Below are 72,089 nucleotides of genomic sequence, written 5' to 3' on the forward strand. Positions count from 1 at the left end.
AACTTGATTGCCTAAACCCAAAATTGGGCTAGTCGTATTTAGTGAACCATGACCCGACCCAAAGTTAAACTTTTTGTTATCACTCCATGACCACACCCATACAAATAAATGTCTAGATAATTTCTTTGTCGGACCTAAAGTGTACCTAGGCTTCAAACAAGGATCTCAAGTCGTGTCTCCTTTTAGAACCATTCTCTTATTCAGTTGATGTAGGTTGTGGTCTCTAGTATAGTTGGCCTCTTCTTGCGAATCGCCATGTTGCTTTATTAACCCAACCTAGGAAAGACATGTCCGACCATTTTCTTGAATTTGATGCCTTTGGTTTCTTCGAAGGCAAACCAACTTAATCCTTGACCTTGTGATCCCTATGATGGGCATAGAAATATGCTTGGGACTGAAGTTACAGTCTTTCATCATACTCCCTCACCATCCAGTCTAGGTTATGGCCATGCCTTATTCATTTCATCGGGCCATGATCTATTTGGCTCTCTACTTGTAACCATTCTTACAGGTGGAGTCTCTTTTGTACCTTGTCATCCTTGACCAGTCTATTTGTGTTGTGTGAGATTCCTTATTGGTTATGTCTGGTAGTGGCGTTATGACTAAAATTGATGATGCCGCGCCAAAACCGAGGGCCTCTTGTAGGTATACACACAAGGTTGTGCTGCTCGATGCACGCTTGTATCACAGTTAGTAGTCATAATCCATTATGAGATTATATCAATATGTTATCTCTACACAAATTGTTCTTACCACGTGAGATCTATTATCGGTGCCAGTTTTGTAATGGTGTCATGGTTAAGGACTTATGGTACCGAGGCGAAACTGAGAGCCTCCTGTAAATGTACACACAGGATTCTGTTGCTTGGCGCATGTTGGTATCAAAGCTCTGGTCATGATCCATTGTGAAACTACACTAATGTGTGACCTTCCGTGGACTCCTTCCTTGAAACAATTTCTATGTTGTTTGTCAAGTTATCAAGCCACATCTATCATCTTTGCTGGATCAAAAGGGCATACCACTCTCATGTGTGGTCTTATTTCTTTTGATCTTGGTAGTGACTCCTCATACAAGTTCCCTTTACATCCTTTGTGTAAAGGTGGAGCCTTGGAGCTTTTTAGTGTCGAGAGACAACTGATTAGCTCTCAGAATGGAGATTGGATTTCCCCTGCTGTTGAGATGCAGGAGTTTGTTCATTCGCTATCTTATTTAACCCATATATTTCCAAAACAAGCCAGTTCATCTCGCATGAGAAAAACGGATGAACAACATGACCAAATAGATTTTTAACCAAGTGTAGGATTTCTTGTTAGCAAATGTGAACTCTCAACCCTTGGCTTACCGATGGTACTGAGAGGACTTGCTCAATGTCAAAAGTGGTTCAACAAGTTGGTTTTGACTAACTTGTAACTGCCCAATGAACGAAGGCTGAGTTAGAGATTGTTTTATCGAGTTGTCTAAACTCACTTTGGATCAACCCACCCTAAAGAAAGTACTTACCAAAATTAGATTAAGTCAGCCAATAGCCACCTAATCATCGCTCTAGTCGTACCTCGACCGCCTCACGCGTGCTTTTCCTGCGTGGGTGATCATGTCGGTTTACGACTAGTGCTGGATAAAATGGACTGGTTGCAAAGTCCCTATCTACTGATCCCTCCGCTGGTGATTCTCTCGAATCTATATCACCTTTTAGGGACTTGGATTTTCTGCTTAGCCACGAGTTAACCGTGATGTTATTCGACATTCACACCCGTCCCCTGTGCTATGAACTTGCCGTAACCACTTGTTGGTAAACCTCTTTTTGTGTGTTTTACCCAAGATGGTGCATCTGATTCTGTTTAGGTAAAATTGCGTCATTGCCGCCCGCCCAACAGACTCAGATAGTACAGTGTCATCAGAAGAAGCAAATTGCACACATGGAACCTTATGTGTTCTTCTGGCTGACATTGTCTCTATTAGTGGACAAAGAGGAAAATTGAAATTGCACGCTATGTGGCTAGATGTGACACTTGTAGACGTGTCAAGGCCATATACATAAAGACTGCTGGTCCATTACAATCTTTACCTATCCCAGCATGAAAATAGGAAGATATTGTATGGACTTCATTGTGGGATTACCCAGGACTACAAAAGGGTATGACTCTATCTTGGTTATTGTTGATCAGCTTACGAAAATTTCTCATTTTCTGCCAGTCAAGACAGATCACCCAGTTACTGTCTATGCCCAATTGTACATTGCTCGTATTCTTAGTCTGCACGGTGTTCCGAAGACCATAGTGCCGGATCGTGGATCGGTCGTATCCAAATTTTGGGAAGAACTTCATAAATCCCTGGGTACTAAGTTGCTCCACAGTTCGGCCTATCATCTTCAAACCAGTGGGCAGACTGAGAGGGTAAACCAAATACTGGAAGATATGCTACGGGCATGTGTTCTGGAATTCCCACAGAAATGGGATGAATGTTTGCCATTAGCGGAGTTTTCATATAATAATAGCTATCAAGAAAGTATCAAGATGGCACCCTTTGAAGCTTTATATGGACGACGATGTCGTACTCCGCTAAATTGGTCTGAACCTGGAGAAAGGCATTTCTTTAGGCCTGATATAGTTCAGAAAATTATTCATAATCTGAAGAAAGCCCAAGCTCGGCAGAAGAGCTATGCAGACAAACGGCGAAGGCCCTTATATTTTTTTTGAAGGGGACTACGTCTACTTGAAGGTTTCACCAATGAAGGGAGTATCGCGTTTCGGGATAAAAGGAAAGCTTGCACCCAGGTACAATGGTCCATTTCCTATATTTGAAAGATATGGACCAGTGGCATACCGACTCCAGTTACCCGAAACATTGTCTGCTGTACATAGTGTGTTCCACGTGTCCCAATTGAAGAAGTGTCTTCGGGTTCCCAATCGAACCGTTGAAGTAACAGATGTTGTCCTTGAACCGGACTTGACATACTCTGAGCACCCTATTCGAGTCTTGGATCAAAAGGACAGGGTTACCCGGAGAAAAACCCTCAAGTTTTATAAGATACAGTGGAACCAGCATTCTGAAGATGAGGCTACATGGGAAACTCAAGACTTTTTAGATAAGAATTTCCCAGGCTTTTTAGCCTCTTGTAAATTTTAAAGCCTGTATAACTGTGTAATAAAGGAGTAAATTCCAAAATCACCCCTGCCTTGTACCAGAAATAAGGAAACAAAAGTATGTCGCGTTTCCTTTTCCATTACTTACCCTAGGACTTTTAATCTCGGGACGAGATTCTTTTATGGGGGGAAGGATGTAACACCCCTGGTGTTACTGTAACTAAAACTTGAGCATGGCATCATAAGCATTGGCATTGCATATGTTTGATACACCTAGAGTGCATTCACTAGGCAAAAATTTCAAACAAGTTGTACTGTTTTGGTGTTTTGCAAACAAGACCCTGGATAGGGAACTTAACCCTAAATAGGGATTGAAGGGGTAAGACCTAACCCAAATTGAGAAAACCTAAAGGCTTTAGGGAAATAGTCATAAAATGTCCCCAAAAATAAAGTTGAAACACATTTATACCCCTGGGATACCAAAAACCCTAATTGGAACCCTGGAAAACCCTAAAACTAAAACCTAGGGGCTTATGTGCAAAATTGATGCACATTTGGACTAAAGTGCAAAAACCAAGTTAATAAAGTATCTTAAGTCACTTGAGTCACTCATATGTGAATTTACAAGCCAAACCCTAAGTTTTGGACTCATTTGCAAAAAGGACCCCAATTGTGATTCCTATGCTAAGTCTGAAATCAGGGTTATAAGCTCAACTTTGGAGCTGTGTAAATTCCAAACCAGTAAGAAATCGCCCTAGGCCACCACATAAATTTTGTAAACCTATTATAGGAGAGCAACTTTGATGCAGACATCTCCTGCTGTTGTTATACAAAAATTGGAGAAAAATCTACTCAAAGTCGCTCTGTCAGAACTGTTTCAGAAAAACTGAAACTGAACTCCAAATAAAAATGGTTACACTGGAATGGAGCCAATTTAGACACGCTATATCTTTGAATCCATTCGGTGTTGATCCAAGAATCCTGTAGTAAGATTGTAGATTGATGTATAGTGAACATGTTCTGTTAAGGAAGACAGCCTTGTTATTAACAAAAATCCGGAGCTAATGTGGGAGGAAGGTGGTCGGTTCAGGTGACTGATGGAGGTGCGCCATGGTACAGTAACTAAATTGGGGATCAGATCGCCACGGCAGAAAAATCTCACCACCGGCGACCTCTTTGCGCCAAAATTCGCGTCGTCTCCGTCCGGGTTCGTGCGCAGTAGGGAATGGATAACGTCGGGGAGGGACAACCCATACGTGGCGCCACCGCCCTAGCCCAGCCGGAGTCTTCACCGGCGGCCACCGTGACCTGTGAATTTTGCCGCGGTGTCGCCCATGCTTCCATCTCCCTCACTGTATCTCTTTCCGACGTGGTAGGCATGCGCTTGCGCTGCTATCCGTGGTCGGGGGTCATCTGTTGGGCCGCCGTGCCTATAAATTGAGCAAGGAGCCACGACGAGGTGTTTTCATCTCCACCAGTGAAGCTCAGAAGAAGTCCAAATTCGTGTTGCCTCTGCCCCCTCTTCCCAAATTGATTGTGCAGGATAAAACTAGAGTCCCTTGCGGTCGTATAGGCCGAAGCTCCATCCTCAATTTCACCCGAGCACACCACGACGCCGTTTTCCCCAAATCGGTCAGCTGCGCCGCCAAGAATAGCGCGTCCGAGGCCAGCCCGCTCTGGTAAGATTTCGTTCAATCCAAGCGTTGTTTTAGTAACTCTGCGTACTGGTGAAGCTTGTACTGGCAACCGTTAGCTCAATTTGGCCATGGTTGTGTGGGAACGCAAGCTCGTGGACACGGTGTCCGCCATGCACGTGAGCAGACCATTCTTCAGGTGTTTAAGCTAAATTAACGCACGTTCCTGGGTCACCCTGGGTAGGTTATGCTTCCCCTGTCGCTCGTCTGAGCATCCGTCGCCGACTAGGGCCAGTCCGTGCGGTGTCGGTGATCAGCGCTGAGCGCACCATGGCCAGGGACGTTTGTGGAGAAGAATTAGAAGTGCGGGGTGGTTTCTGCAATCTGTCAGTGACTTAGTGCAATCGTGAATGGACCTATTTCTGTTTAGCCGTTAAGCCGAGGACCATTCTGCAAAGCTGCCAACGCGGGCGTGGGCGCGCCCCGGTTTCATGTGCTGTTGAGCCTCCTAGTTTGAATTCGGCCTAGAAGTGTTGCAAGTTTTTCTTTTTCTTTTTCTTCCAGAACCAAATAAATTCTAGAAAATGGTAAAAAATCCTAAAATTGTGAAACCAATTTTCCTAGGTTTCTTATTTTCCATAGAAATTAATAAAAATAGTTTCATGATTTTTAGGATAAATAAGGAATTTTAAGGCATTTTAAATAGTTTAAAGTCTTAGTTCTGGATTTTTAGAAAATAGATAATAATCCCAAAAATGCCCAAACTTTTTATATGAACTTAAAACAATATTTAGAAGCCTTGGGTAGAGTTTGAATTGATTTGGACCATGTTTGATAACTAGAACCCAAAACCCCCCTTGCCCTTTGAACTCCTTTACCGACTCCGGAAACCCTAAGTTCTCGGAGTTCCGTGAAGGAAAGTTGTATTCAAGACTTAGATAATAAATCTTTATTATCTTCGCACTCTCATGCGCGTTACATGGCATTCATTCTTATATATGTATATATATGGTTATGTTAGAACGCGAAGAAGAAGTGGAAGTCACCGAAGAAAGGACACCACCACCCTCGGATTCTCAGGCAGGCAACTGCTTCTACTTTGATATTTGTGGATCCGAGCCAGACTCACCTGTGAACGAAGGCAAGCCCCGGTGCATTTGCCACCTCCCTTGATGTTTTTAAAATCTTTCTCACTTGCTTGCTGCATTAGGTGATAGGAGTTGATTGATTAAACAATTCCTGCATTACCTTCCTTGATCTTGATTACCCTCCTTGAAACCCTGTTTTTACAAAAAGGTTTTACTATGCTTAGTATTGCTTTAGAAAAACAAAAGCATTTGTTTTACAAATGATGTTTGGCAAAATGGGAGGGTTGTTTTCAAAAAAATAAAACTTGATGGTGGATCCATCACGGCCGTGATGGATTCAACATCGGAAAAGATGTACCTCTGCCAGGTACCAAGTTTTTTGGGTTGAAATGATTAAGCTGAGACCGGGCGGGTGACTTGCACGAGAAAGGAGTCTCGGTGTAGTGTCTTCGTCTGAGTCGATTAAGGACCTTGTCGATGTAGGCCTGCTGACCGAGGACCCTTTAACTGGTCACATGCCTCGTCATGGGTAAGCCTTGCCTCGGGCAGACTAAGGCCAGAATAAGATAACACGAAATGGGTGTGGAGCGGTGGCGAGAGTAGCGTGTACCCTCCGTGGCAAGAGGCTGGACGGTGGTGTATCTGTGCTCTCGGTTTGCGTGAACCTGATCTGGTCTTAAGAACCCCGGTGGCGGGTTGACATATGCAAGGGTTAAGTGCTACATATGTCGTGTGATTGGAGATCCTCAGCTGAGTATAATCGATTCGGATCGCCGTACCTTCGCGGTTATGAAGACTTGGTCACTGACTTACACGTAGCATTCCACTAAAGATGATGGGTTTTTGTTAAGAAATTGGCTAGTGCAGGACCAGTGATTGAACTAGGGTAGAAAGAACCCTAGTGGCAGGTAATTTTACTTAACTTGACAAATAAAACTGGATTTTTAAGGATCCACTTTAGTCAGCATTTCTGCAAAACAGAGTCTTTGTTTTTGAAAAGCCTTACCTTGACTCCCTTAAGCCAGCATACCCTTGAGAGTCTTTTCTTTAGTCGGGTAAGACTTGCTGAGTAATTCCATACTCAGGGTTTATCCCTTCGTTGTTTTTAGGTGAGGAAGTAGCAGATTTATGTTGCTTCTGTGCCAAGGTGGTTCCTAAGGAGGAAAAATAAGACTGAAGTGCGGGAGGACTTGGTCCTCCACATAGAAAACTTTTGCTTAAAACTTATCGGGAGGAGTCTGTGCCTCCCTTGGTATGTGTAATAATACTACTCAGCACTCGCTTATATTTTCTGGTCTGTAATAACCAATTTGATCTTACTTTTTAATAAATGTAAGTTATGTAATCGCTTCCGCATTTCTTTATCTCCGATGTTCTGTAATGTCTGCAAGACGGGTGAGACGTTCCTGGAAAGGTAAGGAAAGATACCGAACTTGTCAAGTGACTTAGGAACATCTACAGGGTGTCTGATGTCTGTTAGACAAGGACAAGTGTAGGTGGGCCTAATTACTTGGGAGGTTCCGTCACAGGTGGTGCACCGGACATTGTCCGGTGGTGCACCGGACAGTCCGGTGCGCCAGACGAGGGCACACTTCGGTTATCCCTTGCTCTTTTTGTTGAACCCTTTTCTTGGTCTTTTTATTGGCTTTTTGTGAACCTTTGGCACCTGTAGAACTTATAGACTAGAGCAAACTAGTTAGTCCAATTATTTGTGTTGGGCAATTCAATCACCAAAATTAATTAGGAAAATAGGTGTAAGCCTAATTCCCTTTCACTATTCACTGTCCTGTGCACCGGACAACTACTATTCACTGTCCTGTGCACCAGCCAACAGCACACTAAGTGATTTTCCTCCGTTCTTTCTCCGTTTGACTTCAACTTTTGGGAGGATTTTCCTGAGACTTAAACAAACACATTTAGAGTATAATCCAATTGATTTAGTCTTAGAAACTTACATCTTTCTTGTTCTTCTCCTAGCTTTTCTGTTTCTCCTCCAGCAGAGCTTAGAATGGTACTTTCTCTACAGAAAGAGTTAGAGAGCAAACCAAAGCACCAAATTTGTAGTAAGAGGTGTATGCAACATGGTTAAACACTCAAACCTTACATACTTAACCTTTTTCATCGTTTTACCCAATTTGGCATGTTTGAGGTCGATGTTGGACTCTAAACCATTAAGTCAACTTGACTTGATCTAGATTGACATATCTGAGCTCTAACTCCCTTGTTCATTTCTCGAGCTTGATCTTGAGCTTTATGACTTACACCACATAACTATAGATGTTACCTCATTGGTTGTAAGTCATGTCCTTATGTAGTGATCCTTGATGCACCATAACTCTTAACTCGATCAACCTTGACTTTGCAAGTCTTCTTCTTCAACCCTTGCTTTGGGTTCCTGGTCTCCTTGACCTTCTCTCGTGCACTCGGTACCTCGAAGCTCTTCTTGCCTCCATCCTTGGCTTGATCAGTTGTCTCTGAGTTACGCACACCGAATCTCACTTAAGCAGTGTTCATTATCTATAGATAAATTAGTCTTTGGACCATCACACTTGTTCACTTGTGTTGAACCCTGTTAGCTTTGCATTAAGCACCTGTTCAACACTTAGCACACTTGTTAGTCCTTTAATTGGGTTGTCATCCAAACACCAAAACCCACAAGAGAGCTTTCAACAGCGCCAATCACTAGGGGTGTAACACAGGAGTGACGCCTTCCCTGCGTCGCACCGGACGGTCCGTGCTCTGGGTCGGACGGTTCGCGATGACGCAGGGTCGTCTTCGTCCTCGCTGGAATCTAGATCTCGTCCCTGGGGGAGAGATCTTAGGGCGCTGCGGGTCGATAGGTCATCCGGGGCGTCCCCAAACGACGTAGAGTCGCCTGAAAATTAAGAGATCAATTTGAGTAAGATATCTTGAGTGGACAACTAGATCTTGCCCCCCGGGAGGGGTAAGATTCTAGGGTCGTCTTGAGGTCGTCAGACCACCCAAGACGGATCTAGAATGCGTAGAGTTGAATAGGGGTGGAGGTGGATATGCGAAAAAACTACAACTAAAGCTAGGCTACATCTACTCCTAGGGCAGGGATGATAAGGAAAGTAATTGGTTCGATTGGAATGTGTTCAGGGGTTCTCAATCGGTCGTACCCCTTCATATATATAGGGAGAGGTTCGGACCCATTCCTAGGCGATAGCTAACAAACCCCACGTGATTAGATGGATAACCACGCACGAGATAAAGATAATCGTCCGAGTTAATCTGACCGCGGGGGCGTGGACCATTCGATCCCTAGATCCGGACCGTTCGCCACTTTTGGTGTTCAACAATTTGGTTTATTTGTTTTTGTGCAATAATGATTAAGCTACAATAGTAATTATTTTAAATAGGTAACCTGGCTATGATTCGTGAAGTGTTTTGTTGCTACTCAATGTGAGAAGACTTAAAATCCATAGATATAACTAAATTATTGTTGTATTAAATTGCTTATATAGAATTATTGTTTGGAAGTGTATAACAAGTAAAAAACCCGCGGGTGACCTCGAAACCCGACATTGTTGGGTCCGGGTTTGGAATTTCACCTGCTGTGCGATCTTGGGCGGGTTTAGGTGACCTTACGGGTGTGATGAGACATGTTTTGCTACACCTGACTTGAACCCGACCATTGCCATCCCTATAATCTACCATGTGTGCGAACATAAAAAACAAAAGAAAAACATCACATCCATAATTCACATATTTCAACATTCTTGTGTACATTACAAAATCTGTTGTTATGGAATAAGTACAAAACTAATCCTATAAAAAATAAAGTTGTTCGCTTGTGCTTATCGGGCGTTGTGGTTGTTGTTGTAGAATCAGTTCTTTACATGAATTGGTTATGAAGGTCTAACTATTAGTACCGATTTATATTGTGAACCGGTATTAAATGCTCATTTGTAGTTACGGTTCATACAACCGAGACTAAAGGTTGAGCCTTTAGTCCTGGTCCCAGATGCTAAGTATCAGTTGGGAATCTGGTACTGTGGCTTGTTCCCAACCAATACAATAGCATGTTCTGCAAGTACTAATAGTAGATACTAGTTTACGGGCTCCAGGCGAAGCCATAACTGTAGCTCAAACGAGCAGCTTCAGGATACCCAAATACCCAAGGAAGGTTGAAATATTCTTATCTAAATTTTCTTGTGCAAGTTAAAATCTATAAGTAAACCTAACTTCACTTCTTATGCACGGTATTAGTTTTATCTATCGACTGAAAGTTTTGCACTCTAAGTTCCAATCACATACAATCATCAATATACTACGTAGCCATTTGTATATGAACTTTAATATAGATCATTTATATAGAGATGATAAGATGTAGAGAATGTCTTTAGAGATAACAAATAAACTCCTTCGCCCTCTCTATATAAAGTATTTCTCTCACTTCTCTATCTACTTTTACACTTGTAATGGATTAGACAATGCTAAAATATGTATAATATATTTTATATGTACAAAAACTAAAGTGAGGAAACTTTAATATAGATAATCCATATATAGATGACAAGATATAGATTACACTGTCAAAGATAATTAAAATATAGAGGAGAAAATATGTAGAAGACACATATAAAGGGATACAACCCAAACATCCCTACTATTCAACATGACTTGTCCGCCACCTAAGACAATCTCTAACCATAACTTATATATCTCATCTTTTATACGCTCACGTAAAAGATTATCCTCCTTACATTTCATCACTCTTTAACAACGTCCTCTATATTTCATCCTCGATATATTAAATACTCTTATCATAGACACACTTTACTCTACATTTTTTGTATGTACGTATTTATCATATCTTTAAATGTCTTATATATATATTTTGGTTTTGTTTGATCTATCATCTAAAGTATAAAATGGATAGAGGAAATGAGAGAGTTTCCATATATAAAGGATAGAGGAGTGCATTCTATATTTAGAGAATATACTAGAGGATATAGATAAGTGGATCTTTTCTAAGGTCATGTTTAGTTTCTTTAGTCTAGGGACTAAAGTTTAGTTAGGGGACTAAAGTTTAGTTCCTAACATGTTTGGTTCTAGGGGCTAAAAATAGTAAGAATATACTAAATGACCCATAATAAGACTAAAATAGCCTTTAACATTCTCCTGCTATTAGTACAATTGAACTTAGGTACCGTTTGGTTCAAATATTTGTAACGTAATGGGTAAATGATAACGTTAAATCATGTTTGTTTTAGTCCAACCGTAATCAGATACCATACTAAAAATCGATACCGGACTATGCAAACTTGTTACCGTCCGTAATCGAGTGTAAACCATTACCATTACCATTTAAGTTACATTTCGTGAACCAAACAGCACCTAAATGAGGGGTAAATGTGGAATTAATATGGTTTAGTCCCTTTTAACACATATGTGAAGGACTAAAGACTAAATCATTTTAGTCCATATTTTAGTCATAGTGTTGGGTAAAAAAGGGACTAAACGGGACTAAAAACTAGAGACTAATCTTTAGTCCCTCTAACTAAATACCCTCTAAATATAAGGTAGGTGATGTTTTAAAGTATGTCACCGGCGCTATCCAATGGTATGTTTGGAACATAGAGAGAGAATTGTTAGCAACTTAGATTATTATAGGGGTTCGAAATAGCATAGCTAAAGCCTCGACTAGTTGTTAGGTGAACTCTAACTAAGTATATTTGCTGAGTTGAGATATCTAAACCAGCTAAGACTTGGTAAGTGATGGTATTGTCCATCATCCTTAACATAATTCTCGATCTTTGCTCGAGACTCTCCTGACGTCATCGCTCGTCGTCCACATCTGAAGTCCCGAACCACCGCCGCTTTGCAGAAACATCACCGCCTAGTCTTGTTCGGTGCGAGCTCCTATTGAGCAGCCAAAGTTGTCCGTCGTCGTCCTATCCACCATTTCCAATTGATTCGCCGTTTATTCTTTGTAGCAGCTCAACCATTAACCATATTCATCTTATTTGCACATGTTTGAAATATAAAATCAATTGTTTTAATTCTTTTACAAAGATTACGACAAGAAAAATGACTCACCAACCTACCCATTAGCTATAAGTTTACCTTCTTTTAAGGGTATGTATATTTAGAATCATAATCTATTCATATTATATAATCTCAAGAGATTAAAGCATCTATAAAAGCTCCCTTTAAAAAGTCTCCCCAAAGAGTTGTTTTTGAAACAACCAAAAAGTATAGAGAGGTTTTTTCCCTTCTTTTCTCCAACAGCGCGCGCAAACGATGATGAAAAAAATCTAATCTCATTCAACCAGTGGCAGAGCCACCACCCGGCATGCCCGGACACGTGTCTGGGCTTCGACGCCAACCGGATCTAGAGAGGAACTATCACTGCTACCACAAGTGAAAAACGAGGAGGAGCAAGAGTAGTGGTTTCAGTTGCAAAGCTAGGCTACGTACGTGTCTATTCCAATAGTGTCCTGCGATGATCAAGAAGAAAGCCACCTTTTTCTTCTCCCCTCCGCTCCGATCCTAGCTTGTCAACCACCCTACCATACCCTACCCCATTTTACCCAATGGGACATATGGGGTTTGTTGTCCTTGGGATGGATGCTTGGACTACGTGCTCGGTCCCTCCCTCTCCCTCTCGCACACAAACACCAGAGCACGCCAAGACATCAACACCCCATGTATGCAGGTCAGCAGCATTCAGCTTCAGCAAGCACCACCAAGTTAGAGTTCCTCTTCCTCCTCTTGTTGCATTTATATGTAAGTACTCTGCTAGTAAGTATATATGCCAAAGATATCCAGTAGAGTATTTTTTTGCAGCTGATGATCATTTGGCTGATGATGATTAGCAAGCAAGTAAATGGCCCAAGACATGACAACCTATTAGTATACATATTAGGCTACCATTGGGCCATATCCATGGACGCAACCAACAACAAAGCCAAGACAACTGGCGATGGACCACCGATAGTGCCCAGGCTCTAATTGTCGCCTGGCTCCGCCACTGCATTCAACAATCCACGTTCGAAGCACTCGACGGGAAAAAAGGCCGACAGGATGCGTGGATGAGCTGTCATGAATTTTGTGGGAACCAAAACATAGTTACAGATTAGAGAAGTTTAGGGGCTATGAAAAGTTAGGAAAAATTTAGGGATGTGTTGGAGGCTTGATTCTTTCTTCTCCCCTTTAATTTTAAGTTAGAGAAAAGTTTAAGAAAGCTCTTATAATTAAAAAGCAACCCATGAAATCATCTAGGGCTAGTACGGGAACACCATTTTTAAAGGATTTTTATTGTTTCAAGGAAAATTAGTTTATTTTTTCTTGAGAAAATAGGAATATATTGGGGAAAAAGTGTTTCCAAACTAGTCCTTATAGTCAATATCTATCGTTTCAAACTATACACTCCAAGATATTGGGCCTATTTGGTTCAGCTTTTTCTGACAACTTTTTCTAAGAATCTGGCCGTGGAAAGAATCTGACTGTGCAAAGAATCTAAGTATCGTGGGAATTATGTGCGGCGGAAGATGAAGTGGTTCAAAGGGTCCAGGATCGAGAAAGCGATGAATTTCTGATATCGTGACGACTCGACCGATTATGTGTTCATGTTTATTTTGGAAGGTTTTTACCAAAACGATTCTTATAGAAGCAGGCTGAAAAGTTGGGGCGCTTAGTGAAAGGGAAATGTGCCTTTGGGCCATTTCTAAGTATTTTGGTGATTGAGTGCAAACACAAGTGCTTAAATGTGAAAATGTGCCCATGGTTGAACAAAGTGCAAATCACAAGTAAAGGTATGTTTCTAAGCCTTAGTACATTGGTTTTGTGTACTAATATCTTGTCTAAGTGTTAGAAACAGGAAGAAGCAGAAAAGAAAAGAAGTGGAAGAGTGGCTATGTACAGCCAAAGGCTGTTTCGGGCTGGGGCACCGGACTGTCCGGTGTGCACCGGACAGTGTCCGGTGCGCCAGACCAGCGCGGGGCAAACCAGCCGCTCTCGGGTTTTTCTCCGGCGACTTCGGCTAAAATTCACCGGACTGTCCGGTGTGCACCGGACTGTCCGGTGAGCCAACGGTCGGCCGGGCCAACGGTCGACCGCGCGATCGGCGCGCGACACGTGGCCGAGCCAACGGTCGGAAAGGTACACCGGACTGTCCGGTGTGCACCGGACATGTCCGGTGCGCCAACTGTGCGCAGATCTGCATCAGAAAGCAACGGTCGGATGAGCTTTTTATGGAAACAAATCGGGCACCGGACAGTGTCCGGTGTGCACCGGACTGTCCGGTGCGCCACGAGACAGAAGGCAAAGATGGCCTTCCAGATTTGTTCCCAACGGCTCCTAGCTGCCTTGGGGCTATAAAAGGGACCCCTTGGCGCATGGAGGAGACAACCAAGCAACTCTTGAGCATTGTTGATCATCCACACTAAGTTCTTGCGCATTCGTTTGTGATTCTAAGTGATTCGAGCTCCGTTCTTGTGAGAAACTGTGAGATAGTCTTTGAGCTCGAATCTTGGCCGTGTGTGTGCGCGTTTCGCTGTGGATTTGTGTGTGTTGCTTCCCTCCCTTACTCCGTGCTTCTTTGTGAATCTTAATTGTAAGGGCGAGAGACTCCAATCTGTGGAGATTCCTCGCAAGTGGGATAAAAACAAGCAAGGCAAAACACCGTGGTATTCAAGTGGGTCTTTGGACCGCTTGAGAGGGGTTGATTGCAACCCTCGTCCGTTGGGACGCCACAACGTGGAAGTAGGCAAGTGTTGTACTTGGCCGAACCACGGGATAAATCTCTGTGTCTTCTCTGTGATTGTCATTTTGTGCAAGATCTCCTCCTTAGCCACTTGGCAACTATTGTGCTAACCTCTAACAAGTTTTTGTGGCTATAAGTTAAGATTTTACAGGATCACCTATTCACCCCCCCTCTAGGTGCTCTCACTTAGGACGTGTTTGGTATGGCTCTGCTCCACCTTAGAGTAGCTCTACTCCAAAACTCTGCGTGGAGCAGCTCTGCTCCAGAGTTTAAATTGTTTCTCATAACCCGGTGACAGTGGTGGGTAAATAACTCAAAACTCTATGACTAGTTTTTTCTGGAGTTTTTGGAGCAGCAAAAGAGATACTCCAAAAAATTGTAGTGCAGCTCTAAAAACTCCATAGAATTTATAACTCTGAAGTTAAGTTTTTGACGTACTCTGGCCAACTCCTTTTTTGAGTTTTGCTACCAAACAGGCCGTGCGCAACAACTTTTAATGGCCATAGGTTGAAAAAAGCTCAATAGAAATAGGGTCATTATTTTGGTCAACGACTGCTATGCAAACAGTCCTTCTGTGCAAGCGTGCAAGCAAACCATCTAATTCATTATATCATGATCCAACTATAAGTCATATTTAACACTTAAATCCTTCCACCAGCAGCTTAATAATCTCTATAAAAAATTCATAACAAACTATGATTGTATCTGTGGTTGGATCCTAATCTAATAGATCAGGGGCGTGTTTGGTTCGGCTTTTTTCTGACCAGCTTTTCTGAAAGCTGGCTGTGGGGAAAAGCTGGCTGTTGGGAAAAGCTGGTGGTTAGAATTTAGGTGTTTGGTTCGCCAGCTGTGCAGAAAAGCTGTTCGTTAGAATCTACGTGTTTGTACAAACAGATTCTCATATTGCAGATTCTGTTCGAACAAACGATAAACTTAAACAGTAAACCAACAAAAGGTCATTACACAATAATTAGTGGAGTTGATTACATCATAAGTACCGTTACATTGACAAAGTTAACTACGACACTAATGCATTAGCAATTGCATCTCGAAAAGCACTCATGTCTAACTCATCAGATGTGCTAGTACTACTCTCACCTACAGGTACATCATGACTCAGGCTATTAGGTCCTACTTCATCAAAATCTCTATCGTGTAGAGCACTATCTCTAATGAAGTTATGCAATGTCATACATGCAATAATTATCTTCGATTGTTTCTCAAGCGAAAAAGAAGGGAGACTTAATAGAATTCTCCACTTCATTTTGAGCACCCCAAACGATCGCTCAATAACATTGTGTAGCGATGAGTGTGCATAGTTGAATACTTCTTTGCTCCCAATAGGTTGCCTCGCATTTTGCCATTCCGAAATGTGGTACTTCTGACCCTTATAAGGTGCAAGGTACCCCTTTCTATTTGGATAACCTGAATTGACAAGATAGTATTTACCTGCACAAACATGCAATACAAATGTTAAATACTTAAGCCATAAAATAATATCGTATTATACAAAAGTACTACATATTTATGTACCTTCCGGTGGATGGGGGAACCTGTCCGCATAAGTTATCAAAGTATCTTGTAATACTCTTGGGTCATGTACGGATCCTGACCATCCTGTGACAACAAATGTGAACCTCATATCGAAGTCACAAACGACCATTACATTCTGCGATGCGTAACCGTGCCGGCCAATATATTTCGCTTGCTCCGAGGCCGGGACTGCCGCTGGAAAGTGACTACCATCAATTGCGCCTATGCAATCCTTGAAGTGTGGCCAAAACCTCGCCTCTCGCAAACGAGGATGAGTCTCAATGAAATTTGGGTCTTTTGGCTTGATTATGTCAGATGACATCTTATACAGTGCATTAAGGACTTCACTATACTTGCGACTAATTGTTTCCAAGGAGTGACCAAACTTATTCCGTATCTGCCTAAAAGATTGTGGACCCCCACATGCCCACAAGAATATGCCAAGAGCTTCCATAGTACTGACACCCCGACTAGGAAGCAGACCATAATTTTCTACCAACGTGTCATGCAATCGTCTAAAAATAGTTCGGCGCATGCGAAACATGTCGAAGCAGTCGTTACTAATCTCCAACGTTCTCTGAACCCATTGAATACCAGATTCCACCAATGTTCTTCTAGGAACCTGACTGAAATGCCTGCCCCAAATGTCTACAGCATATAGAGCAACAATCAATTCACCATCTGTGTCATCCATTTCATCATCATCAGATGTGTGTGCATAAGGGTCACACATCTGCATGCACAGAAACAACATGCACAATTTCATATGCAAGCACAGTTGTATAAGCAGCATATTAATGTAGAAGCACATTTTACAAGCCACATAAGCATGTATCATAGGTGACATAAAGTTCACAGATTCACATTGTTCACAGACTTACAACTCTGATTATTGAAATACATGGTCAACTCGAATATTTGGAAAATTGTTTGAAAGGGAAAACGATGCGTACGGAAAGTTTATGTTCTAAGACGACAATCCTCATAAAACTGAAACGACAAGACTCATAAACCAGACACAACTAACATAATACTCAACATAAGCCTCTGTTGTCGGACTAGCAGCATCTAATTGGACTTTTTAACATCTATCTCGAATGCATGGCGCAGCCAAGCGTTCCTTCCTTCTGCGGTCTTGAGTGAAGCAAATATATCTCTATATTTTTTCTCAATGAACAGATGAGTGGCAAACAAATGCAGGTCGCTGCCTTCTGGTGAACCATCATCGATCACTTATTGCAACTGCGCACTAACCTCAACACGCACAGGGTCGGTCTCAGTAGAGGTGATGGACTTGTTAGTGGTCCTTGAACGCGACTCAAAAGCCTCCACAAGGCGTTTCATGTACTCTTCCCTCGAATCTTTTTTCCTCTTTGGTTTAGGAGAATCATGACGCACCTTACGCTTCCCAGTCGCATTTGAGCATGGGTCAGGTGTGCTGTTTTCACCCCCACCTAAAGTGGCTTCGAAATGATCATCAGATGATGAATTAGCATCCTCGACGCCAGGAACAAGGGTTCTTTCATTTATGCAGACGATGGGTCCAAACATAACCTTTAGCTCGTCCTCATTCTCTAGGGGGACTGTTTTGAACATAATACAACCTGGCATTGCCTGCACCAACATGGTAGTTCCTAGTTTTAGATGGCCAATACTAATGTTAGTCTAGGGAAAAAAAGATCTACTTACTTTATTTTGCTTGGCCCACCACTCATCTGGTGCACTGATTGAACCAGTATGAGGGTCTCGACCAAGACCAGTAGCCCTTTCATTAAGAGTTTTCCACTGGGTGAACATTCTCTTCAACGTATCCCACCTATTCTTCATTTGATCCCTTGTGTATGTGCGACCAGTGCGTTCCTTAAACTTTCTTATCAGGTTAGCATACCCTTCGACGTTTAGGAATTGTTGTGGCCTGTTCCGTGCATTGACCTCTTCTACACATATTTCTGTGTAAATTTTTGTTGCTCTACTATCCCACTTAACAATCACTTTGCCAGACTTGTCCATCTAGTGCAAAATAGTGTACACAATTGAAAATACGTATTGAAGTTTCAGTTAATACGACAACAAATATAACAGGAAACTGACCATAATAAAATAAAGCAGTACCATAAGCAGTCACATTCGTTTGTCATAATTACATATAGGGTCTGACGAAATTAAAGTGCTGCTGAACACAAAAGCACAAGGAACAGTTTAGAAAGTCGCATGAACCAAAAGCCTGATCTATCCTAGTCACACTACTAACACCTGACTCTAACATGATCCAAATTAAACTTCATTGTCACTAAACGATGGCATCTGGTCGGAATCATATTCAAGACCCCAGAAGTTTGCAAAGTGGTCAGCAAAGTCCCAATCCGGACTAAGGAACTCGTCAGCTGGGGGTGGTGAGGACAAAGCTGACGGTTCATAGCTGTTGTCAGCAGGGTTGTTTACGTTGTTCACGTTGTCCAAATTCTCTTGCAACACTAGAGAGTCTTGCTCAAGCATGCAAGCAATGTCCTCCAATGCTACACGTAATTTGGTAGCCTCAAATGAGGACAACCCGCGTCCTGGACGGATTGTTTGACGAGCTACGGAAAAAATCTTGTCCGCAATCTCTTGCATCCTTCCAATTGCCTTGTCGGCTATGGAGTCTGCTGAATCCATCTGATGTGGATTAAGGTTGTTAGTGAACTAGACAGTAGGACAATGTACTTACATCCATTGAGATACTCTACAAAATTAGGGTTGAAGCTACAATCATAAAGATACTCAGGTTGCCAATCTATGGAATAAACCCTGAACCATATCAATGGATTGCAGTTAACCGCGAACAACAATTGGTAATATCTTCTGTATTCAAAAAAAATCATTCCCCCCACAATAAAATTGTTGAAGCAGTTGATCCCTACCATTTAGATTAGTTCTCTTATCCTAACCGTGGAATCATTGTTCAGGTCTAGTGACGGTTATGAACTAAAACAAGGCCATGGATCCACGTTCTTGGAACACATAAACTGCATATATGCTGACAAATAAGTCAAACACAAATTGATATTCACGTTACCTTAGCTTCAGTGGAGGTTGGAACCGAAGTCCTAGAATCCCAGTTGATCTTGGAACCGAAGACCTTGACCTCGACTTGATACGAAAATCTGTAGGCGGCAATGAAGACAATAATCTGTTACTAGGTCGTTCATTACCTTTGAAGATTAAGTGGAGCTACTGGACATGAGGGGGAGGGGTGTGGCGGGATCGAACCCTAGCAACACGACAGGAGACAGCGGGGTGGGTACGGATGGACGCGAGGTGCACCGTACCTACGAAGATGCAGACGCGATGGTGGGGGAGCTGCGGAACCTTCGCGACGGAGCCAGGGCGGCGGTGTCACTGCTGCAAAGAGGAAACGGTGAAGGAAACACGACAATGGGAGGAGAAGACGGTGGGGACGACAATGGGAGGAGGGATTCCGTACCTGAGTACACCGGCGGCGATGCGTTCGGTGCGGACCGGCGACGCTCCGTTCGCTTCGCGGCGGCGGAGGAGCGTTGCAGGGAACCCTAGCCTAACTGCGCGTGGGCTTCTTACGGAAGCCAAATGAGCGCCGCTTCGCGAGGACCGTGGGCGGGCGGCTTCTTACCCAAACGCTTTGCCCAAAAGTCGCGCGAGAAGTTGGGCGTTTGGTTTCAGCTTTAGCTTCTGGCGGCCAGAAGCCGCCCAGAAGCTGAACCAAACAGCTACCAGATAGTTTACTGACACGCTTGCACGAAGGACTTCCGTTGCCATTATTTTGTCCACCCATTAGGAGTTTAGGACGATGTGCTGGACTGCTGCCCATAGCCTGTTAAGAGCTACTTTGGGAACACCGAAGGGAAAATTAGAATCCCTTGGGAAAACGGTGTTCCCAAAGTAGCCCTAAAAGACCAAAGAAAAACCGGGAAAACACCCGTCGCCCGCCCCTCATCCCTCCGTCGCCGCGCCGCCGTCCCATCGACGCCACCTGCCGCTGCCGCCGTCCAGCACACCTCCTCCGCCTCACGCGTTCCTGCAGAAAGCCTCTCCTAGACCACGGCCCAAGGCCCTTCATATCCACGCGGCACCCGAGCAGCAGAACCCTAGATAAACCCTCTCGGGGGCTAAGCACCGGCGGCGGCGATGGTGATGGTCCCTCCCGGCGAGTGGGTCCCCCACGTCGAGGCCTACGTCGACGTCTCCCGCCCCGCCGTGCAGCATGTAACATCCTCTTTCCTCTCCTCTCTCATTCCCCTCGTTCCAGTTGCAACGTTAGTTCAGTTAACTAGTTAGCTTGTGTCTTGAGTAATTCGATTTGTAGTAGTAATCACAAATTCACAATATGAGGTTGGTATATTTGGGATGCCGGAACAAACCATTGGTTTATGTGCGAGATTTGATAGAACACCTCCAGTTTCAGATTCTGTATAAAACTAGTGCGAAGAACTACTGCTAGTTTAGTTTGTTGTGAAAAAATGTTCCTTTCGCTTAGACTGATATCTGGTTTCATGTGTATCCTAATGCTGTAATGATGTGGTGTGCAACAGTCTGCTAGCGTGGATGCACTTGCTGCCCTGGTGAACAAAGACAAGTTGACCCTTTTTGATTTGGTATGCTCCAGCAGCCAAGATGTCATTTTGTAGCGTGATGCACCATACTGGGGAAAGCAGGTTAACTTCATTATGTTTCTACTTGGTGATTTTGTATAGGTGTCCAAGATGGATCTTTATTTGACGACAACAGACCACATTGTCAGATCAAGAGGTTCGTTTATCTATTTTCTCTGTTGTGGTTACAGTCCACGCTATGTTATCATGATTTATTAAGTGTCGATCAAACGTTGTAATTCAAAGTCTGAACCTTCTTTCTAAGTCCGTTAGGAGGTATGGCCTATGGCTAGTTCTCCTACCGGTATTTCCTTTGAAGATGAATACTTCGAATGTTATCCTTTTGACCTTTTTGTGAAGACTGATGCAGTTTTTACTAATGAAACAAACACCAACTATATATGACAATACAAGCATACAGGGGTGTGCATGTCTACATGCAGATTGACAGTACAAACTGAAAATGGCAAGGAAGAATGTGCCACTCTATTGGATCAGTGATTGCGTTTCAATAAATTTGAACTTTGTTCTGAACTTACCATTTCAATCTAACCTTCTGAACTTATCTCCCTTTGCATCTGTTCCTGATAGATTTGACTAAATATCATTAACCTGCTACATGCATGTTTTTTTGTTGCTGGTAATTTACTTCTAAGCTTTTATTTTACAGGAATACTGCTTCTTGGGGAAACATTGTCTCGAATTTCATTTAAATATTTAGATGTTATTACCATTACAACATTGTCAGACTTCTTTATATCAAGATTGGTAAGTTTGTGTTTGACACTTTGACTAGGTGAATCATTATCATTTCGTGTCAAATATTTTCCTAGAAGTTTAAAGTATAAAAAGGATGGAAGAGAAAGAACTGAGTAATGGTTCTATTGAAGTATTTTCTTTATGATTGCATTTTTATTGAATAATAGACTGACATGTTTATATTTATATCTGGTATTAAGTTAGTAAATGTTAGAAGGGCAGGTCTGGTACAATGGTGAGAGTTGTCTCACTGAGTCACCAGGTCACGGGTTTGAAGCAGCCTCTCTGCATTTGCGGAGAAAAGGCTTGCCTTGGTTTATCCCTTTCATAGACCCCACTCATGCGGGAGCCTCCAGCACTGCGTCTACCCCTTTTTATTTAGTAAACTTTAACTTTTGTTCCTGCAATTTTCTTGTTGCAATCATGGAGCAAGATGAAATCTACAAGGAAACAAACTAGGGAAGGTGATGCATTTATATTTGTATAAGTTCTTATTAGACCAAGGCCTTGTTTTATAATTTAATAACAACAGCAGCAGCAGCAACAAAACGTCTTTGTCCCCATTAAGTTGGGTAGGCTGGAGATGAAACCTAACAAGGGCCACATACAAGGAGAATACGAAGAGTAATTGGTGTTTGTTGTATAAATAACAGCCAAAACCCTTGCATTCAACAACATAGCCTTTTTCTCCCTTCCGGGAAAGTGTAACCATCGTTTTAGTGTTATCAACCCTTAACTGCAATCGTCACATAAACATCTGGCACTTTATTTGTATGAGTTCCATTTCCGCACAGCAAAACTGTCAAAATTGTGGTTACGGAAATTTGTGTTTAGAGCATTACATGCCAAAGTGAGCCCCCTCCTACTGTGTCCTGTTTAATGTAGATAAACTTACATTAAATTAGTTTTCTACATAAGCAGGGGTTTTGCATCTCAGTGAGATGCAACAATCCTAACTACATTATTTACTTAGCTTGCTTTTCAATATACTGATGTGACTTCTTTGATTTCATGTCTCTGAACTAACCTATCAATTAGATTGTCTTCTTTTTTAAAAGTTAGATGGCATATAAGCAATTTATACAAGTCCTTCACCTGATTAAAAAAATTGCATATATGAGTTTGAGCTCTGGATCAGGTGTGGTATTTTGGTAATTTACCTTTTGGACCTAGACCAATAGCCAAAGTTACTTGTGAAGTTGGGTGAGTGATGCGGTTACTGGTCAGGTGCAAAAGGGCCTTAAGTCTCTTGTCATTCTTGGTGCCTGAACTCTATGGAATCATTGGAATTGTTGCACATTGCATGGCTGGAGCTTTGATGCTTGCCGAAGAGGAAGCACATCTTTAGGGATTGGCTGGGTCTTGAGGGCTTTCCTCTTGAATGCCCTAGCTCCTAGTGATTAGTTTTTTTGTCATTTATATTTCAGTTACGGGTGTGTATGTTAAGTGAAGCAAATCGGTGTGCTGAAGACCAGTAAATGTGACAAGTGTCTATTATTTACTGTTTGGCACCTGTCCTTATTTTAGCAATACTCATGCCTTCTTGTTTTATTTTTTCTATATCAGTCAGATTGGCAAGCAATACGAGGAGCCCTTGTTGGTTGCCTGGCTTTATTGCACAGGAAACATGGTGTTGGTTGTATTGTGATTGCTGATGTCAAAAGACTAGTTGAGTCTTTCTTACAGAATGTTCCAGTGCAGTCACTTGCAGCTGCTGACCGCAAGGTTGATTTGATTATTCAGTGCAAAGATGGTTAGATAGGTACATCTTAAAATCATTATCTGATGTACTGATACCTTTTTCCATCTCTGTTTGAATCCAGCTGTGCTTTGAAATTCTGAGCTGCATATTGGATCGGTACCCGGAAGCTGTAAAACAAATGGTGTGGTGATTACTCTATATCTGAACAACACTGGATCACTACTATATTGGCAAAACATAATTGCTATCCGTACTGGAAAAAAGAATGCATTCATGAGTTCTGTCTAATCATAAACTTTCTAGCTGTTAGAGTAGTATATTGCTCTCTGCAATTTATGTTCTCTTCTGTTAAATGTTTAGGGGGTGTTTTTTATTTTAATCTTTTGGGTCGATATTGTCGGGTACCCAGGAACTAGGTGCCCAAAGTAGGCTCAAGACTCTCAACGGCCCACTTCCCGACCAAGTCCCTGCCAACTCAGCGAGGCAGAAGGTCCCGATGAAATCCCTGCCGAGCAACTCAGCAAGGCGGAGGTCCCGACCAAGTCCCTGCCGAGCAACTCAGCGAGGCGGAGGTCCTGACCAAGTCCCTGCCGAGCAACTCAGCGAGGCAGAGTTCCCGACCAAGTCCCTGTCGAGCAACTCAGCGAGGCGGAGGTCTCGACCAAGTCCCTGCCTAGCAACTCGGTGAGGCGGAGGTTCCGACCAAGTCCTAGCCGAGCAACTCAGCGAGGCAGAGGCCCCAATCTGGTTCTATTGACCCATGTCGGCCACGACAGGACGTGTCGTCACCAAACTACATCAGGACCAGTGGCGCGACATATCGAAGGGATGCCGAGCAGTCTCTATCAACGTGACGGTATGCCACCGCATACAGTCTCTGCCTTGTGGGACCGATCAACCCCAGTCGTGGAGAACCTAAGTATCGAAGTCGCCACAGTAACCCACATGTCGGGCAGGACGGAGCAATACACCATATCGAGTGTACGCATGCTAGGAGGGTGACGCAGGGTTTCTGACAGAAGGCAGGGCCACGCCAAGCACGACCTCGAGACATGCCCTGACTCTGCCCTGTGGGGCCAGTCGGGCGTCACTATGGGGACCTTAGCGTCGGACTCGCTATAGGGACCCGTATACCGAACGTATAAGACGGTACACCATGCCTGGCGAACAACTACGCACAATCTCGGAGACGACGTCAGGAAGGCTACATCGGCGGGACTACTAAACACAACACTACAACATATCATACCCTTACCATTAGGAAACAAGTTCTCACTGTAAGGTCCTACCCTTGAGCTTAAGGTCCTACCCTTGAGCTATAAAAGGGTAGGACTCCCTCCTTCACCACACATAGGTACCAGTTGTAACATAGTCCCCAAAGTAATACTACTATCAGCCATGGTTTTAAAGGCGGCTAGGCGGAACTAGGCGCCCAGCCACCGCCTGAACGCCTAGGCGACGCCTTACTAGCCAAATACCAAGCAACCAAATAGTTGTTACAACTCATAAACTAGAAATCATCACAAATTCACAATAGCACAATACTGGATCTGAAATAGCCACAAAGTAGTTTCTAAAGGAACAATAGCAAGTCACAAAAATTAAAACAACACAATACCAAATCTGAAATAGCCACATAAATAGTTTGTAATGGCATAATTAATAGTAACTAGTTGCAGTTAGTAATGCAGCAAATATGCTAATGCAATCTAGCAATAGCTACTCTCCCGTCGCTCAAAAATCATCATCAAACTCTCCTGGGATATTGGGCGCCTCCCCTTCTTCACCATCATTGCCAGCATTAGATTCATCTTCACAATCTGTGATTTCTGCATCATCATGTGGAACATCTTCTTCATCTTCATCTTCCTCTTCAGTCTCTGACATATTTTGTGCAGCAACAGAATTTCTTCTTGAATACACATTATGGGCTCTTCTTGGTAAGTTTCGGCCACGAAGTGTTTGTGATGCTCCAATGGCGTTATCCACAAGGTCCCATGTAAGGTCACACTCACACCCACGCCCACCTTCAGGGACTATATGCAAAGAATCAGCCCACTCATTGTCCCAGTTGAAGTCCTCATGAACCAATGGATCAAAGTTTTTCCCCTTCTCCTGGCGTAGTTTTTGGAACCTAGCTTTCATCTTTCGGTTGTAGGAAATGAAGACAATAGAATTCAACCTCTTATGCAACAATCAGTTTCTTTTCTTTGTATGGATCTACAAAATAAGAAAAGAGAAAACACCTGGTCATTTAATCCTGAAATATTAGTTACAGAAGTAGCCAAGTAGGTGGATGAGGACTTGAGGAGGCACACATAATAACTTACAAATTCAAAGGTACTCCAATTGTGTTCACAACCTGATGAACAAAGACTCACCAAACGTCTAGCAAATCTCTGTAACTCAATAGCACGGCCACCATACAAACGCCACCACTCAACTGCAATAACAACACAACAATTTAGCAAGCTACTAGCAACAACTAGTAAGTAGTAAACTAGTAATAGCCACAAACACTTACGTGGGGTCATAGTTTGTAGGTTATCTTTGGCCATATTATTTGAAAAAGCTGGTCCTCTAAGAAACTCGTAATCCATTGATTGATAATTGATCTTGTCTCTAGTTTCCTCATCATCTACCGTTCTTGCAAGCACATCAAGAAAGCAACCTCTTAGCTGACCGACAATAGCATCATCATCATTTCTTATGAGAGGATGCAACTTTCCTGGGTTCAAATACATTGCAGCCCCATACAATGGGTGATCCATTTGTTTCTCCCAACGCCGTTCAATTATAGTTATGATTTTCTTGAGTAAACTCTTCTTGCTTTGGACAACAAAGCTTTGATTGATCTTTTCCTTTGCACATTTCATCAATGCTTGGACCTCTAGCATAGCTGGCCAAAGCTAGCGCACAGGGGGATCGAGCGCCAAAATCCAGCGCCAATTTGGACCGGGGAACTAAGCCCAACAAACCCTAGGTTAGGCGTCGCCCAGACGCCTACTGCGCCTAGGCGGACGCCATGCTCAAGTTTACCTGGGCGGCGCGGACGCCTAGCAAAACCTGTCGCCTGGACACCTAGGCGACACCTTTTAAACAATGCTATCAGTACTACTAGGGCGAAAGCCTGAACCAATATAAACTCTATGTCCGAATCCTCAGATTCACCATTCGGAGTGAGTCCGCGCTAGCCTCCCCTCCCGAACACAAATTGTATTGTCCCTTGGTTTCTGGAACCACGACCAATATGTTATAGAACTTTGTGATCATATCTTCTTGCAACCCCCTATGCACCAGGACCTGATCTCTTTGTTTTTTATTTACTAATTAGTGGTTAAGAAGAAACAAATTTAATAATATCTCACACCCGTAGACCTTGACCACCACCACCACCACTTCCACCCACCCACCCTTGACCCTAGGCAATATGCTCAAGTGTGTAGTTGCATTTTCCTTAAGAAATAGTAAGCACAATACCCATTACCTTCACAATGTGTTTTTTGAATCACGTATATCAATATGATCCTGTTTCTTTGATGTAATTTAATTCTGATTTAGCTTAAATTGGACAAATACCTACCACGAGCAAGGGCCAAGGGGTACTTTGCAAAGCATACCATGGGTATGGGAATTCAAAGCTATTATAAACCTTTTTTTAGATAATGCTAGTTATTTGAGAGAATTCTGGTCATCATCACATCTGAGCTCATGGAAATTTAGTTTGTCTCACTGCCGGTTCATTTGTAAATTTGTAGTTACTGTTCTTTAGATTTATGCAGAGGCTAAATGTAAACACAAACTTAATTGATATTTATAGGATGGTGAACAGCTGTATGGGATCTGTGAAGCAATTGATGAAGAAAAGGATCCAGAGTGCTTGATGCTTTCTTTTCATGTAGTGGAAGTTGTCATGAAGCTGTTTCCAGATCCATCTGGTTTGGCAGCACAGTTTGCAGGGGACGTTTTTGAGATTCTGAGCAAGTATTTTCCTGTCTACTTCACACACGTATGCTAATTGACCAGTTTGATTGTCAATCCGTTTTCTTTGCTCTATTGTTCTGTTACTCAGTAGGTCTTGATCTTTCTTTCTCCAAAATGGGATCGTGATTATGTCTGTCATTTATGTATGCAGGGAGTGGGTAATGGTTTGGACACTACACGGGAAGACCTCTCTAGAGCATTGATGGTATGAATGTGCTATTTCACTTGATTTATTTATGCTTTCAAGTTTCGATTTCCTTTTTTATGATTCCAACTAAAGATATGCTTAACATTACTGAACTCTCTGTAATGGAGGAGTTGTAATTTTCTGTTACTAGATACTTGCCATGTTTGTTGGTGAGGAAGGCTTGCTGTTAGTGCATCTTCTTGGCTAACAGTATGTTTGAATACTTGCAGCACGCTTTTTGTTCAACCCAATATTTTGAGCCTTTTGTCATCCCTTTGCTTCTTGACAAACTTTCTTCCTCTCTTCCATTGGCAAAGGTAAGCAGCTCCACTTTCTGCATTGCTCTACTATAGTGAATGCCCTCAGTAATCTCGTAGTGCTGATCTTTTATTGTCAGATTGATTCCTTAAAATATTTGGACAAATGCATTCGCTTCTATGGAGCTGATAGAATGGTTAGACATGCATCAGCTGTTTGGTACAAGTTGAAAGAAGTGATTTTTAACCTTTCTTCAGATCAATTATTAATATCAGAGGCTCTGAATTGTTTGAAGACTGCTATTATGTATACTGATTCTTCTGATAAAGATCTTTTCATTAATTTGATCTTGTTGGATGAGGATATTGTGAACAAGATCCACTCTGTATCAAGCGTGGAAAAGACCATATTGAGTTCATTAGAGGACCTGGCCCAACTGCATGCACTTGGAAGTGTTATTTCTATCCTTGCTGAATCGTCTACATATTTCTGTACTAGAGTTCTTCAAGAGCACTTTGCACACTTGGTAGATATTGTGGGAACCAAAGCTGACTATGAATCCTGGCAGTTGAATAATTGTAATGGATCATCTTCTGCTCCTGTCAACTATGGAGCACTCTATTTATCTGTTCAATTGCTTTCATCCTGTAGAGAAGTGGCTTTGGTATCTTATGAAGATTTTTCTTCTGTTAAATTAGCAAAGGGTTCCTGGTGGCTTATCTTGCAGAAAAAGCTGGAGCAGTTAATCCATCTCCTTCGATCCATTTTTGCTATAGCTTCTCAATCTATGCAGCCAAATTTCAGACAAGAATATGTCTCTTGTGCTGGTAAGTTAACATCTTATGGACCTGATTGGTGTCGTCACATTTGTCTACACTACATTTATGCGCATGTGTGATCCCTTCATATAACTCCATGTTGCCAAAGTTACAAATTCACAAATACTAAATGCACATGGTGTCAACTCTTTTCCACTTTACCTATTTTGTGTTAGTGTCTGTATTTATTGCATTCTGAATTAAGTTATACATTCTAATTTATGGTTATAAATGGTTTGCAGTGAAGGGCTTGCTAACACTAGCAACATTCCCGGAACAATGCTCGCCTCTGCCAGCAAATGCTTATGAGGATATTCTGCTTATGTTCACGTCAATAATTATAAATAAGTTTGAAAATTTAGATCTGTGGAGATTGTCATTGAAAGCATTGGCTAGCATTGGTTCATCTATTGCCAAGTTCCATGCTTCTGAAAGGGAAGTAGTTTACTACAGAACGGTTGTTGACAAGATTGTTTCTTTGGCTGAATCTTATGATACTTCAATGCCTCTCGGTCTAAGACTTGAAGCAAGTTATGAAGTTGGAACTGCTGGGTTGAACTATATGTTAAGAGTTGCGAAATCACTTGAAGTCGCTGTTGTCACCAATATTTCTGAATCTGAGGTCTGCTCGCCATGTTGGCTTCTTGTTTTGTGCAACTTTTCATTCTTTATAAGCAACTGAACATACTTTTTATTGATGATGCAGGCTAATGGAAGAATGGAATGTGCTGACCATGTGGCCCATTTATTTGAGTGTTACTCTAACCGGGTCCTTCCATGGTATGACAACTTTGGTTTTTAGTATGTAATTCCGTGTCAAGAGAAGTTTACAGTCTAAAAACCTCTGCCTAGGATTGTGCAAACTTAATTGTTAAAATATGTTCTGGAAACTTGACCATTGAATAGCTATGGCTATCATGTTCTGTGGTAGACTTCTCAAACATGGACTAGTCGAACTAATTGCTATTCTTTTTGCCGTAATATATTTTGGTAAAGGCTAGTTTGACAACTCCATTTTTCCAAGGGATTCCCATTTTTCCTAGGGAAATGAACTAATTTCCCTTAGGGCCCGTTTGTTTCCCTTGATTTTAAGGAATTGGAATCTAACTAATGGAGTAGTCTATTTTTTAGAATGTGACATTCTATAACTTTCCAACATTTATATATAAGCCTATCTCAAATTCATGGAGTGAGATATGGAAATTGATTCTATAGATTTACATGCTACTTTTCTAATGTACAACTTATAGCAAACTCTTCTACTTGTTTTTTTATAGTATAAATGTAGTTTATAACTATCTCTCTCATATGATTTAGGATAATATACAAATAAATTACATATACAAATATAATAACTTAATTAGTTTGTGTCTAAATTATTATTATTGGAATGGAATTCAATTCCAACCAAACAAACGGGGCCTTAGGAAAATGGAAATCCCTTAGGAAAATGGGGTTGCCAAACTAGCCCTAAGTAATCCATTCTCCCTGAGTAATATCCCCTTTATTGCAGGTTATTAGCTTCTGGTGGTGTCAATGAACTTGCATTGAGCTTTGCACTGCATCTATTGGATGAGACTGAGGATTTGACTGTGTTAGATAGAATCAGCTCACAGGTGAAGCTCTATTAAATCGAACATTTCTGTTAACCCAGTTATTAAGAGTACCTTGTGCTTATGGTGATACATCTTGCATGTAATGATGGCACACTAAATATTTCTTTTTCAGGGCCTCCTTGACTCACTAATGACTGGGATGAAGCTTTTAGTTGGAGTATGTACAGAGGAGCAACAATCACTTATTGTTCAGAAAGCACATAGCACAATATCTTCAATGCTCTCACTCCCAATGGAATTGATGACAGACCGTCTTTTGCCTGTAGATGAGTTAGTTCCTTTACATTCTGTTTCAGAAACAGCTCTCATCAGCATGTTTTCGTCGATTATAATAGGCCTTCGGCCTCAAACACCTGTACCAGATATGATGGTGATGATTAAACTCTTTACTGTCTTCCTACTAAATGGGAAAATGCCAGCTGCTTATGCATTAGCTTCTATTTTCAATAAATATCTACATAATCCAGAGTTTTCTCATGAGAATCAGATGGATAAAATACTTGATGATATTCTTGAGAGGTGTTTCTCAACTGTATTAGCCAACAGCTGCTCAAAGACATCTCAATCTTGTGCTGGCACTTCAGATGTTAATTTCTCAGATGTTTCGTCTAGAAACAAGCTTTCTAAGATTAATATCTTGTCTAGCTTGGCTTGGATTGGCAAAGGATTACTTATGAGAGGAGACGAGAAAGTGAAGGACATTTCAATGTTTCTTCTTAAGATCCTATTCTCAGATGAGATTTTGTCTACAGTTCCATCCCACCAGGAAGAACCTTATGGCGGTGATTCATCAGATACTTCTCTTGCAATATCTGCAGCTAGTGCATTCCATGTGATGATGAGTGATTCAGAAATGTGTCTAAATAAAAAATTTCATGCAAGAATAAAACCATTATACAAGCAGCGTTTCTTCTCAATAATGATGCCGATCTTCCTCTCCAAAATTAAAGAAACAACTGTGGTCACGACAAAGTAAGTATCAGTGTTCCTGTTATTTTATTCATTTATATATTTTACTGATTACTGCTTGCTTTTGCAGTCACACAATTCTCACAAGTTATTCTGCTCCAGTGCATCATTGCTGTTCCCCGTTATATTATGCTTTTCTCCTTAGTGGTATTCTTTTTTTAAGTTTGAGGACATATTGAAATCTCTTCTGTTCTGGAATGCTGATGAGGGGCTTACATGCATTTATTAGCGATTTGATCTGTTTATAAAATGCCAAGTGACATCTGTATCTCTTGCATTAGACGTGTTACGGCCGTAGATCTGGATGGCCCTAATCCAACCAGCCTGGCATCAGCCAGCCGATAGGCAGCAGTGGGAGCACAACTGATAGAAGGGGCTGTCCCTACACTAATAGATCAAAATATTCTTCTTGCCTGATTAGATTGGTATATCTCTTCTCCTTAAACCGAGAGGCTTACTTTGTTTGACCAAGAAAACTGTAGGGGAAGCCCCTGAGAGGCTTACTTGACCCCTAACCCTAAGCAAGAGACCCTTATCGCTAATTAACCGTAACCCTAATGGGCCACATTTTACTGAAGCTGGCCCAGTAGGCCCACCGACTGCCCATTTCACATGTTAGTGAAAGAAGTGGCACTGACATCATCTCTGATACTCATACGCTAATTTAACAAAAAAAAGTGCCGACAACCTAAAACGAACTGAATTGCCATGGATTTAGAAGTGGCGCAATTCATTGTGCCATTCATATTTTGGGAAAGCATTCAATCGAGAAAACCACATAACACCATCTTCCTTGCACAATGTAAAAAGGAAGTGATTTTCCTTGCACGTAGCATCATTATTAGATGATATGGTAGAACAATTGGTTGCTATTGCATCTTGATGGCTATTTTATACGTTTTATTTACTAATTTAAGAACTGCTTGTGTATTGTTAGCTTGCCCAATTATAATCTCTTAAAATGATAGAATCCTTATCAATTGCAGATTGGCACTATACCGAGCTTTTGGGCATATCATTTCCAATGCTCCAGTACCAGCAGTTATAACTGAAGCACACCAGGTTACAGCTCTTTTGATTATGATATACATATGTCCATGTAATATTAGCATTCACAGTCAAATTAACTTATTATTCCCCATCTTGCAGATTTTACTCGTGATGGTTGATAGCTTAGCTAAATTAAGTATGGATGTTGGGGATAAGGATCTGGTGTACAGTTTGTTACTTGTCTTCTCTGGAATGTTGATGGATGAAAAAGGTTGGACCATTTTTATTGTTTTGTTCTTACATTCTCACCAACTTTTAGTTTGTAGGTAATAGGTTGTGGCCTCCAGATGGATAAATTACTTTTGTGCTCTTTGATATTGTCCTTCAAGACATTGATCTAATGCAATGCATTTGATCTTGTCATTAACTTCTTTTTTTTTTTGCTAACCAGGCAAAGAGTGCATTCTGGACAACATCCAAATCACAATCAGCGTTCTTACTGAACTTGTTTCCTATCCTCACATGATGGTGACCCTACTGCTATTTTTATTAATCCATCCATACTAACTGTACCTCTGTTACATGTGCGAGTTAGTATGTCAGTTTAACAACCTTTTCCCCTTAGGTTGTGCGGGAGACAGCATTACAATGTTTAGTAGCCTTTTCGACGTTTCCTCACTCAAAGATTTATCCTGTGCGGCGAAAGGTTAGTTTTCTATGCGCTACTAGGGATTCAGGGTATCCTTCCTAGCGTGGCTGACCGCTGTTACATTTTCGCATCAGTAACCAATCTGCCCTTACTAAAAAGAACTCACCAGACTGACCGTTCATCCAGGTTGTGCAGGCAGCAGTCAGGGCTCTCGACGATAAGAAACGGGCTGTTCGTCGAGTGGCTGTCCGATGCCGGCACACATGGTGCGTACATTTTATAATTTTCGAATCAGCTGCACGTTTGTAGTTTTTGAAGTAAACAGCTTTCCCCTTGCCTTAATGAGCATCCCTCCAACATATGCAGGCAGTCCTTCACTTAAGGGGAGTCTCTTTCGGTGGTGTCAGGTAGTCGGGGGAGGCAAGCACAAAAAACTGGTCTTACTGGGCGATCCTGTTGGGAGTCGATGAGTGTACATGGTCGGTTTGCATGCTCCACTGTTGTGGTTGTTTCAACTTGAGGTTTGAGCATTTCATAGGCTATTCACCTTTCTGTGCGGACAGGATCTAGAGCTGTCATTGTAAGGTGAGAGATACTGGGAGCGGGGTCTGCTGACGAGTTTATGTTCGAGACCTGGTCTTTGGATCAGCTGCTGCCAAGTTCCAGATGTTCGAAGTTCTCCGAAGAGCCATGGGGCCATGGGGAGGAATGTCCCTGGAAATTGGCCCTCAGTCTGGGTTGCCAGCTCTTGTGCCCTTTTCTTTTCCTTGATCCTGGACATTGCCTTGTGTGTCTGATACAGATCAGAAAACTGATGCAGGATCGCTTGGGAGTTGGGAATGTAACCTAAAGTCCCAGTATTCTTGGCCTCCCGATGTTGGAGAATTCAAGCATGCTGGCATGCGTGCGTTTGTGCCAACAGTTTTTAGTTTGCTTTCATGTTTCAACCAGGCTCTGCCGCTCAGAACGTGTCGAGTATACTTTCCAGTTGGCCAGATCGTGTCAGGTTGTGCAGTACGTAGAAATTTGTCATCCCATACAGATTTGTGGCCTTCCTGGACTGCGCAGTACTGCTACGCTGGAAAACGCTGCGATAGCCGTGCCCCGCGGAATCCACATCTCTCGGTCGATTGTGTAATGCGAAGTATGCAACAGAGTTAGGTGGCATTTCTTCATGACAATTATTCTCGCCTCTTGTGTCGAAGAGTGGGTTTGAAAAAGAAAAGAATAGAGATAGATGGTGTTTGGTCGCGCTGACCTCGACAAGCCCATAGCGCGTGAGCAGGGATGGAAACGAGCCGGGCTCGGTGCCTGAGGGCTCGACATTGGCTCGTGAGAGTCATATTCTGATACTTATTGTTGTATTATTTAGTAAATTAATATTATATAAATTTGAAATATAGAATCATCTTTTAACATTATGAGTAATTTAAATTATAAATTGTAATATATTCGTTATCAAAGACTAAAAAATAAGCTAGTATCTATAAAGTTATCTAATATTTATTATTATTTTATAAATTGATCAATTTTGTAAGGCTCGCTACAGAAAATTTTGTAAGGCTCGCTACAGAAACGAGCTGGCTCGGCTCGCGAGTCGCTCCAAGTTTGAGCTGGCTTGCGAGGCTTGAGCTTATATTCCAGCCCTACCCGTGAGCACGAGGCAGCCTGAAGCCCAGAACGTGTAAAGCATCAGGGTTGGACCAGACTGAGACAGACAATGACAGCTTCTGTGCAGTTTGCAGAGGGAAATTCGGAAAACGAACTGGATGTAATCATTTATTATTGTGCCATTATACGGTCCTTCACTTGATCACTTATGTACTGATTTTTTTTTTCAGAGAACTTCAGAATGCATAAATTTCGTAGAATTTTTTTCAGAGAACTTCAGTCTGACGGTGGTAGTCGGAGAAACGGAGTATTTTGGGTTCCGCAGTTCGGACGGTGTATAGGGCAGGCGGTAGGTGGCCCGTTTTATACGGTTCTCCAGTGGTTCACAATTCTATTCTTGGCAGACAACAGCCCACATGTTGTTTTCAGCTTTCAGCTGATACAACGTGGTGGGCAGGCAAATGAGGATCATAAAGCAGACGGCTCTCCATACTCCCATGCAAGGTTCATTTGTTCGCGATCCAACTACGTATCAAGACTCTGACCGAACCGAGTCAAGCCGAATAAGACCATACTAGTAGAAAGGCAACGCGGGTAGCTATATACAACTCTATTCTTGGAACTGGAATTCTGGGTACCGGAGCTTAACCACGGGAGCATTCAGGCACCGACTCGTAGATAGACAGGATGAGAGCAGAGCGCCTAGTCGGCTGCCCTGAAGAGGGTCATCAGGGACAGGAAGAGGTTGATAACGTCCAGGTACAGTGAGACTGCGGCCCAGACGTACTGGTCGTACGTGTAGCGCTTGATGATGTTGTTTGTGTCGTAGACGATGTACCCGCTGAAGATGAGCGACGCCAGCCCGCCGTAGATCATCTGGGAGAGCTTGCCCAGTGGGAACAGGATCTGCATTTGGCAGCAACAAGGGTCACCCCCCCATCAGCATCGATTGAAAAAAATTATATATATGTAAATACTATCACATCACATATAGAACACAGTGATGCTTCAGAGATAGATCTCTCGCCTGGATGAGTGCGAACACAAGCAGCACTATGATGGCGGCGAACAGGAAAGGACCCAGGAAGCTGAAGTCTTTGCCCCTATTCACGGCCCAGAAAGTGTATGCGGTAAGGCTGAGCACGACCACTGTTGTCAGAATTGCAGACTCCAGAATGACCTTGCCTGTTCACACACCAGAATATATTAGCAATCGCTAGACCTTATATTATTATAGTATTCAACTAGAACTAAAAGCAGCGTAAAGACAGAGTTAAAAAGAGTGATTATGAATGCCAGCTACAAGGCTTAGATTTTATCCCGACACATGTTTTTGTATATATCTAATAAATGGACAAAAGGCAACCAGGAAATAGCTGAACTGCGATATATTGCAAGTATTTCCTAAATTGTTAAGTACTCCAGAAGAGATAAAATTTTATTTCAATTTTCAGGCATCATTGTGAAGTTGTACAATACAAAGTATCTTCATGTAGTCTGGACATCCAATAAAAAATATGTGTGTTAAATCTAGAAATTAAAAAGAGAGTGTGCATAATTCAGTGTCCTAATTATTGGTAAAAAAGATACAGATGCAAAAGAGGAAGAAAAAAAAATCAACTACCACATCATGCACCAGCTGTTGTCAGCGCACATGCCAGTGACAGACAGATCATAAAGGTCCCAAAAACAAAGATGGGTTCACAAAGACAGTTTATAATGACTTGGCATCAACTAAATCAAATACCAAATGATCTCAACCCAGCTGGGGATGACCAAAAAGTAAGAGTAGCTTTTATATGAAGCATCTCTCTTAGTGCACAGCCTATAACAATATAATATTCTGTAAAAAAATCCAAGTATTCTTTTTCTCGAAAGCGCAAAATCCAAGTATTCTGTTACTGATTTCCAACTGAGCCCCTAACCAAAACAGTAATCTCAAAAATTGTGGCTAAGAAGCAGTTATTATCATGGACAAATACCTGCCAGATTCATATCTCCGTTAATATCAGAGCCATGCAACACTTGTTCCAACCAATACTTTAAGGTAGTTCAAAAGAACACAACCCAACAAAAGATCAACATCACAATGAAGGAAGTCGAATGTAATTTTGCATTGCCAAATATGTTTGCATTGGATATGTGACATGCATAAAAGCAAGGGGCTCAGATAAGCATAACATAAAGCCACCAAACCTACAACTTGGCTCTACACAAAGAGTAGGCAAATGCATCCCTTGGCATCCAACCAAGACAAGTTCCTGCAAATTCCTCAGCAATCACACAAAAACTCCTCGAAAAACTAGCATGGTCCTTCAGAAACAGTATATATGCTGATAAGTGATGTTGCTAATTCAAATACTTGTGAAGGAAAAGATATTGCTATTTTTACAGAGAAAGGCACACAAAGGAGTTATTATTAGCATGGAGAAATATATTGAACCTACCACTACATGTAACTACGTACCTTGCAAAAAGGAAGAAAATAGAGCCAGAAAAGATAGTGAATAACTTATCAAGTGGCATGTTTCGACCAATATTTTATTAAACCCAATGAATAACGATTCGCTGTTTGCAAGTTCTTAAGCCACAATCCAGTCAAAGGTCAACATCGCAATAAGGAAAAGGACAGGCAAGAGGTGTTTGTATTATAAATGACCAATTCCACAAGATGGTGATATTCCAATTGCTTCTGACTCAGACAAGCATATCATAAAGCCACTAACAACTACAACTTGGTCGTACAGATAGACTAGCCAAATGCGCACATGGGTTGCCATCACATGCTACTTGAGTTTTCTCTATAATCTTTACCACCCCCCCCCCCCCCCCCCCAAAAAAAAAAAACTCTCCCCAAAAGCATCCTGCTATGGCATACTACACGCCAGTTGCATTGCACAACCCAAAAGTGAATTCCACATTGCCAGAACAATCTGCGCCTGACGTGATATTGCTAATTTAGGCAAGCCAGTGAATAAAGCAATTGAGACAAGCATAACACATAACCATCAAACACCTACAAATTTGGCTGTGCACATCACATAGGCTGCCAGGGCAAGTTCCCAGAAATTTCTGTGTAACCATGGCATGGCATTTTAAACTGATGCTGCCGATTTAGACAAGCAGGCACACAAAGCAGCCATGGGAGATGGTAGCCAAAACAACTGAACAATGAAGCCACAAAGACAAAGATGGTTACCACTGGTGAAGGCACATGTCATGCCCACAGCAAAGCTGATGGCAACGGTGAAGAGGCCGAGCAGGATCAGGTTGACTGGGTGCTTCTCGTGGTAGAAGTACAGCGGGCACAGCACTGCACACCGAAGAAAATTGAACGGCCATGTTCAGCCTTGAATCATCAATCCAAGTAATTAGACACCCAGTTCAATCCAAATAACACGCAATTAGGACAGGTGGGGGTGGGGGGAAGGGCCCTTCTGCTAAACACAAAAAAAAAACACGGTTGACAACCCACCCACCGAAAAACACTCTTGCCACAACGCCACGGTACCTAAACGTGCACGGATGAGATCACGCAAGGCTCCTCCAGTTTCACATTGACAGAGGCCCTCCAAACTTTACCTAATCGGCCAACAACACCTCGCAGAATTTCGCTGCCAGGACTAGCAGGCTTCGCAGTATTAGGACACGGGCATCAGAATCTGATTCTAACTGCAACCTTGAAGCAATGCACAGAATATATTCGACAGAATTACAGAAATACCGTCTCGATTCTCCAACCCCAACTGCCTCCCCGTGCACCCGATCGGAAAAAGAGAACCCCCAAAAAAATAATTCAGGAGTTACCAGTTGATCGAACTCTAACCACACCGAATGCTGCGATTCAAATATCGCAACCGCAATCCACATCCAAATTGTTAACAGCGATCGACAAGCACCCGGCAGTCGGCATTTTGCGGAAGAGAAGCGAAGTGTTCGCATGAACACCCTTCGTTCGAACCCCTACTCTAGTGCTTCCCCCCACCGATCCGAACGAGAGAGAGAGAATCCTCGGAGTAACAACTAAAGCCAGAGAGGGAGATGGATGGTTGAGGGCGGCTGCGGACTCACCGATAAAGGGGAGGATGATGAGGAAGATGTAGAGGCCGAGGCCGGCGCTGGTGGTGGTGAAGAAGTGCGGGATGGCGCGGACCTTGACGACGACTGCGGCGACGACGGCGGTGAGGAGCAGCTGGAGGGAGAGAATGACGTAGATCTTGCGGATGAGCGCCCAGCGCAGCTCGGGGCTCTCCTGCATCCCCGGGTAGAGCTGGCGCGCGCCGCCCGTGGCGGCGGCGCCCGATGTCCCCGCCTCGACGTCGAGGCCCTTCTGGTACCCGAACATTCTGGCGCCTCGGCCGACGGTAACGGCGGCGGCGAAGGCCTCCTCCTCTCTCTCTCCGGGAGGTTGGGCGGGTGGTGCTGGCGCTAGGGCTAGGTAGGGTCTCACGAGTGGGGGCGGAGGCGTGGAGAAGGGAAGGGAGAGACTAGAGAGAGTGAACGGCGTAGAAGAAGAGGAGCGCGGCGCCTCCTTTTTGGACAGAGGAGAGCAAGATGAATAGATATGATGCTGGGGCTGGGATGGAATTGGTGGCCTCTGCGGAGATGAAGACGTCGTGTTGTAGTTACTAAAGACGTTTGCACCACCGGACTGACTGATGGGTCCGGATCCGTGGTACCCACATGTTATTTGGAAGCGTTCAGGTCAATGCGCGTGAGAATGGTTGATGGTTCGAATGGACGCATGTGCAAGAGTCGCGGTCGCGTGGACTTGTAAGGCCGGGTCATCTGGCATGCGGGGCCTCCACTCAGGTTATCCTGGGCCTACGTCACCAGGCTGGAACCTTTGGGCTTGGCGTGTGCCCGCCTGCCCGGTCGACTGGTCCAGGTCAGGCACGGACGCCTATTCGCTTATTCCTACTCCATCCGTTCCATCTAACCAAGGTGCCGTTTGGTTCACATATTTGTAACGTAATGGATAACTGATAACGTTAAATCATGTTTGTTTTAGTCCAACCGTAATCAGATACCACACTAAAAATTGATACTAGCCTATTCAAACTTGTTACCACCTGTAATCGAGCGTAAACCATTATCATTACCATTTGCGTTACATTTTTTGAACCAAACAACACCTAACTCTGAGTTGGTTCAAATACCAATAAGGCAATATATATATATATATATATATATATATTTATTCTTCTATATACCACTAACCTATACGTATATATAGAGAGCGTATATATAGAGAGCACCTGACTTATATTGAGGGATTAGAATAAAAATTAGTTATACCTTATATTCTGGGACACCTTATATTCTAGGACGGATAGAGTACCAAGATAGCAAGCTGCGTGGGAGTAGAATTGGTTGAAGACTAGACACTGGATAGCGGGCTGCTAGACGTGTATTATATAATGCTTCCGTACGAATTTGTTACTCCCTCCATTGTTTTTTATTTGTCGTGTTTTAGTTCAAAACTAAACTAGCAGGTGACAAATAGTCTAGAATGAAGGCAGTGTATTGACTTTTTTATTACAAGTTTTGTTTATTATCAAAAATATTTTACATATGATTTAATTTTTTTATTTTTTATGATTTTTTTGAATAAGACGAATGGTCAAAATTAGGGTTCAAAAGGTCAAATAAATTATATTTTGAAACAGAGGGAGTATATGGTTGTTAGAAATATGTACAGCTCTGCTTAGTTGGGTCTGATGTCGTGGCTAAGGTAGAGTGATCAGTTCAATTGGTCGATATCGATCCCCTGTGTTAGAGAATGGATTGATATGGATTGTCTGTTATCACATTACAACTTGTAATTAGTTTATGATAGCAAAGTCTAGTAAATAAAAAAAATTGGTCAAACAATTCAATATTCTTCCTCGTGAAAAAAATGTGTGTATGCATGGGTACGACCATGGATACCTAGGGCAGGCCTCGACATGGCCCGGGCCAATGCCCCACCTAGACCGGGCATGGGTGCTATGGGTTAGGGGACGGAGAGTGAGACGAGATAGACGTGATACGGTAGTGTTTAGTTTAAAATAGGAGATAAAATAGAAAAGTTATTGGAGATAGCCTTATCCGGGTGCTCGAAAAAAAGCCCTTCGAAGTGAGGGATAGGAAAACGCTGAAGGATAACCACATGTAGCGATGGTAGTTTTTTAAACTCCGTCAAACTTAATTTGGTGAGCTTTTGAGGACCGTTTGTTTATAATTATAATATACTCAGACTATATAATCTTAAATTATATGATAGTTTAAAATAAGTTACATTTTATAATTTAAATAGATTATAATTGGAAACAAACATGCATGACGGTTTTCTTCCCCTGTGCCGGAGTCACAGATATGGCCGGCCGGCCGTTGGTCGTCGCTCGGATTTGGGCCCTGTTGGGCTCAATTATCCCAGCTTCAGAATTGCATGGCCACCTGCAGATTGGAGGTCATATCCTTCCGCCGTTCCGCTGCACGAAAGTATCGCTGCAACTGCAACCACCTCGCGCGCGTGCGGTGCGAAACTGCGAGTCCTGCGATGCAATCGAGCGGCGCGGACCGCGGGACATCCTTTTTCACTGCCTCGGTCCGTTGGTCGCTGGTCGGGCTCTGGTCCGGCAAGCATGACTTCGAGCCCCAAAATGGGGAACTTTTTTTTTCACCCCAACACAGGCACAGTAAAGTACAAGCAGTCATCACGAGTCCCGACCTCAAAACATTTGCAAAGTTACTTTTACCCATGTACAACACTGAGACTATCGATCAGTTTTATAAATATATGAAACACTTAAGGTCTAGTTTGAATATTCTAATATTAACCTTAATTCACATATATTGAGATGAATCAGAGTGTAAGTTAAACTAATTTAGATCTCAATACATCTCAACACAGATTGAGTCAAATATTAGAGTACCCAAACAAACTAAGAGACGATATGAAGCTCATAATCATAAATGCAGTTAAGAGATAATAGGTATAGAGAATAAAATAGAGACAAAATTTTATCGAATAGTATGTCTTTTTATATTTTTTGCAATTCACTCTCTACAAACCTATCAAGACCTCATATTAAATGAGATGTACATGCGTAATATTAGCTGCTAATTTTAAGTTTACATGCTCGCCCATTATCATACGTCAAAGAAATACTAATATACAATGGTATTGTAGCCTATGTGAGAACACGACTGATCTTAGAACTATGCTTTAGTGTGAGATAGTCAAAGAGATTTTTAATCACAACCTAAAATTCACTCATGAACTAAGGGGTGCTATACATAACATCTAACTAACTCAGTTAGAGATCCTTTCACCTGTCAAACGAATACTATGGTCTCTTCACACCGCGGTGGATTATAGAATCGTGGCAAGTGATCTCATTTCTTAGAGCGATTACTTTTTTCTAAATTTCTATTTTGTTGCGTAAATGTGTGGGTCGTAAATATATCTAATATATATGGCATAAATTGTAGGAACCCAATGCACACTGGATTAAGTAAACGAGATAATGCATAAAATCAATAAATCGTTTGCGTAAAATATGAATAGCAATATCATAAACAGACAAATAGATGGAAGCGGAGCCATGAACTGAAATATAGGTCGTAAAACCCTGTTGACATTGGCATAAATATGTATACAAAATAGCATAAAAATAGGATCGTCGCCTTGCGAAACCGGCGCTTCGCATCTGGGATGCGCACCACTTCGTGCCTAGGTGAGGATGTCGTCGTCGCTTGCGCCTAGAGATATCCGCCATTGCTGCTTCCACCTTGGATGGCATCGCAGTCGTACGCACAGAGGGGTCGATCCTCGCGCGCATGAATCCCGAGATCTGTTGCACCAACCAAAATATGTACCCATTTACGTCGTCGTTGCTCACACGCCTTAGGCCCTATTCGTCGTTACGAATTAAATTGATGATGTACGCTAAAATCAGTACCCATTTACGCTGTTTTGGTTCACGTTTTACGCTGAAATTTGACCGAGCCAGAATCCGTGCACGATCGAACGTGCGCAATTTTCACGCCGTAATTTTCGGGCCCCATTCGCTGTTACGAAACAAGTCTATAATTTACGTAAATTTCGTATTCATTTACGCTATTTCGGTTCACGTTTTATGATTAAATCCACCCGAGCCAGAACCCTAGCACGGTCGGCTGCACGCGATTTTCACGCCGTAATTTTGGGCCCCGTTTGCTGTTACAAAACAGATATAGGATTTACGCTAAATTTCGTATTTATTTACGCTGTTTTAGCTCACGTTTTACGCTGGAATCCGCCCGAGCCAGAACCCGCGCACGATCGTCTGCACGCGATTTTCACGCCATAATTTTGGGCTCCGTTTGCTGTTACAAAACAGATATAGGATTTACGCTAAATTTCATACTCATTTACGTTGTTTTATCTCACGATTTACGCTGGAATCGGCCCGAGCCAGGACCCGCGCACGATCGGCTGCACGCGATTTTCACACCGTAATTTTAGGCCTCATTTGTTGTTACAAAACAGATATAGGATTTACGCTAAATTTCGTACTCATTTACGCTGTTTTAGCTCACGGTTTACGCTGGAATCCGACCGAGCCAGAACCAGAACCACATACTGCATGATTTATGCTGTCAAGTACATGTCATTATAGAGTCGTAAACGCTGTCCACAGTATCATATTCGTTCCACGTGATTCGGCCGCCAAAAGATTCTTTTATGCATGGTTTACGCATCTTTATCCATATATATATATATATATATATATATATATATATATATATATATATATATATATATATATATATATATATATATATATATATATATATATATATATATATATATATATATATATATATATATATATATATATATATGCATTCGTATATTGCCTTACGCTTATCGTTCTGGATTCTTGGCTGTCGACTGCATGGCTAACGCAAGCACGCGGGTGCTGGGTCGACCGCGTCCTGGCTGGGACTTCCATTAGTAGGGAAAGCCCAGGACTTCCATTACCTCTTCCACTATCAATTATATTGTTTATAAAGCGTGTAAAATATATAAGATACTAAGATTTGTGGAAAATTGTGTAAAATAGAGGATTTCCACTATCAATTATATTGTTTATAAAGCAAAGTTTAAAATAGTAGACGAGATAGAGATGTGTGTTTGGTTTGAGGTCAAAGTTGGATGAGTCGGGGGCGACACCATTCCTTCGATTTTTTTGGGATCACGCCGCCCCCAAAAATCACTTCGGGGTTTACCTCGCCCCCGCTTGACTCTCAACCAAACACTATAGAAAACGTGGCCGCCTCATTCCATCCCTCCTTGTACATTCAACCAAACGCAACATTAAAACAAGTCTAGTGTCGAAATCGAGTATGAGTCGTGGTTGCATTGCGGTCTAGCTAGGTTGTTAAGGTTGACCGATTATTATTAGTACATAATAGATATTTTTTTGATGATTGATACTACTCCGTTTTTAAATATTTATTACTCGCTAATTTATTTTTAAAAACACGGTAAATAAAAAAACGGATAGAGCATTTTTTATGGGTGGTTCATATCGTGTAGGCGTCATCGGCAGAAATAAAACTATGAGCCCATAGATGTAAACCACACGTAAAAATTTATTTTTATCGGCTATTTTTGCTAAATCTATTGCCTAGAAAAATACATGATTTTTGCTGTCGATGGCCTTAAAAAACATTGAGAATAAAAAATGTTTTTATTGCCCATTTTCTTAAATAGTGTTGAGGTTCTTAGACAAATGGACAACAAAAATACATTTTTACTACTGATTTTCTTAATCTAGTACCACTAATAACTTGGAAACTATTTTCTTGCTTTTTTAATGAGCTAGGATGGGAAATTGAAAGAGAAATAGGGTTAACATTTTCCCACAATTAATTTTGGTGGTTGAATGCCCAACACAAATAAATGGACTAACTAGTTTGCTCTAGAATACATGTTCTACAGGTGCATAAAGGTTAAACACAAACCAATAAATATTCAAATTAGGGATCAAATTCAAAGGAGCAAAGAAACTTGAGTGTGTTGTGGACTGGCGCACCGGGTTGTCCAGTGTGCCACCGGACAGTGTCTGGTGCCCCATGTCCGTACGAAGATGAACCAGACACTCTTGGTTTTCTCCAGGCGCCCTCCGCTTTAATTCACTGGACTGTCCGGTGTGCCACCGGACTGTCCGGTGCACCAGCAGAGCAACGACTATCCAGCGCAACGGTCGACTGCAACGGCGCCCTGACAACGCTACAGTGGAGAACAGTGCGCGCAGAGTCAGAGACGCACCGAACAGTGAACAGGACCTGCCCGGTGTGGCACCGGACTGTCCGGTGCTGCATGAGGACAAAGCCTCCAACGGTCGACTGCTCCCGAACCCTAACAGTTGGGTGACGTGGCGGCGCACCGGACTGTCCGGTGCGCCCATCGACAGCAGCCTTCCCCGACGGCTTGTTGGTGGTTGAGGGCTATAAATACCCCCCCACAACCACCACAACTCCAAGCATCCAAGTCTTCTGAAGTTTTCATTCAATACAAGAGCTAGTGCATTCACTCCTAGACACAAATCAAAAGATCAAAGCCTCTCCAAGTCCCAAATTCACTCCAACCACCTAGTGACTTGAGAGAGAGTGTTTATTCGTGTTTTTTGCACTCTTATTGCTTGGATCGCTTTCTTCCTTCCTCATTCTTGTTCCCAAGTGACTTTTAATCAAAGCAAGAGACACCTAAGTTGTGGTGGTCCTTGCGGGGTCTAAGTGACCCATTTGATTAAGGAGAAAGCTCACTCGGTCTAAGTGACCGTTTGAGATAGGGAAAAGGTTGAAAGAGACCCGGTCTTTGTGACTACCTCAACGGGGACTAGGTTCTTTAGAACCAATCCTCGGTAAAACAAATCATCGTGTTCATCCGCTTGATTCGCTCTTGATTTGTTTTCTCCCTCTCTCCCGGACTCGATTTAAGTTCTAACGCTAACCCCAACTTGTAGTTTGTCTTTTAAGTTGTAAATTTTAGATTACGCCTATTCACCCCCTCTATAGGCGACTTTCAATTGGTATCGGAGTCGGTGCTTCATTAGAGTCTAACAACTCGAAGTGATGTCGGGAGAACACGCCAAGAGGGAGATCGTGACCGGCGACAAGCCCACAAGCTCGGGGAGAACTCTTTTGAGAGAGTCCAACCACAAGCATAAGGAGGAATCCTCTTCCTCCAACAAGACGCACCAGAAGGGTGACTAGAAAAAGAAGATGAAGAAGGTGGTCTACTACGAGACCGACTCTTCGTCGCCCTCCACGTCTTCAAGCTCCGACTCGTCCGTCGCTTCTAAGCGCCATGACCGCAAGAAGTATAGTAATATGTCCCTTCGCTATCCCGTGTTTCTAAACGCGCTCCATTACTTTCCGTTCCCTTAGGCAAGGCACCATATTTTGATGGTGAAGATTATTGTATGTGGAGTGATAAAATGAGACATCACCTAACCTCTCTCCACGCAAGCATTTGGGATATTGTTGAGTTTTGAGCGCAGGTACCTAAGGTGGGGGACGAGGGCTACGATTCGGACGAGGTAGCCCAAATTAGGCATTTTAACTCCCAAGCCACAACTATACTCCTTGCCTCCTTGTGTCGAGAGGAGTATAATAAGGTGTAAGGGTTAAAAAGTGCCAAAGAAATTTGGGACGTCCTCAAGACGGCGCACGAAGGGGACGAGGTGACCAAGATCACCTAGTGTAAGTGCAATCAACCCTAATTGAGGGTTTTGGTGATTAAATGACAAAACAAACAGAGATTTTAACAAGTTTGCTCCTAGCATGTATACAATTATTTTACAGACAGGAGAAGCACAGATCATATGAGCATGCAAATGTAAAAGCACAGCGGATTAAAATCCTACATCATATAGCGTGCTCCAAGTGCTTGGGAACAACGACAGTTTGCATTTTATAATTCTTGAGTCATAGAAATCGCCGTTCAATTAAGAGGGATCCGCAATAGTTAAGTAAGTAATGCGATGAGCTCAGTCCAAACCCTTTCAAATCCTCTAAGAAAATATTTTACTAGATCATGAATGCTCTTGGAAAAACCACCTTCACTCCCCACTAAAGTTTCACCTCGGTTCACCTCAGTTTTCTCAAAATTTGTCCATCAGTTTCAAAAATCAGTTCAACCGGACCTGAAACTGGTTCAACCGGTTTCTGCACTGCTCCTTCTGTCATTTTCTGACATGCCAGTTTGCCAGTCAATCCTGTCAGAAAAAGTCATGTGCAGAGTTTTTTTAAAACCGGTTCAACCGGATTTGAGTCCGGCTCAACCGAATTTGGGGCCGGTCAAGTCTCCGGCTGAGTCCCTCAGTGAACCGAGAACTCCCTGGTGGAAACCGGTTCAACCGGTTCAAGAACCGGTTCAACTGGTTTTGAGTCTACTTTTCCCAACGGCTACCAGCTTTTGGGGGATCCTTTATATACCCCCACATACTCTCTCTTCATTCACTTCTGCTCTCTCCACGAATTCTTGGCTGACTAACCTTCAAACAAGAGCATTCAATTCACCTCTCACACCCGAAATCGCATCTCCTTCAATCGTTTGAAGGACCCTTGGTGTGAGGTGAAGTTGATCTAACTCACTGTTGATTTCATCTTGATTCTCCCATTCTCTTCATCTTTTGAGCTCATCAAAACTTAATCTTGTGCAGATTTGTTACTCTTGGAATCTTGCGTTCCTTGACGGATAGAGGTTGCTTGGGAGTCTCCAAATTTGTGGATGACCCCAAGAAGTTTGTATCACCCGCTCGTTGAGCAAATTTGAGAAGAGATTGCCTTGACCTTGGTGGTCATCTTGTGGAGGATTAGGGTTGGAAAAGACCCGGCCCTTTGTGGGCTCCTCAACGAGGAGTAGGACACCTTTGTGGTGGTTGCCGAACCTCGGGTTAAATCGTGTGTTTTTGTGTGTTCTTGATAAGTGCTTTAATTTGTTGGTTAGTTCATATTTGATTATATTGTGTGCAAATCGTGTGAAAACAATTCATACCGATTTGTCACCTATTCGAGTGAATTTTTCTAGGGCAAGTCTTAAGCAAAATCTCTCATTACTTTGTCACACTTGTTTAACTGTTTATCTAATCTAAGTTGAGCAGGTTCAAGCCTGTTCAGCTGTAAACAAAATCAGTTGAACCGGTTTGCACCAGTGCAACTTGAATTTGACACTATCTCGAAATTTTTAGTAAAAAAAATTTAGGTGTAGCCTATTCACCCCCCTCTAGGCTACTTTCAATTGGTATCGGAGCTTCGTACCTCGTTTTACGCTTAACCGCGTGAGGAAACGATCATGTCTACTCAAAGGGACCATGTGGATCCTCTCCTCGAGGAAATCCCTGTCACATCTTCCGGTGAGGAAATAGACCCCAAGGTCCTCGATCTCGCCATGAAGATTGCCAAGAAGATGTTCCTCAAAATGAAAGAGGAAGATGCTAAGAAAAGGGAAGAAGAAGAAGAATCAAGAAGAAAGGCCAAAGAAGACAAAGGAAAGGGAAAAAATTGAATACAATGATGACCTAGTGGAACTTTTGGTGTCAAGGGTGATGAGCAAGGTAAGTCTCAACACCGAAGGATCATCAACCAAAAGTAAAGGTAACGAGTTCAACAAAGTTCAATTTGATTATTCTAGAAATTTTATTCCCAACTTCTCTTCCGCCCCACTTGGAAAGTTACCAACTCTTAGTGAGTCGAACTATGACGAGTGGGCCGATAAGATGAAGTCGCATTTAATCGGTGTACATCCTAGTCTTTGGGAGATTGTCAATATAGGTATGTATAAGCCCGCCCAAGGAGAAGAGATGACTCTAGAAATGATGCAAGAAGTACACCGCAATGCTCAAGCGGTGAGCATAATAAAAGGAAGCCTTTGTCCGGAAGAGTACCAGAAAGTCCAAGGAAGAGAGGATGCTCGTGACATTTGGAACATTCTTAAAATGTCACATGAAGGAGACCCCAAAGCTAAGAGACATAGAATTGAAGCTTTGGAGAGTGAGCTTGCTCGATATGATTGGACTAAGGGTGAGTCACTTCAATCACTCTTTGATCGGCTAATGGTGTTGGTCAACAAAATAAGAGTGCTTGGAAGTGAAGATTAAGGTGACTCCAAGGTCACTAGACTATTTATGAGAGCATACAAAGAAAAGGACAAAAGTCTAGCAAGGATGATAAGGGACCATGATGACTATGAGGAAATGACACCTCACTAACTGTTTGCAAAAATTCAACAACATGAGTCTGAAGAAGCCTCAATCAAGACAAGAGACACTCATGCCTTGATCTCAAATGAACAAGATTCCCCCAAGAAGAACAAAGACCACAAGGCAAAGAAAGTGGTCAAAACATCAAGTGATGAAGATAGTTCAAGTGATGAAGACACATCTATGTTCATCAAAACCTTCAAGAAGTTTGTGAGGAAAAATAATAAGTATCAAAGAAAAGGAAAGAAGAGGGCATGTTATGAATGTGGCCAAACCGGTCATTTCATAGCAGATTGTCCAAACAAAAAGGAACAAGAAGCCAAGAAGGAATACAAAAAGGATAAGTTCAAGAAGGGGGGGGCAAGAACAAGGGATATTTCAAGAAGAAGAAATATGGTCAAGCCCACATTGGTGAAGAATGGAATTCCAATGAAGAAAGTTCTAGCTCCGAAGAAGAGGAAGTGGTGGCAAACGTCGCCATCCAATCTACTTCAAGCTCGCAACTCTTCACCAACCTTCACGACAACTTCTACACTCCAACTTGCCTCATGGCAAAAGGAGACAAGGTACATTTGTTTAATGATGACTTTATTAATGATGATGAAGAACAACTTGCTATAAAAAATAAGATGATTAAAGAATTTGGCTTAAATGGATATAATGTAATTACTAAACTAATGGAGAAGCTAGATAAAATAAAAGCTACTCTTCATGCTCAAGAAGACTTGCTCATCCTTGAAAAGGAGAGAAACCTAGAGCTTCAAGAATTTCTATCCGACAAAGGTGAGATGCTTGAGGTGTTGACTAAGGAAATATCTTTAGCCAAAGTAACTATAGAGGATAAAGAAAAAGAAATGACTAATGTAAAAACCTCTATACTTAGTCTTGCAAAGGAAAAGGATGCACTTGAATCAAGCCTGTCATGCTTAACAGTTCAAAATCAAGAACTTCAAGTGCAACTTGAAAACTGCAAGAACTTCAATAACTCATCTTTAGTGGAAAAATCTAAAGCTAGCTCCTCAAATAATAATGTTTGTAAACATTGTACAAAATACCATGCTTCTTGTTGTTTAACTAACCATGCAGTGAAGAAAAGCCCACAGGTTAAGGTCAAAGAAATATTGAAGAAATGCTCTAGCAATGATGGGTTAAAGAAAGTTGAACCCAAGTACAAGTCCTTGAAACCCAACAATGGGAGAAAGGGGCTTGGGTACAACTCATATAAGGAAAACCCTAGCATAGTGCATAAGGGGTGGAAATCCCCCAAGTTCATAGAGGGAACCACCCTATATGATGCCTTGGGGAGAATTCACTCCTCAAATGACAAGTCAACTCAAGTAAAGGTAAACTTGAGTTCCACAAAGAATAAGATGAAGGAAGCGGTTTCCACAAATGGAGAAAAATTTAAAGCTCCCATTTCTCATTCCTATCTTTGTGATTACATGTTGACTTGGGATTCAGGAAAATTGGTTGTTAAATATGTGGGTGCCTACACTAAGAGAAAGGTCATGAAAAGAAGTGTGTGGGTACCCAAGGCTATAACTAACACTGTAGGACCCAATTCAATTTAGGTACCTAAAAGCATAACCTAAATTTGTTTTGCAGGTCTACTCCTCTGGTGGGTCAAGCTGGGTGCTTGACAGTGGATGTACAAATCACATGACCAGGGAGAAAGACATGTTTCACTGCTTGCAACTAACTCAAGAAGCATAAGAAATTGTGTTTGGAGATAGTGGCAAGAGTAAAGTGATTGGTATTGGTAAAATTCCTATCTCTGACCAACAATCACTTTCAAATGTTTTGCTAGTAGATTCTCTAAGTTACAATTTGATGTCTGTTTCACAACTTTGTGGAATGGGATATAATTGTCTATTTTTTGATGTGGATGCGAAGATCCTTAGAAGGGAGGATTTCTCAGTTGCCTTTACGGGTCGCTTGAAGGGCAAACTTTATCTTGTTGATTTCACAACAAGTAAGGTGACGCCTGAGACTTGTTTAGTGGCAAAATCCGACAAGGGTTGGCTATGGCATCGCCGACTAGCTCATGTTGGCATGAGGAATTTGGCCAAACTTCAAAAGGATAGTCACATCATTGGACTAACAAATGTTGTGTTTGAGAAAGATAGGGTCTGTGGCGCATGCCAAGTAGGAAAGCAATATGGAGTTCCACATCTATCAAAGAATGTGGTCACAACAAAGAGGCCTTTGGAGCTTCTTCATATGGATCTTTTCGGACCTGTGGCCTACATTAGTATTGGTGGAAGTAAGTATGGTTTAGTTATTGTAGATGATTTTTCTCGCTTCACCTGGGCTTTATTTTTGAGTGACGAAGGTGAAACCCAAGAAACCTTGAAGAAATTCATGAGAAGAGCTCAAAATGAGTTTGAGCTTAAAATCAACAAAGTGAGAAGTGACAATGGGACAGAGTTCAAGAATACAGGTGTTGAAGAATTCTTGGGTGAAGAAGGAATCAAACATGAGTTCTCGGTCCCCTACACTCCACAATAAAATGGTGTAGTGGAAAGGAAAAATAGAACATTAATTGAAGCCGCAAGAACCATGGTAGATGAATACAAGACACCTGACAACTTCTAGGCTGAAGCGGTCAACACCGCCTGTCATGCAATCAACCGGTTATATCTTCATAAGGTCTATAAGAAGACTGCTTATGAGCTTCTCACTGGTAACAAACCTAAAGTTGATTACTTTAGAGCACTTGGTTGTAAATGCTTTATTCTTAACAAGAAAATCAAGAGCTCAAAGTTTGCTCCTAGAGTGGACGAGGGATTCTTGCTTGGTTATGCATCAAAGGCGCATGGATATCGTGTTTTCAACAATGCCACCGGTCTTGTTGAAATAGCAATAGACGTGACATTTGATGAGTCTAATGGCTCGCAAGGGCATGTTTCTAATGACATTGCAGGAAATGAAGAACCACCTTGTGAGGCCATAAAGAAGCTTGCAATAGGTGAAGTGAGACCTCAAGAAAAGGATGATGAGGAAGGAACCTTGTGGATGACTAATGAGGTTTTTGATGTGGGCGCAAAGGTGGTGGGTGATAAATCCTCCACCCAAGTAAACCCATCAACCTCAAGTCATCCAAGTCTTGAAGAAGGTCATCAACCCCAAAAGATGCCAACCCTGGTGGAAGATGAACCTGAAAGTGTTGATGATGAAGTGCCTCTTGATCAAGTGGATGATGAGGAGGAGCAAATTCAAAGACAACCATCAGTGCCCCATCCTCGAGTCCACCATACCATCCAAAGAGATCATCTAGTGGACAACATTCTTGGGAGTATCAAAAGAGGGGTAACAACTAGATCTCGTTTGGCATTTTTTTGTGAATTTTACTCGTTTATTTCCTCTCTTGGGCCACTTAAGGTTGAAGAAGCGATGGGTGATCCGGATTGGATAATCGCAATGAAAGAGGAGTTGAACAACTTCACCCGGAATGAAGTCTGGTCCTTAGTTCAAAGACTTAAGCAAAATATGATTGGAACAAAATGGGTCTTTAGGAACAAACAAGATGAACATGGCATCGTTACAAGAAACAAAGCACGGTTGGTTGCCCAAGGCTTCACTCAAGTAGAGGGACTTGACTTTGGTGAAACATATGCGCCGGTAGCAAGGTTAGAGTCAATTAGAACAGTAATTGCCTATGCTACTAACCATGATTTCAAGCTGTACCAAATGGATGTCAAGAGCGCGTTTCTAAATGGACCACTACAAGAGCGGGTCTATGTGGAGCAACCACCGGGCTTCGAAGATCCAAGAAAGCCAAACCATGTTTATCTACTCCACAAAGCGCTCTACGGGCTTAAACAAGCCCTAGAGCTTGGTATGATTGTCTTAAAGTTTTTCTAATTAAAAATGGATTTAAAATAGGAAAAGTTGACTCTACTTTATTCACTCGCAAAGTTGATAATGAGTTATCTGTGTGCTAAATATATGTCGATGACATTATATTTGGTAGTACCAATGAGAAATTTTGTGAAGAATTTAGTAAGGTGATGACGAACAGGTTTGAGATGTCTATGATGGGCGAGCTCAAATACTTCCTGAGATTTCAAGTAAAACAACTCAAGGAAGGTACCTTTTTGTGCCAAACCAAGTATACACAAGATACACTCAAGAAGTTTGGCATGGAAAAGGCAAAACACGCCAAGACACCAAATGTCATCAAATGGACATCTCGACCTTAATGAAGAAGGTAAACCGGCAGACCAAAAATTATATAGATCAATGATAGGGTCACTGCTTTACTTATGTGCATCTAGACCTGATATCATGTTAAGTGTTTATATGTGTGCACATTTTCAAGCTAATCCAAAAGATTGTCATCTTGTTGCCGTTAAGAGAATCTTAAGATACTTAGTCCACACCCAAAACCTAGTATTATGGTATCCTAAAGGCTCCCTTTTCGATTTACTTGGCTATTCTGACTCAGACTATGCCGGTTGCAAAGTAGATCAAAAAAGCACTACTGGGACTTGCCAATTCCTTGGGCGGTCCTTAGTGTCATGGAGTTCCAAGAAACAAAATTGTGTTGCACTTTCCACTGCAGAAGCTGAGTACATAGCAGCTGGTGCATGTTGTGCACATTTGCTATGCATGAAGCAAACCCTTAGAGACTTTGGTTGTGAGTTTAATAAAATTCCACTGTTGTGTGACAATGAGAGTGCCATTAAACTTGCAAACAATCCTGTGTAATACTCTAGAACCAAACATATTGATATTAGACATCATTTCTTGAGAGACCATGAAGCCAAAGGAGATATCGAATTATTTCATGTGAGCACTGAAAATCAACTAGCCGATATCTTCACCAAACCCCTTGATGAGACTAGGTTTTGTTTTCTAAGGAGTGAACTAAATATCTTGGATTCTCGAAACGTGTCTTAAGAACTAAAATTTGAATCATGATTGATTGGAATAAAGTTGTTTTGTGAACAATATGACATGTGAAATCCTGTTTTTATTGCCAAAATTATTCATGTCATAAATATTGATTGTATTCTAGGCCTTACCGGGCTATCTCTAAAAACTAGTTAAGTAAACCGGCTGAGTAAGCCACTCAAACGGATTTTCTCTGGTGAGAACCGGTTTTCGTCGTGTCGGTTTCTGCGCAGTATGTCAGCTCCGCGGTCTGCGTCGTCAGTCTCGCAGACTGTGCTGTCAGTGTGCCAGATTTTCTGTGCAGTCAAACGTCGTTTTCTGCGTGTTTATTGTGCACGCTGCAGCAAAACCGGTTGAACCGGTTTCTGAACCCGTTGAACCGGTTTTGGTCAGTTTGACCAGCCGCCGCCTCCCCTTTTCTCTCCTCTCTTCCCCTCTTTCTCTCTTTACTCTTTCACTTGTTGCAGCCGCCGACGCCTTCACCCTTCTCTCTCCCTCTCTCACAACCCACACTCCAAATCCCTCCCAAACTATCAAATCTTTGTGGAGTTTGTTGGAGACTTGATCCCCTCGGACTCCTCCATCATCTCTACACTCTTCGTTGGGATTTTTCGTGGTCATTTTTTAGATCGAGGTATTGTCTCATTTTCCCTATTTTTGACTCGATCCAATACCGTTCTTGATTATCTTAAGTATCTTTTCAAGGATATTGTGTAGTTTAGGTGCTTGGCACACTTAAACTGTTTTCATTGTCTCGAACATTGTTTGAGTTAATTAGGTTGGTATTGTTCATTGTAGTTAAACCGCTCACATGAACGGTTGAAGTGCATGCTCAATATCATACGTGTCTTTCCTCAAACATGTTCGTTAAAATCCTTGAACGTCGATTACCTCTCTCACCATATGTTATTCTTTGTTTAATCTTAAGGATGGTGCGTCGAAGAAATCCGTCTGTAGTTGAGTCCGACTCAGATGATGACGCTCCAGAGATTCGTGAAGAAACTTCTCCTCGATCCAGATCCAAGCGCGAGCGTGGATCTGGCAATGTGCTGCCAGGTGGTGAGGCCTCAGGGTCTCATGGGGCTCGCGGTCGAACGGCCCAGAATCCCTCCGGTCGGTCTTGACCTGCGGCAAATCCACAAGCCTGGGAGGCTACCAGCGATGATGAGGGAGGAAAAGATGATGACGTTGATCTCCCTTCTGCCAATGCACCCATTATCCAGGGGTTAGTACTTCACAGAGCGCAGGCCCGTCGCTCTGCCAACGAGCAAGTCATTGATTTCACTGCCAGTGGAGGGTCTGCTCTCCTTCAGGATATACGCTTCCAAAATCCTACATTACGTGTTCGTGATGTCAGGATCGATGGTAATCATTTCTGGACCCTCCAACATGTTGATTTCTATAATTTTGTGAATCTTCCCAAGAAGCACCAGTCAATCCTCCATCAGCGTTGTATTAACTGGGATGGATGCGAAGCCATTGGTGATCCCGAGATGACACATGCATTGAGGGCCTGTGAGAGAAAAAGGATGAAGACCATAATGACATTCCAATACGATTGAAATTATGAAGTCATTGCACAATTTTATTCTACTCACTGGATTAAGCTTGCTGATGAGGAAAGTCCTTACAACTTTCCTTATCTCAATTTCTTTATTGAAGGGAGCTGGTATAAGGTGAGTTAAATGAGGTTTGCTCACATCCTGAGATTTACTGATGGAGATATTTCAGGAGACAAAATCAAGATTCATGACTTTCGTCCTCCCACCAAGGATGAAGCCAAGGATCTTCATATCTCTGAGTCTGATAAATATTGGGAGTCTACCAATCTGCACAAGTACTACAGATACATAAATTCTCTCTGCAGAATGACTCTCATCCCCAAAGGGGTAATCATATGAATATCCTGAGAGAGAGCAAAGTCTTGCTCTCATTCATGAAGCCAAACAGTTCTAAAAAGCCTAAATGTATTTGATATGATTTGGCAAGAAATCATACATGCTGCCTTCTTCCCTCTCAAGGGATGTCTTCATGCCCCCTTCATCATGAAGATGATTGAAGTGGTGACTCAGTTTCGATTTGAAAAAAAACAAGACATCTCTCCTACACCCCTTCTGGATTGATCCAAACAATCCAGCAGGGCGATTGAGGAAAGCCCCTTCCAGCTCTCGTGGACAAGCTGCTGCTAGTACCTCGCGTCCCTCTCCTGGTCACGGATCTCCCACACCACGTGGTCGTGGTCGAGGTCGTGGTCGCGGGATGGGAGCTCGACTGGCTCATGGTATTGCAGCTTTCTTTTCTATGTGCAGAAACATATCTTCCGATGTTCATGAGCTGGCGAGGCGACAGCGGGAGACTGACGACCACCTCCGTCGTCAGGCCTCTTCCATGGGTATGCCTTTTGCTCCTCGCTCGCCTGATGTGCCCCTTCACCCTCCTTCGCCAGAGATCAATGAATGGTACCAGCAGGCTTATGGGGTGCCCTTCATGACAACAGAAGATGAAGAAGAAGAAGAGGAAGAATTTTTTGATGATCGTGAGCAGTATGTCCCGCCTCCCCACCAAGGGGATCCAGGTCAATCTTCTTCATATCCTCCTCCCCAGGATCCATCGGGTAGCTATCCCCCCAGCTCAGCCCGGGGAAGAAAACTTTGTAGCTAATTTGGCATCTCAGTTCTTTGATCCATCTCCTCCGTGGTAATTTGTGGTTGATGTTTCTCTCCATTTTTGGTGCTAGTTGCCAAAAAAGGGGAGAAGGATTGACAGCTTGGCTTGGTAGCCCTCAGGGGCTTTTATTTTTGTAATGAACACTGGGTCTGTAATAACTTTATTCGCCTATGCTTGTTGTGATGCATGTGATGATGGCCTAGAGCCATAAACATTTAATGATGTGATGCCCTTTATTGTAATAGCCAGTACTATCTCATATCTTATGCTATACAATGATGGATTTGTTAGAGTAATGCTATTTTTATATCATCACATCTTATTTAATTTTGTTGCATCCCTCAGTGTTTGTGTATTGTGTTGGCTATTCACTCTCTCCAAATATGTTGCGAAATTGACATATCAATTCAATATGAAGATCACAAAACCCATACACATATTTAGGGGGAGCCACACATACACAAGTATTTATATATCGCCAGTACTTTTATTCTTACCTCTACTCTAGTTTGTTTCGGCATCAATCACCAAAAAGGGGGAGATTGTAAGTGCAATCAACCCTAATTGAGGGTTTTGGTGATTAAATGACAAAACAAACAGAGATTCTAACAAGTTTGCTCCTAGCATGTATACAATTATCTTACAGACAGGAGAAGCATAGATCTTATGAGTATGCAAATGTAAAAGCACAACGGATTAAAATTCTACATCATATAGCATGCTCCAAGTGCTTGGGAACAATGGTAGTTTGCATTTTATAATTCTTGAGTTATAGAAATCGTCGTTCAATTAAGAGGGAGGCGCAATAAGTTAAGTAAGTAATGCGATGAGCTCAGTTCAAACCCTTTCAAATCCTCTAAGAGAATATTTTTCTAGATCATGAATGCTCTTGGTAAAGTCACCTTCACTCTCCACTAAAGTTTCACCTTGGTTCACCTCTATTTTCTCAAAACTTGTTCTTCAGTTTCAAAAATCGGTTCAACCAGACCTAAAATCGGTTCAACCGGTTTCTGCATTGTTCCTTCTGTCACCTCTGAGCTGCCAGTCTGCCAGTCAAAACCTGTCAGAAAAAGTCGTGTGCAGAGTTTTTCAAAAACCGGTTCAACCAGATTTGAGTCCGGCTCAACCGAATTTGAGGCCGATCGAGTCTCCGGCTAAGTACCTCAGTGAACCAAGAACTCCCTGGTGGAAACCGATTCAACCGGTTTTTGGTCCACTTCTCCCAACGGCTGCCAGCTTTTGGGGGATCCTTTAAATACCCCCACACTCTCTCTCTTCATTCACTTCTACCCCTTCCACGATTTCTTGGCTGACCAACCTCCAAACAAGGGCATTCAATTCACCTCTCACACCCGAAATCGCATCTCCTTCAATCGTTTGAAGGATCCTTGGTGTGAGGTGAAGTCGATCTAACACACTGTTGATTTCATCTTGATTCTCCCATTCTCTTCATTTTGAGCTCATTGCAAACTTAACCTTGTGCGTATTTGTTACTCTTGGAACCTTGCGTTCCTTGACGGTTAGAGGTTGCTTGGGAGTCTCTAAATTTGTGGACGATGAGAGCACCTAGAGGGGGGGTGAATAGGTGATCCTGTAAAATTCAACACTAATAACCACAAAACTTGATTATGAAGGTTAGAACGACTAAGTGCTTGAAGCGAGTTCTTGAACACAGATAATCAAAGGTAAAGCACACAAGAAACACACAATTTTTATCCCGTGGTTCGGCCAAGTAATACTTGCCTACTTCCACGTTGTGGCTTCCCAATGGACGAGGGTTACACTCAACCCCTTTCAAGTGATCCAATGATCAACTTCAATACCACGGTTTTTCCTTTCTTTGACTTTCTCCCGTTTGCGAGGAATCTCCACAACTTGGAGCCTCTCGCCCTTACAATGATGATCACAAAAGAAGCACGGAAGTAAGGGAGGGGAGAGCAACACACACAAGACTCAAATCACAGCACAATCACGCACACAAGTCACAACTTGAGCTCAAAACACAACCTACAGAGTTCACAACTCAAATGGAGCTCAAGTTACTATCTCAAAGAATCAAATGCGCGAAGTTGGGGGTCTTGGAGGCTTAGAATGTTTCTTGAATGCTTGGGTGACTCCTCCATGCGCCTAGGGGTCGCTTTTATAGCCCCAAGGCAGCTAGGAGCCGTTGGAGGCCAACAAGGAAGGCTATCCTTGCCTTCTGTCGGGTGGCGCACCGGACAGTCCGGTGTGCCACTGGACAGTCACTGTAGACGGTCCGGTGCGGATCCCCTTCCTATTCTGGCGCAGATGACCATTGCAGATTCGTGGCAGTTGGCGCACCGGACACTGTCGGGTGCACACCGGACAGGCCGATGCCCCCTGCCGACCGTTGGCGTGGGCCACGCGTCACCCGCGGATTGTGCGGCCGATCGTTGCGCTGGCGGCCGTTGGCTCACCGGACAGTCTGGTGCACCACCAGACAGTCCGCTGAATTATTGTCGTACGTCGCCAAACTTTCTCGAGAGCGGCCTGTTCACCGGAGGCCAGCCTGGCGCACCAGACACTGTCTGGTGCACCACCGGACAGCCCGGTGTGCCAAGCCGAGCTGGACTTTGGCTGTACCAAGCCAAGACTTTTGCATTTCATCTTTCTTTCTCTGTTTCTAGCACTTAGACAATATATGTTAGTACTCAAAACAATGTACTAAGTCTAGAAACATACCTTGTTACATGGTTTGCACTTCTTGCTTGTTTGGCACATAATATCTCACTCACTATGTGTTGGACACTTAATCACCAAAACATTATATAAATGGCCCAAGGGCACATTTCCCTTTCAATCTCCCCCTTTTTGGTGATTTATGCCAACACATCAAAAAGCAATGCAAAACATGCAACATCGATTCAAATTGAAGACCAAATTGTTTTTGACTCTAATTTGGCATATTTGGATCATTCTTTGCCACCACTTGGTTTGTTTTTGCAAATCAAATTCATTTTTCTATATCTAAGTCAAACACACTTGTTTAGGAACAAAGAGAGATATTCCAATCAAAAAATTGATCAAGTACCAAAAACTCCCCCTTTTGTCATAATCGAAAATCCTCCCCCACAAGAGGCCAAATTTTGCAATAAGAGTATTTTGGTCAAATCGAGAATCCTAACTCTACTATTTTCAAAATTCTCAAGTGGTAGCTGATCCATTTGCTTTGGCCTTAATTTCTCCCCCTTTGGCATCAAGCACCAAAACGGGATTATTTTCGGCCCTTTAACCCCATTGCCTCACTAAAATGTCAATTAAGAGCAAAAATGCAATAAGATCATAATAATGAACTTGGAGGTGAGTACACTAATACCGGAGTGCAGTGGAAGTCTTTGCATGGTCCAAGTTCACCTTTCCCTTTCAATTCACCTTTGAGACTACATCAAGTATACTCAAACACAAGGGTTAGTCTCAAAGGGTCAAGTTGTAGCACTTCTCCCCCTAAATATGTGCATCATTCACACATGGACTTGTGAGGTCCGGGGATCCCTTGCACAACTTGAGCACCATAAATAAGCAACAAATTGCATAAATGTATAAGTAACATGATCAAAGGCATAAACACATATATGCTATAAATCAATCCAAGTTACGCGAATCTAAGACATTTAGCTCACTACGCAACCTGCAAAAGGTCTTCTCATCTAATGGCTTGGTAAAGATATCGGCTAGCTGGTTCTCGGTGCTAATATGGAAAACCTTGATATCTCCCTTTTGCTGGTGGTCTCTTAGAAAGTGATGCCGGATGTTAATGTGCTTAGCGCGGCTATGTTCAACAGGATTATCCACCATGCGGATTGCACTCTCATTGCCACATAGGAGTGGGACTTTGCTTAGATTGTAGCCAAAGTCCCGGAGGGTTTGCCTCATCCAAAGTAGTTGCACGCAACACTGTCCTGTGGCAACATACTCGGCCTCAGCGGTGGATAGGGCAACAGAGATTTGTTTCTTTGAACTCCAAGACACCAGGGACTTTCCTAGGAATTGGCACGTCCCTGATGTACTCTTCCTATCAACCTTGCATCCAGCATAATCGGAGTCTGAGTATACAATTAAGTCAAAGGTTGACCCCTTTGGATACCAGATCCTGAAGCAAGGCGTAGAAACTAAATATCTAAGAATCCGCTTAACGGCCACAAGGTGACATTCCCTTGGGTCGGATTGATATCTATCACACATGCATACGCTAAGCATAATATTTGGTCTACTAGCACATAAATAAAGTAATGACCCTATCATAGACCGGTATGCCTTTTGATCAACGGACTTACCGCCTTTTGTTGACGTCGACATGTCCGTCGGTTCCCATAGGTGTCTTCGCGGGCTTGGCATCCTTCATCCTAAACCACTTGAGAAGATCTTAAGTGTACTTCGTTTGGGAGATGAAGGTGTCGTCCTTGAGTTGCTTCACTTGGAACCCAATGAAGTAGTTCAACTCGCCCATCATCGACATCTCAAACTTTTGAGTCATCACCCTGCTAAACTCCTCACAAGACTTTTGGTTAGTAGAACCAAATATTATGTCATCAACATAAATTTGGCACACAAAAAAGATCACCGTTACAAGTCTTAATGAAAAGAGTGGGATCGGCTTTCCCAACCTTGAAAGAATTAGCAATTAAGAAATCTCTAAGGCATTCATACCATGCTCTTGGGGCTTGCTTAAGTCCATAGAGCGCCTTAGAGAGCTTACACACATGGTCGGGGTACCTGTCATCCTCAAAGCTAGGGGGTTGTTCCACATACACCTCCTCCTTGATTGGCCCATTGAGGAAGGCGCTCTTCACATCCATTTGAAACAACCTTAAAGAGTGGTGAGCGGCATAGGCTAATAATATTCTAGTAGACTCTAGCCTAACCACAGGAGAAAAAGTCTCCTCGAAATCCAAATCTGATCGACGGGGTGATTTCTTTGAATCGTCGCTCGGACTTGAGTTGGAGGGGCCGGTGGTGCTTCTTCCTCGATAGCTTGTTCTTCTTGTGCTCCCCTTGATCACACGCCTCTTCTTGAAGAACCTGTTGAAAGCTCTCTTGTGAGTTTTGGTGTTTGGATGACAACTCAATTAAAGGACTAACAAGTGTACTAAGTGTTGAACAGGTACTTAAGGTAAAGTCTACAGGATTCAACACGAGTGAACAAGTGTGATGGTCAAAGAACTGGATTATGGATACATAATGGACATCACAAGCAAGATGGACATTGCATAAAGTGAGACTCGGGTGCGTAGCTCAGAGACAACTGATCAAGCCAAGGACGGAGGCAAGAAGAGCTTCGAGGTACCAAGTGCACGGGAGAAGGTCAAGGAGGCTGAGGAACCCAAAGCCAAGGGTGAAGAAGAAGGCTTGCAAAGTCAAGGGTGATCGAGTTGAGAACAGCTATGGCACATCAAGGATCACTACATAAGGACGTGACTTACAGCCAATGAGGTAACAGCCGCAGTTATGTGGTGTAAGTCATAAGGCTCAAGATCAAGCTCTAAGGAGGAGATCAAGGTCACTAGAAGGTGAACAAGTGTCAAAACCAGAACTGGAAGCAGCCCAAAAGAGCTAAGTTCACCTTGATCTTTAGTTTGGGTTGTTCCTATGTTTGGAGATGTTCTATGTGACCTTTACAGGATGTTGGAGCCAAGTAATGTCAATCTAGATCAAGACAAGCCGACTTGATGATTTATGAGTCCAACATCAAAGCTCAAGCATGTGGAATGCTATAGATTTAATGTTTAAGAGAAGGTATGTTTCTATACTTAGTACATTGGTTTTGTGGACTAATATACTTGTCTAAGTGTTAGAAACAGAAAGAAGAAGAAAAGAAGAGAGGTACAAAGGGCTTGGCTATGTACAGTCAAGGCAGCTCAGTCTGGCACACCGGACTGTCCGGTGGTGCACCGGACAGTGTCCGGTGGTGCACCGGACAGTGTCCGGTGCGCCAGGCTGAACTTTAGCGAACTGGCCGCTCTCGGGAATTCACCGGCGACGTACGGCTAAAATTCACCGGACTGTCCGGTGTGCACCGGACTGTCCGGTGAGCCAACGGTCGGCCGGGCCAACGGTCGGCCGCGCAATCTGCGCGGGACACGTGGCCGAGCCAACGGCTAGAAGATGGCACCGGACTGTCCGGTGTGCACCGGACATGTCCGGTGCGCCAACGGCTACAAGACTCCCAACGGTCGGCTTCGCCACAGAAGGAAAGAAATCGGGCACCGGACTGTCCGGTGTGCACCGGACTGTCCGGTGCGCCACCCGACTGAAGGCAAGATTTGCCTTCCTGGATTGCTTCCAACGGCTCCTAGGCCCCTTATGCCTATAAAAGGGACCCCTAGGCGCCTCCAGCAATACACAAGCGCAGCCAACAAGTATAGACTTCACTGGAATCAGTTCTCGCTCTCCCTCTTGTGTGTAAATCTATAGTTTGTGTAGAAGGCACAGCTATAAGCCTTTAGAGAGAGGAGTACTGCTGCTAAGAGCTAGAGCAAGGTCTTGAGCGTATCGTTACTCTGCCGGGGTGCTGCCAAGAAGTTTGTAAGCAGCCGCGGTTCTGTTGTAACCCCACTCAATAGTGAAAGGCTCTATCTGTCATACTGACAGATCTGAGCAAACGGAGGAAGGAGTTGAAATAGACTCCAAGCCCAGGTGTGGCTAACTCCAACGAGGACTAGGCAAGCATTTCAGGCTTGGCCGAACCTCGGGATAAATCCTTGCGTCTGTGTGCTATATTCTGTATTGTATCCTGACTCTCTGTCTTACTCGCCTTTATATCTGCACTTCAATACTTATCTGTGGTATAAGCTTGATTTGAAGTGCAGGACATTTTGAGACAGGATCTTCCATTCCGCTGCGATCTACTCGAAGAGTCTTCTCATTCCACTGCGTACTAAGTCTTCGAGTAGAGTAAGAATTTAAGTTTTAAAGTAATAAGTTTTATTCGCCTATTCACCCCCCCCTCTAGGCGACATCCAGATCCTGTTCCCGGGTCAAAGGGAACTTTCAATTGGTATCAGAGCTAGGCCTCTCCAGTGTGGGCTTAGCCGTCCGGAGATAACGATGTCGTCACAAGAGGTAACTGTAGAACTTCTTTTAGGCGATGGCTCTAATTACAAATCTTGGTCTGTCTCTATTTATAATGCTTTCATGAGTGTTGATCCTGATTTGAGACAGATCTTTAGGAGAAGTATTTTCCATCTGATATTAGTAAAAATCCCTCTAATGATGAACTAAGATGTTTTTCTCTCAATCACCGTGCTTGCAGCATCTTAGTTGATTCTCTTTCTAGAGGTGCTTATTTTGCCATCATGAGTAGTGGTAATAATTTAATTGTTGATGCTCATGATTTATGGAATAGAATTAAAGAAAAATATTCTATGGCAAACTGTGATGCTCCTACTCCCTACATTACTTGTGATACTAACCATTCAAAGGGAGAAGAACAAGAACGATGGCACCCAAACGATGAATCCACCTCGTCGACAGGTTTGTTCTCCACTAGTGATAAATGTTTTATTGCTAACAATGACGGTGGAGACGAAAGCCATGATGAGGAGGAATATGAGGATGATAGCGAGGATGAATCTTCATCATCACAAGGTACATTTTCCTATATTGCTTCCACTGACATTAATGACAGGGAAAATGAGACCGATGATATGGAAGAAGAGGAGATTCGCCGTTTCTACAACCATCTCAACAAAGCAGACAAAGCTCTCCTGGTTAAGTTGTTGAGAAGGAACAAGGAACAAGGCGAGACGCTTCTCAGGCTAGAGGAGACTCTCATCAAAACCAATGATAGCCTGGAGAAGATGACCAAAGAACATGAGGAGCTAAAATACTCTCATGGGAATTTGGTCCAACGGTATGAATCGATTTTAATTGAGCAAAGAAATAATCATGATGTATTATCTAATGCTGCTCAACTTAAAATTGAAAATTCTATGCTTAGGAATAAAGTAGAATTGTTGAGTCATGATAACCTTGCTCTGACTCAAAAATATGACTTATTGTCTTGTTATCATGATAATCTCTTGGATAGGCATATCATGCTTGAAGTTGCTCATGAGGTCGTAATTACGAACTTAAATTCATGTGAACTTCATTCTTGCACAAGTACACATTCAGATATTTCATCACCATGTGCTAACCCCTGCTGGTCAAAAGAAAGCCAATGTTTGAATAAGCATCAAGCTGCAGGGTCACAAAAGAAATTGTGTGGGAACAAGAAACAAAGACAACTAAGGAGAAGACACATTGCTCAACTCTCTCAAGATATCCACGGGCGCGTGGTGAAGAAGCTTGAGAAAGGAAAAACTGCAGCAAGTGTCAAGCTCAATAAGAAAAATGTTCCTAAAAATGAAGAAATCAACATGAGCTTGGAAAAAGGTAAAGATTCAATTAATCATGTTGTTTGCACTGACCTTTTCTCTATGTCATCTAAGAACAAAAAGAGAAAAGGGAAAAGGAGGTGTTTTAAGTGCAACAAGTCAGGACACCTCATCGCATCGTGTCCATACACCAACAAGGGTGAAGGGATAAGGAGATGCTTTGGATGCAATGACAAGAACCACACGATCACTGCTTGTCCTCTACTGTGTGGTGAGCAGGGTCATCTATCGAAGGTATGTAATAAAGGTGAGGTCTCTAAGCAAGTAAATTTGTCTCAATCTCATTCGCTTAGGAGACCCAAATCATACACCTGTGCTAGATCTATAACAAGATCACCTAGAACTAGCATAAAGGCTATTTGGGTACCAAAGGCACATTTAGATGATTATGGACCCATACCGAGGTGGGTACCAAACTGTGCTAACTAGACCATGCAGGTACCTTGAGATGAACTGGAGACCCTGGGAGAGCTTAAGATGGTTAATTCGAACTCTATGCTTAAGCTATCAATTTTAATGTCTATTTATTGATCCAAGGTTGAATTATTGTGCAATATTAATCCCATGTTCATCTCGAGTTAAATAAGGTGTAGATGTCCTTGATCATTATTGGTGAATCAAGCGAAGGACTTTGATGAGAATCTGCAACTTGCTCTCCAAAGGACGGTACCCGTGAATTTTAAGTACATAACTGCAATTTAGTATTGCTCTTAAGTTGGCTTGTTGTGCTACCTATCTTTGGAGTAGTGATGCTTTATGATTGCCTGTGTTAAATGAATCATAATGATGTTTGTTTAATCATGACTGGTGCTTTATAGGGAATATATCTTGAATCATTCAATGGGTAGCTTTTCATTTGATATATCCACCATGATTAACTCTCTTAGTGTATGTGGATAAACATGTACCTTTTTGTAAGTCATGCTATGTGTTTTTTAATGATTAACCTATGTGCAAGCATGATAGTTTTGTTTAGTCCATGTTCACATGATTACTTTGTCTTGGTACTCTGTGTATACCAAAACAAGAAATCCATGTTGTGTCTCTAATGCACCCTCTCGAGCTATGAGGTGCATGAGCAAAAGGAGCCCTAAATTGGTGACAACAGGTGCTCTCACTACACACTACCTAAAAGAATGAATCTCATGGCATTCAGGTAAAAGGCAAAGGTATGGAGAATGGAACTATGCAATTTCATTGAATATCTTGAAGTTCCGTTGATTGTGATCATAGCTATGTTCTTGCCTTTCAATTGGTAGTATCTTGGTTTAGGTAATTTATGCCTTAAAATGTTGTTTCTCTTGTGCATCTATGAAACCTTCTTAATCATGACATGCTTAGATATTTCGCTTTATATACATGATTGTGTTGATCTTCAATTGGTATATGCAATGATAGTTAAATATGAAGCATGTACAGGTTGAGTAAATGTTAGACTTCCGTGAGTATTCAATTGGATTAAGTATCACTGAGGCGTGCATTGCTGTATTTAGTCAACCTTTCATTTAGCCTTGAAATGGTGTTAAGTGGCGTTTCCTTTGGTATGCAAATTGGCATCTTTGGGTGATGAAAGTGGTAGAGTATGCCTTGACCAAGGTATGTTGTGATCCCCTCTAGTTCTAAGGAAGCTAGATTGTGCAAAGTGCAAGTCATTCAAATACTTGATGCACAACTTGAGGGGGAGCACACATAACTTGTGTCTTTTGAGACTAACTGTTTCTTGAGCAATCTTGTATAGTCTCTAGGTGGAAAAGAGAAGATAAGCAAGAAATGGAGCAATCAGGACTTGGGTACCTCTGTAAGTCAAGAAATTGGTATCTCAAGGTGTGAGTAAGTGCATATTTTTAGATTGCTCATGCTCTATAATATCTGGTGATAATAGATGCTTATTCTTAAATATCATGGAGCCATGATAATAAATGAACTTTGCAATTGGTATCTTTCAATTGATAGCCGTAATAGTTCGCTTCAGTTGATATCTTTTGCTAATCATGAGAATAGAAGTTTCTTCTTGTGCCCAATACCATAACTTGTTCTAAGTTTGGTGTCTTAGCAACAAGAAAAAGTTAGGAAAATGAATCAGGCACAAGTGTGGAGAAGCTCTCAAGAGATTAAATACTTTCAAGATGAGAAGTACACTACAACATGGTAAAGGTACAAAAGGAAGTATTAATCTTTTTGTATATATGTATCTCTCCTTAATGTTGATAGTGCATATGCTCAATAAGTAAGGGGGAGCTTTGATAGTCGTTTTCCTCCTTAACACCCTGCTGTCCCTTGACATCATCATATGTCCTTGCTTGAGTATGGTTTTGGTGTTTGATGTCAAAGGGGGAGAATTTGTGTATTAAAGCTTATCTCAACCTGAGAGGAAAGCTTATCCTAATGGGTGATGTGTTAGTTTGAACGTGTGATGTTCATATGTTTCTTGCAATGTTGCTCATATGGACTAGTGTTTCCGCTGCGATGAATTATTTGGCTTCTATAGTGTAATAGATAGTCATGTGGTTAATGGTGCTTTAAGATTGTCTTAAATTAGTGTCTTAGTTTGAATTGGTATCTTAATGATGAATAGTGGTAGGTTGATATTCCTGTGATATATCCACTATTTTGAATGGTGTTTAACTCTGATTATGTGCATTTGTGTATTATAGCATCATGGTTCGATTCTTAACACAATGCATCCTAAAAAGTGCTAAGGTGTAGAATTGTTTCGAATTGCCTAAGTGCAAATTGGCGTCTGAGGCCAAAATTAGGTTCTTGAAGTAAGCACATATTTAGGGGGAGCATTCTATAAACTTAGAATTCAAAATTTTGTGCTTCAAGTCTTATTCTTATGTAAGCTTTAATTGTGTTGCCATCAATCACCAAAAAGGGGGAGATTGAAAGCTCTCTTGTGAGTTTTGGTGTTTGGATGACAACTCAATTAAAGGACTAACAAGTGTACTAAGTGTTGAACAGGTACTTAAGGTAAAGTCTACAGGATTCAACACGAGTGAACAAGTGTGATGGTCAAAGAACTGGATTATGGATACATAATGGACATCACAAGCAAGATGGACATTGCATAAAGTGAGACTCGGGTGCGTAGCTCAGAGACAACTGATCAAGCCAAGGACGGAGGCAAGAAGAGCTTCGAGGTACCAAGTGCACAGGAGAAGGTCAAGGAGGCTGAGGAACCCAAAGCCAAGGGTGAAGAAGAAGGCTTGCAAAGTCAAGGGTGATCGAGTTGAGAACAGCTATGGCACATCAAGGATCACTACATAAGGACGTGACTTACAGCCAATGAGGTAACAGCCGCAGTTATGTGGTGTAAGTCATAAGGCTCAAGATCAAGCTCTAAGGAGGAGATCAAGGTCACTAGAAGGTGAACAAGTGTCAAAACCAGAACTGGAAGCAGCCCAAAAGAGCTAAGTTCACCTTGATCTTTAGTTTGGGTTGTTCCTATGTTTGGAGATGTTCTATGTGACCTTTACAGGATGTTGGAGCCAAGTAATGTCAATCTAGATCAAGACAAGCCGACTTGATGATTTATGAGTCCAACATCAAAGCTCAAGCATGTGGAATGCTATAGATTTAATGTTTAAGAGAAGGTATGTTTCTATACTTAGTACATTGGTTTTGTGGACTAATATACTTGTCTAAGTGTTAGAAACAGAAAGAAGAAGAAAAGAAGAGAGGTACAAAGGGCTTGGCTATGTACAGTCAAGGCAGCTCAGTCTGGCACACCGGACTGTCCGGTGGTGCACCGGACAGTGTCCGGTGGTGCACCGGACAGTGTCCGGTGCGCCAGGCTGAACTTTAGCGAACTGGCCGCTCTCGGGAATTCACCGGCGACGTACGGCTAAAATTCACCGGACTGTCCGGTGTGCACCGGACTGTCCGGTGAGCCAACGGTCGGCCGGGCCAACGGTCGACCGCGCAATCTGCGCGGGACACGTGGCCGAGCCAACGGCTAGAAGATGGCACCGGACTGTCCGGTGTGCACCGGACATGTCCGGTGCGCCAACGGCTACAAGACTCCCAACGGTCGGCTTCGCCACAGAAGGAAAGAAATCGGGCACCGGACAGTGTCCGGTGTGCACCGGACTGTCCGGTGCGCCACCCGACTGAAGGCAAGATTTGCCTTCCTGGATTGCTTCCAACGGCTCCTAGGCCCCTTATGCCTATAAAAGGGACCCCTAGGCGCCTCCAGCAATACACAAGCGCAGCCAACAAGTATAGACTTCACTGGAATCAGTTCTCGCTCTCCCTCTTGTGTGTAAATCTATAGTTTGTGTAGAAGGCACAGCTATAAGCCTTTAGAGAGAGGAGTACTGCTGCTAAGAGCTAGAGCAAGGTCTTGAGCGTATCGTTACTCTGCCGGGGTGCTGCCAAGAAGTTTGTAAGCAGCCGCGGTTCTGTTGTAACCCCACTCAATAGTGAAAGGCTCTATCTGTCATACTGACAGATCTGAGCAAACGGAGGAAGGAGTTGAAATAGACTCCAAGCCCAGGTGTGGCTAACTCCAACGAGGACTAGGCAAGCATTTCAGGCTTGGCCGAACCTCGGGATAAATCCTTGCGTCTGTGTGCTATATTCTGTATTGTATCCTGACTCTCTGTCTTACTCGCCTTTATATCTGCACTTCAATACTTATCTGTGGTATAAGCTTGATTTGAAGTGCAGGACATTTTGAGACAGGATCTTCCATTCCGCTGCGATCTACTCGAAGAGTCTTCTCATTCCACTGCGTACTAAGTCTTCGAGTAGAGTAAGAATTTAAGTTTTAAAGTAATAAGTTTTATTCGCCTATTCACCCCCCCCTCTAGGCGACATCCAGATCCTGTTCCCGGGTCAAAGGGAACTTTCACCTGTCCGTCATCTTGAGTTGAGGGATGCACCATTGTTGAGGAAGAAGGTTGATCTTGCTCTTGTTGTTCCTATGGTCGCACATCTCCAATTGCCATGGTGCGTATTATGGTCGTTGGAACATCATCTTCATCTATATCATCAAGATCAACTTGCTCTCTTGGAGAGCCATTAGTCTCATCAAACACAATGTCGCTAGAGGCTTCAACCAAACCCGATGATTTGTTGAAGACCCTATACGCCTTTGTATTTGAGTCATACCCTAGTAAAAACCCTTCTACAGCTTTGGGAGCAAATTTGGAATGTCTACCTTTCTTCGCCAAAATGTAGCATTTGCTCCCAAATACACGAAAGTAAGAGACATTGGGTTTGTTACCGGTAAGGAGTTTGTAGGAGGTCTTCTTGAGGAGACAATGCAGATAGAGCCGGTTTATGGCATGGCAAGCTGTGTTTATAGCTTCTGACGAAAACCGCTTGGGCGTCTTGAATTCTCCAAGCATCGTTCTTGCCATGTCGATAAGCGTTAGGGATGAAAACGGGACGGGTACCCGGAACGGGTATCGGATACGGGTACCAAAACGGGACGTAATTTCGGATACGGATACGGGTATTTTGTTTGTCGGGACGGATACGGGTATTACCCGGATATTGAACCTCGGATACGGGTAGGATACGGAATCACTAATACCCGGTCAGTACCCGAAAATCCCGGGTCGGATACGGGTACCCGGAATTCGGGTACCCGTTTTTTCTTTTTCTGCATAATATAGTTATAAAATCATAACTTTTACATATGAAATCGGATGAAGATAAAGTTTATATGAAAATTGTAGAGCTTGAAGAGATCTATGACTTTGTAATACATCATGTTTTTGTTTAAACAATATTTTGATGATTTAATTGTATTTTGATGATTTTCTATGACAAGAAATTAATAATACATAAATAGCCTCAAAAAATTGTGAAATTTTACGGAGATACAACGTATGTCCATATGTAACCATAAAAAATGTTTGGATCATAAGATCTATAAGATGCCCACATTTCTTTCCTTTCACTTTCACTTATTTGTATGAGTTACATGTGAAATTAGTGTAAGTATCCAAGTTTCAATATAATCAGTACTTCACTTTATCATTTTCATACGAGGACTTGAGTTATCTTCATATAAAATGTTTATTAGTTTTTGTAACTTATTTGCAAATTTTTAGAACTAGAATATTTTATGAATTTTAAATATTGCGGTGTTGGTTCTACAATGTTCTTGTGATAAGCAACTTTGAGCTGCATGATGTCAATTTTACCGGTTTCCTTTCTTACATCTGATGTATCATATACATGATTATGTATTGCTTAACTTATGGATGGTTGGACAATTAATATCATCGGATGAACTACCCGACAATTGTCCAGTACCTACCCGAGTAGTATCCGTTATCCGTTTCTTACCCGTCCGGATTATTACCCGGTCCCGTCCTGTATCCGTCCCGAATCTTAACTACCCGTATCCGGTCCCGTATCCGAGATAAATACATTAGGGTAGGATACGGGATGACCCTATATCCGGCTGTATCCGTCCCGTTTTCATCCCTAATAGGCGTCATGTTCTTCCTCTCTACCACACCGTTTTGCTGTGGTGTGTAGGGAGCGGAGAACTCATGCTTGACACCTTCCTCCTCAAGATACTCCTCAACTTGTAAGTTCTTGAACTCGGACCCGTTGTCGCTCCTTATCTTTTTCACCTTGAGCTCAAATTCGTTTTGAGCCCTCCTTAGAAAGCGCTTTAGGGTCCCTTGGGTTTCCGATTTATCCTGCAAGAAGAACACCCAAGTGAAGCAGGAAAAGTCATCTACAATTACAAGACCATACTTACTTCCCCCGATGCTAAGGTAGGCGACGGGTCCGAAGAGGTCCATGTGAAGAAGCTCCAGTGGTCTTGACGTTGTCATCATATTCTTGCTGTGATGAGTGCTTCCCACATGTTTCCCTGCCTGACAAGCTGCGCAAGGTCTATCTTTTTCGAAGCAGACATTGGTTAGTCCTAACACATGTTCTCCCTTTAGAAGTTTATGAAGGTTCTTCATCCCAACATGTGCTAGATGACGATGCCACAGCCAGCCCATGCTAGTCTTAGCTATTAAGCATGCATCTAGATCGGCCTCCTCTTTCGAAAAATCAACTAAGTAGAGTTTGCCGTCTAATACACCCTTAAATGCTAATTGAAAGTCGCCTAGAGGGGGTGAATAGGGCGAATCTGAAATTTACAAACTTTAAGCACAACTACAAGTCGGGGTTAGCGTTAGAAATATAAACGAGTCCGAAAGAGAGGGCAAAAAACAAATCACAAGCAAATAAGGAGGATGACACGGTGATTTGTTTTACCGAGGTTCGGTTCTTGCAAACCTACTCCCTGTTGAGGTGGTCACAAAGACCGAGTCTCTTTCAACCCTTTCCCTCTCTCAAACGGTCACTTAGACCGAGTGAGCTTCTCTTCTCAATCAAACGGGACACTAAGTCCCCACAAGGACCACCACACAATTGGTGTCTCTTGCCTTGGTTACAATTGAGTTGGAATCAAGAAAGAATGAAGAAGAAAAGCAATCCAAGTGCAAGAGCTCAAATGAACACAAATGTCTCTCTCTCTCTAGTCACTAATTTGGTTGGAGTGATTCCGGACTTGGGAGATGATTTGATCTCTTTGTTTGTGTCTTGTATTGAATGTTATAGCTCTTGTATGAGGTGTGAAGGCTGAAAACTTGGATGCAATGAATGGTGGGTGGTTGGGGTATTTATAGCCCCAACCACCAAAAGAACCGTTG

The 72,089-nt window shown here is 42.4% G+C and overlaps 2 protein-coding genes and 1 long non-coding RNA gene across 7 annotated transcripts; 1 reads left to right on the forward strand and 2 right to left on the reverse strand.

Annotated features, from left to right (window-relative positions):
- Window positions 1-19,964: 19,964 nt before the first annotated feature.
- LOC100217039 (uncharacterized) lies at window positions 19,965-33,631 on the forward strand. Of its 5 annotated transcripts, XR_002263293.3 has the most exons (21): window positions 19,970-20,291; window positions 20,618-20,680; window positions 20,780-20,834; window positions 21,348-21,445; window positions 23,003-23,161; window positions 23,260-23,319; window positions 26,959-27,147; window positions 27,274-27,327; window positions 27,540-27,626; window positions 27,707-28,394; window positions 28,628-29,007; window positions 29,092-29,165; window positions 29,899-30,001; window positions 30,114-30,973; window positions 31,957-32,032; window positions 32,120-32,231; window positions 32,412-32,488; window positions 32,586-32,666; window positions 32,796-32,875; window positions 32,976-33,088; window positions 33,173-33,559. XR_002263293.3 is itself a non-coding variant. In NM_001359550.1 (20 exons), the coding sequence occupies exons 1-20, from the start codon at window positions 20,214-20,216 to the stop codon at window positions 32,989-32,991; spliced, it is 3,390 nt and encodes a 1,129-aa protein (NP_001346479.1). In that variant the 5' UTR covers window positions 19,965-20,213; the 3' UTR covers window positions 32,992-33,631. The 5 variants fall into 5 exon arrangements, 4 of the variants coding, with proteins under 4 accessions (NP_001346479.1, XP_035816297.1, XP_020395928.1 ...); NM_001359550.1 differs by having other exon boundaries at window positions 19,965-20,291; window positions 32,976-33,631; XM_020540338.3 differs by having other exon boundaries at window positions 19,995-20,291; window positions 23,007-23,161; window positions 32,976-33,626.
- LOC118472904 (uncharacterized) lies at window positions 25,348-25,747 on the reverse strand. The gene is made up of 3 exons (XR_004851354.1): window positions 25,663-25,747; window positions 25,469-25,581; window positions 25,348-25,358 (listed from the first exon to the last, which is right to left on the reverse strand). It is a non-coding gene; the product is annotated as an uncharacterized lncRNA (long non-coding RNA).
- A 1,055-nt stretch (window positions 33,632-34,686) lies between the features above and the next one.
- LOC100191683 (uncharacterized) lies at window positions 34,687-38,732 on the reverse strand. Its single transcript, NM_001137112.1, has 4 exons — window positions 38,292-38,732; window positions 37,420-37,533; window positions 35,248-35,405; window positions 34,687-35,126 (listed from the first exon to the last, which is right to left on the reverse strand). The coding sequence occupies exons 1-4, from the start codon at window positions 38,563-38,565 to the stop codon at window positions 34,923-34,925; spliced, it is 750 nt and encodes a 249-aa protein (NP_001130584.1). The 5' UTR covers window positions 38,566-38,732; the 3' UTR covers window positions 34,687-34,922.
- Window positions 38,733-72,089: the final 33,357 nt, after the last annotated feature.

The sequence above is a fragment of the Zea mays genome, chromosome 7, assembly GCF_902167145.1.
Source record: "Zea mays cultivar B73 chromosome 7, Zm-B73-REFERENCE-NAM-5.0, whole genome shotgun sequence".
In the NCBI taxonomy this organism is placed as follows: Eukaryota; Viridiplantae; Streptophyta; class Magnoliopsida; order Poales; family Poaceae; genus Zea; species Zea mays.

Excerpts from the sequence above, each read along its gene's own strand:
- LOC100217039 (NM_001359550.1), top strand. The coding sequence starts at position 20,214 with ATGGTGATGGTCCCTCCCGGCGAGTGGGTCCCCCACGTCGAGGCCTAC. Across the intron at positions 20,681-20,779 it reads AGTTGACCCTTTTTGATTTG|GTGTCCAAGATGGATCTTTA; the intron begins GTATGCTCCAGC and ends GATTTTGTATAG. Across the intron at positions 21,446-23,002 it reads ACTTCTTTATATCAAGATTG|TCAGATTGGCAAGCAATACG; the intron begins GTAAGTTTGTGT and ends TTTCTATATCAG.
- LOC100191683 (NM_001137112.1), bottom strand. The coding sequence starts at position 38,565 with ATGTTCGGGTACCAGAAGGGCCTCGACGTCGAGGCGGGGACATCGGGC. Across the intron at positions 37,534-38,291 it reads CATCATCCTCCCCTTTATCG|TGCTGTGCCCGCTGTACTTC; the intron begins GTGAGTCCGCAG and ends TTCGGTGTGCAG. Across the intron at positions 35,127-35,247 it reads TTGTGTTCGCACTCATCCAG|ATCCTGTTCCCACTGGGCAA; the intron begins GCGAGAGATCTA and ends TGCCAAATGCAG.